The sequence below is a fragment of the Hippocampus guttulatus genome, chromosome 10 (assembly GCF_054856545.1).
Source record: "Hippocampus guttulatus isolate MCC_2025c chromosome 10, RoL_Hgut_1.0, whole genome shotgun sequence".
Classification (NCBI taxonomy): Eukaryota; Metazoa; Chordata; class Actinopteri; order Syngnathiformes; family Syngnathidae; genus Hippocampus; species Hippocampus guttulatus.
The window spans coordinates 17440495-17512583 of NC_141270.1; the positions used below are offsets into that span (position 1 = coordinate 17440495).

The 72089-nt window shown below is 42.3% G+C and overlaps 1 protein-coding gene across 2 annotated transcripts; it reads left to right on the forward strand.

Moving 5' to 3' along the window:
* The first annotated feature begins 2006 nt into the window (after window positions 1–2006).
* bcl11aa (BCL11 transcription factor A a) lies at window positions 2007–47314 on the forward strand. Of its 2 annotated transcripts, none has more exons than XM_086122173.1 (3): window positions 2007–2389; window positions 5640–6095; window positions 41641–47314. In XM_086122173.1, exons 1-3 carry the CDS (start codon window positions 2335–2337, stop codon window positions 43866–43868), a joined length of 2739 nt encoding a protein of 912 aa, XP_085978299.1. In that variant the 5' UTR covers window positions 2007–2334; the 3' UTR covers window positions 43869–47314. The 2 variants fall into 2 exon arrangements, with proteins under 2 accessions (XP_085978299.1, XP_085978300.1); XM_086122174.1 differs by having other exon boundaries at window positions 5643–6095.
* The last annotated feature ends 24775 nt before the right edge of the window (window positions 47315–72089 follow it).

Here is a 72089-nt window from a genome sequence, read left to right on the forward strand (position 1 = left end):
TCCACTCGTGAATGCGCCTTATCATTCGGGACCGTTGTATAAAATACGAAAATATGACAAGAACCCGCAACAAGACGCGTCTACTTTCTGGACAAGCGTTTTGTCCTTCCATCCGGAGGAACCTGCTGCTAGGCGAGCATTGACACAAATGGACGCACATGCGCGCGCGTGTGCCGACCTGCCCCGTAACAAGCCATGCGAGCAAGTCGCAACTTGCAAAATATTTCACTCACTGGTCATGCATTTTCCCCCTTGACGTTGAACCTCCTCCGCCACTCCTCCGGCGACTCTCTCTCTCTCTCTCCTTTTCTTTCATGTCTGTCTCTCTACCATCACCCCCGCCCCCCCACCTCCTCAATCTCCTGGCCTGCCTCCCCACACCACCACCACTAACCCCCCCCCCCCCCCCCCCTTATTAAGTGCGCGTCCTCTTCGGTCAGTGAGCGAATCTCCGGGCTCTCGCATGAAGCGCGACTCCAAGCTCCCCATCCACCGACGCCGAGGTCGCTCGCTTCTTCCTGCCGTCTTCTCGTGCAGTCAGACGAGCCACAGTGTGTCGTCGCCCCCCCCCCCCCCCCGTCTTCTCCCATTCTCTCATCCGTCTCTTTTGTCGCTTCCGAGCGAGAACCGCGTCTTTCCACCCATTGTGTCTCCTCAGCGGATGGCAGCACCGGCTGCTCGCTGTACGCGCGCGACTTTGCCGATATAAAAGCCTGTCGTCTTATATTACCAAACCCCCTTTTATTACAAGAGTATTTACAATCTCTTCCCCCTCCTCTTCTTCTTCACTCTTCCTCCTCCTTCTCCTATACACCACCCCCACAACCGACGAACCCTCCCCCGTTCCGGCTCGAACCTGAATCACATCTGAAAGTTATTATGGGCCAGCTCCGCACTTTTTTTTTTTGCCAAGGTCAACAGCTTGGGTTTCACCCGGATCAAGTCAGAACAGACAGCCAAAGGGGCTCTTGTGAAAAGTGCCCACTAAATGTATTCACTCACTTACCGCTTCCAAAGGTGTGCACAACGTGCTTGGAACCGAGTGCAGCGTAGGAAACGTGAGCGATGGGCATGACCTCGACATGAGACGACCCTCATGCAAACTACATTTCAAGAGGAACCTTTTTTTTCATCGACGGGGAGATCACTGAGTCACTGCCATTGTGAATATGATGCTACAAAAACTCTTACGGGCCTTCATCGAGGTGATAAAGACAAAAAGTTAAAAATACAAAAAAGAGTGACTTGGTCTTCATGGTCATCACTGAAGTCGTGGAAAATGGGGGTTAATAGTTCGCATACGTCAAAAGCAACCCACTGCTTAGCTGGTGGATCTCGATTTGGGATTGCTTGCGGCGGCCAATATTGTCTAAAATGCAAACAACTGGACTCCCAAGTGTTTTGTGCTTGTGGCCACGCACGCGACGCAAGTCCACGCGAGCCGCCCGGTATTTGTCGAAGTACGTTCAGGAGGATCATTCTCGCCCCACTCGGCGGCTCCGCTTGCCCTGTTTCACGTCCATGTCCCTTTCTCTCTCTCTCTGCATATTGCTTTCATTACACATTTTTCTCTCTCTCTCTTGCTCTCTCCCTCTCTCTCTCTCTCTCTCTCTCTCACACACACGCGCAACGCACACACACACCCTTCCTTCGAAGCGTGTCTTGTCCGGCCCCCCTGATCTCTGTGTCCATTGGCTTCCACCGGGTCTACTTCTCATGTGCGGCCCTCCCCCTCCTCTTCCTCCCTCCTCCACCTCCCCTCTCCAATGATCGTCCATTGGTGTTGTTATTTCGCGTCCCATCCATCCCTCCTCCCACTCCCACTCCCACTCGGGTGCCTCGGCCCTGCCCATGTTTTTGTATGTCGGGTGTCCGTCCACCGCCTGACGTTCAAGTTCGCCGGGAACGTCACGTCCGTGCACTTGAACCCCCAACCACGGGGGTGGGGGTGGGGGTGGGGGGGAGGTTGGGGGGGCGGGTGGTGGTGGCGGGTGGAGGGGGGCTTTTGCCATTTTTTTTCCATCGCTCTCCCCTCTCTCCTCTCCTCTCTCTCCATCCTCATACACACACACACTCTCTCTCTCTTTTCTCCGGTCTTCTTTCTCAAAAAAGCCATGAAGGCGATTCTGCGATCCATCTTCGCCTCCGCGCCATCTTTGTATAATTTCTAATTAGTTTAGAAATTTTTCCCCCCCCACTGAATTATTTTTGTTGTTGTTGTGCGTGGATGACGAAGACGCCGGATGAAGACATTCTTTTGCCCCTCCGGAGTCTCCAATGTGTAACCCCGGCTCTTCCCGATGTGATCCGCACTGAGCGCCGCCGCCAGCCACCATGTCTCGCCGCAAGCAAGGCAAACCTCAGCACTTAAGTAAACGGGATTTCTCGCGTAAGTACAAACCAGAAACGGAAACATTGCACGGCACGTCCACTCATTAGTGTCGTTCACTTCAATCGGCCAACGGGTGTATTGGTTGAGTGGGGAGTCAGCGGAACGCCAGCCCGGGAAGACATCGGGATGGACCGCTCGCACCCGCGGTCAACTCGACTCAACAGTGCGGTGACAAAAGTGCGACGCGTTAGTTCGTAAACGAGACCAAAATAAGTTTGTTAGCCTTGTTGCAAAACAGCAACGGGATCCAAAAACAAGATATTTAACGATGACCGAGTCCAATTGACTGGTGCTCCGGTGCCCCACGATGGGTCCGGTCAGTGGAGGCGCACACTCGGCTCATCTGAGCTGCTGCACGGCGCGCTCTTTGCAGAGCTCGGGAGAAATCCCCCTCGCGAGAACCCTTACTGTTTCGTGAGCAAGTTTCACCTCTCTATCCCTTTCAATTTTTTAGGGATTATTTTCTAAAAACACAAAATCGTGGGAGTCAAAATGACTGGAAGCAGCGGGGACACACCACCTCGTGTTTACAAACCGCCTACGTCACAGCAACATCGCGCTTGGCGCAGACAGCACAGATCGATTATCTTTATTCACTTTTAAAATCATAAAGCCAGTTATGATATGTTTCGGTGTTCATTCAAGGAACTTTCTCACTGAAAGACGCGCCAAAGAGTTTGTTCAGTCCCGAGTTGCAAGACAGCAACAGGAACTATACTCATCTGGTGAGATTTCTCATCTTTTTTATTCTACTACACAAATTGAGGCTCTCAAAACAAATGTTAATATTCATAAGCAGCCGACTTAAGACCAATGCCTATTTTGGGTTATTATGAAATCAGAAAGGGATACGATTTGAACACCGTTTTACATCAAATTGCCCGTTACGCACGACGTATTGATCACCTGCTGTAATTTGTTTTCTTTATTGCTTCTACTTTGACACCATGAGTCTAATATGCGAGGGAAAGGCGAATCCATTTGTTATTAAAGTGCTGGGAGAATGGCCTTGTGTTATATTGAGTTTACTCTTTGCGGTATTTCAACGGTTCACCAAATTCAAGTAAGTTAGAAAACAACAGTAACAAGATATGAGTATACTTACACCTCAGTGCTTGGACATGTGTCGGTATGCTGATTGGCTGTCGCCCGTGCAGCTGTTCGTTTTCGACCGTTTTGGGGGCTACATGGTGGGTGACAGTGACCATGGCGAGAAACCGTCGCTAGGAGGCAGAGCACGACCAGAAAATCCAGCTCAGAGCTTGAACTTGATCACTTTCGCTGCTACTCCTCAACAACATACTCACTGCTAGGAGGTGTGCGGTATTGGGAGCGAAGGACAGTGTGCGTGTGTGTGTGTGTGTGTGAGGTGGGGGTTTTTGGGGAGTAGAGGGTAGTATGGGCAATATACATACATATATTACATACATGCTCAGTCACTCAGACCCACACACATTCACATACACGTGCACGGACATTAAAATCTTCACATCATCAAACCCTCCACATGCACTTTGACCTGACCATCTTTTTTATTTTTTTGTTAGTTTTTTTGAGAAGAATTAATTTTGCATCCATTTGTATATATGTCACATGCAAACAGCTTGTCGGGAATTTATTCGCACACACGCATCGGAGTCTCACCAGAACTTTTCTCGACAGGAATATCATCATTTCCAAAACATGTCGACTGCATTGATTACATATAATTTTATTGTTTGTATGTTTATCCCAAAACCAAACCACCTTTTAAACTGTCCAAACCAAAACTAATGACAGAATACAACATGTACTATATATGGAGTTCAACTTGAAAACTAACATTTAATGTAGGCGACAGCAAGGCCATATTTTGGAGTGTGTATTAGGATAAAATGGAACTGATTGTACGATGTAATACACAGACACAATTATGCTCTGTGTTCTTGCGCTGTCTTGCAACTACAGTGCTCTTTTTTTTTTTTTTTTTTTACCTTAACAGCATTGCCCCCCTTTTCTCATTCGTCACACTGCTTTAATTTATATGCAACAAAATGTCTTTCCATCTCTAACTGAAGCCTTGTAATTGAAGACTTCTTGGCTAACATTTATCAATATTTTGGTTTTGTCACCGTGATGCCCTCTTTCCCCTTTTTACTGCAGTGTGGAATAAGAGTCAGGCTGTGCTGACCTGAAGTTAAATCAGGAGTGTGCAGGGGGTGGATGTCGGATGATGCTGGGGTGAAGGGGGTTGTGGTGGTGTTGGTGAATTTATCCTGTTATCTTCGTGTCCCAGTTTGCACGCAGAAGTGCAGCGTTCAAATGATAATTCATGGGGGGGATGTAGTCCACATAACATAAAAAAGACACACACACACACACACGCAGTCTTGCATTCCAACACACCCTTTATCTGACAAAATCTGTACCAATCACCCAGACGATGAAAATTAAAATCTATTTTTTGATCCTCAGTGGTTTTAAGTTCATTAAAATGTGAAATTGGGTGGCTGAGTTAAGAAGGTCAACGAGCATTATCTGGCGAGCGCGGAGTCACACTCCTCACCTTCGACTGGAAGATCTTCTTTCAAAGAAGGACACCGAATCACGTTTCTTGAATTCAGCTTTTGCTCTGTCCGCATGACTCTCCCCCACTGCAGGAGGGTGTGCGTTTGACAAAAGCCTTCTTAAAAAGTAGTCGCAAATTAATCCGACATTGAAAGGTTGAGTAACTGGGTTGAATGGCTCAAGTTGTCGCTTCACAAAACGCCGATATACATCCCCCCCCCCCCCGCTTTTTTTTTTTTTTTTAGTTACACTTTTTTTTCCTGTCTCCTGGTTACAGGAACAGCACTTGTACAAACAACGTGAGGAAAGTTCAAATGTTATGAAAAAAAATAGATATACATGTATATATATATATTTGCTGGTCCCTGTCCCAAAAAATTGTTTTTTTTTTTTGATCTGAGTTTTGTAGCTACTGACCATAGTGACTAATTCCGTCCACTACACGTTTCTTGGCCATCGGATTTTGGTCCCGTGTTGCATATGCTTAACACCTTTGGAGCTGATCTTAACAATTGTTTTGCTCCCTGCTCAATTCACACAAATCACTTCAGCAAAAGGAATCACACTACTGTATAAATATGGCACCGGATTTCCTGGGAGGAAGACGTATCATCTAATTTCCCTCCTTTTTACTCATTCTTTTTCATTCCTCCCACTCTTATCTCTTTCTTTTTCTCTGGCCTTTCCTCTTTCTTTCCAGCAGCCGATCCCCTTTCCACGGCAGTCGTCGTCTCATCGGAGGAGTTGTCGGAGCGCTGCTCGGAGCACTCGGTGGGGAGCAGCAGCCTCAACGGCCACCGCCCAGGCTCGACCTTAGGCCGGCTATCGCGACTGGGTCACGAGCCCCACCACTCGCCGGAACAGGACCTGCTGACCTGCGGCCAGTGCCAGGCCACGTTCCCCTTGGCGGACATCCTGCTCTTCATCGAGCACAAGAGGAAGCGATGCCACGGCCCCCCCTGTCTGACTGTGGGCCGAGGCCTGGACAAGCCCCCCTCCCCCTCGCCGGGCCTGGCCCTGACCCCGTCTCCCGCCTTGAGCTCTCTGCGCAGCCGAAGGCCCGTGGAAGTTGGCATCCAGGCCACGCTGGCGGATGACGACGACGAGCGCTTCTCGTCGCCTCGCGGAATCTGCCCCAAACAGGAGCTCCTCCCAGGTAACCGCTTTTCACACCTCCCATCTTGCATCGTTTCCCTCCGGGTTGGCACGCGAATATGAAAACAAGCCTCTTGGAGGCAATGCTTTGCAGATTTCCTTTGAAGCCGATGTCTGTCCATCCATCACGGCGGGAATACGTTGGGGGATTTGCAATAGGAAGGCACGATAGGAAACGGTCTTTGTTCAAAGCGTGATTGGATTCCGGCTTGCATCTTTTCGTCTCCACATATCGTGCTGGTGTGGAATTTGTTTCACGTGTCTTTGCGCATGTTGTGCGTCGCATTACATGACGCAAGTTATCATAGTTGGGCGAGAAGCCTGCAAGTGCTCCACATAAACTGTACGGAGGCCGGTGTATAGTCTACGACGACATGTTAAGACAAGCCTTGGACCTTTGCCGGTTTACAGATAAGGGCAGCCAGAAGCAGGAATGACAAAGAGGTTCTGTCTTCTGTTCCAACCGACGGCAAACTTACATGCTGATTGTGGCCCCTCTCCCTTGGTCAGGACTGTATATCCACATGTGAGTGTGCGCGCGCGTCTGTGCGTGTGAGTATTTATGACTCGGACTTAAATTCTTAGGAGTAAGTGCAGCCTCTTCCTGAGTTTGGGCGCGCAGAATGTGTGTTCTTTTGAGACGTGCGTGTGCGTGCGTGCGTGTGTGTATGAGCTTGCTTCTCTCATGTGGCGTGAGCAGATGTGTCCGCTCGGTGTGGTTTGCCTCTTTCATTGCCACATCTAGCCCGACTAAATGCAGCCCAGCTCTACACCCTGCGTTAGGACTTCAAACATTTTTCCTTGCAAAATGTGCTTCATAGGTAAAACATGAGATTTGTCCTCGCTGGCATCTTCTCCCTCATCTTTTCCCTCCCGAAGCAATCAAATAGCAGGCATGCGTAGAGAGGGAAAGGCCAGCATTAGTTAAGCTCTGAAAAGGAAAGTCATTTATATAAAGCATCTTAACACCACTAATTATTTGTTGCGCTGCCATCTTTTCCTCCCCATGCATTTTAATTAGCAGTAGTTTTTAGTGGCCGCCTGTCTGTACCAAATTAGCCACTGCAGAAACAGAAAGAGTAAAACCGGCACGTTGATGAAACAGAGCGGTGGAGAGACACAATAAAAAAGACACACGTTATCATTTGGTTCCTTGAGTGCATCTCAGGAATCCAAAGTGCTCCGGTTTGTTTTCCATGTCGCTGTTTTTGTTTCTCTATTTGTGCGGAAATTGAGTAATTGTCGCGTACGACCTCTCTCCTGCATTGAATAACGTTTAGAGGAGGAGCACAGGCGAAGAAAATTATCGACAGACAAACGTGCGTTTGACCTTTTCTGCAGATAGACAAATTTATGTCTGTGCAAGAGAGGGTGTGTCGTTTTTTTTCAGGCAAACCTGCTTGTCTAAGCAGTGACTATATTTCAACACCCGTGAGCGTGCGCGCACACACACACACACACACACACACACACACACACACACACACACACACACACACACACACACACACACACACACACACACACAGTTACCAGCTCAACTGGGTTATTAGAGCGATTTACATCATAATGCAGGCGCCTGGTTGCTTCAATAGCGTTGTGTGTGGGAACGTCTTGGTATGAACAGCTGTACACTCAAACTGGTGGCGAAAACAGGATGGCTGTGCTGTATGTCCTGTCTGAGTTCGAACTGCGGAAAGCCATAGAAAATACTTGGGATTTTTATTTTTTTTACACTCCAACTCTAAACCAGCTTTCCGATAAGGAAAAAAAAAGGGACACATCCACTCTGATCATAAAAGCCAGTATTCCCCTTCCTGCCCCGTTGCTTTCATCCTAATTGACCCCAAACTGTCACGGCAAAGTAAATATGTCAGAAAAAAAAATCCTACCGTCGCTTCAGCCTTGATTATATCTGCCCAGCATTCCTCATGACAAAACAACGAAGAGAGCGGACACTTAGCGCGTTTCTTATTTATTAATGCTGACTTGTTGTGTTCATGTGACATCTCTAATTATATATTTGATTTATCCTTGCAGTAAATCAAGCCAGTCAGACATTAGAAATGAACTCTGTTTTTGTGAGAACTCACACAGATGTATTTTCTTTAAAATTAGTCCCAGCGGTCGCCTTTTAAAACTCAGCAGTCATATTAAGAATGTGGTAGGTGTTTAATCACTCTTACAAGGGAAACCCCGCTCCAAACATCATCTATAATGATTTACTGGCATTGCAATTGGAATAAGAGCTTAACTCATGGAACTCATGCATCTTTTCCCATAAGGCTTTTTTTCCCTTTTTTTTTCTGCTACCTTGTTTTTATGTACCGATGAATCTGGAGCCGCTTGTTGTGAAATGTGTATCTGTGGTCAGAGTGCCACGATGATGCTCCAGCTGCATCGCTCCGAAGAGCACAAAGCTCCGGACTCGTGCTTGGGCGCTGCCATTTGCATATCAAAGAGATCCGGCTGTGGAGAGGATGCATTACCTGTGTGTGTCTGTTTGTGTGTGTGTGTGTGAGGATTGTACAAGCAAATAAGCGATGCAAAAAAAGCAGCATACCTCCCCACCCGCAAACGCACACACACACGCACCCAATATGTGCTCTCGCTTGCCCATTTATTCTATTAATCTCTGACTGAGATGAAAATTGTGATATAATCCCCGAGTCAGTTCATTCAAAAAAAGCATTGCTAATGTCACAAAAGAGAGGGCTTTGCATGTGTGTGTGTGTGTGTGTGTGTGTGTGTGTGTGTCGATGACCACATCTCTCACCTCATCTCTGCATGGTTTTGCTGGCCTCTGAACAGTTTTTTGGTTTGTGATGGGCTGTTTTGTTTTAGGAATCCAATTTTGACGTGTGGCTCCAAGTCCATTTTGAATTCAACAACCTCCTCCTCTTTGACTCCATCAGTTATGCCCGTTAATGAGCTGAAATTGAGCCCGCAGAAACAACTGTTCATCCTATCGACCAATGATGTTATCGGCTGATAAACTGCTCTACCCTATCAATATTAGCTCATTAGCGACGGGCATTATTCCGACTTGCACGAACGAACCCTAAAATGTATTGAGATCCACTTCAAACTATTTATGAAAGCCATTAGTCTGCTGCTGGTGAGATTTCCCATTTGAAGGCTGCTAACATGAGGATTGTTGAGCATGATTTATTGTTTAGTAATTAGCTCATCATTGCTGCTAATGCAACTTACCTCAATACATATTAGTTCATCTCCAAGGTCCATTTATTTTCTTGCATGGTGTCAGGTCCCATTCTGAGTCCTGTTCCTTTCTTTCTATCTCTCCCTCTCTTTGGCCCTGTTCTGAGGTTTTTTGATTTCTACTAATTCATTTTCTCTTTTCACCGAATCACTTTGGATGTGTTCAGTGTGCGTCTCTCATGCTACAGCGAACCTACAAAGAGATTTCACACACACAGACTGCCATCACTAATCTATTGATAGCCCCTCTTTCGTCCTTTTCCAACACAGGATTTATTAGTGGACTCAAGTGCAGCCTTTTTGAACTTGGCTTCTTGCGTTTGGTATGTGCTTATGAAATGTAAATATCTCTCTGGAGGCATAGAATAGCAGCAGTGGGATAACACGGGCGACCTGATTGACAGCACAGCGGATAATTTGCCGGTGGGGACAACAAATTGTATTCCACTTTATATTCAGTGGTTATTTCCCATCCTACAAATGTGTTGGTTTCAGGATGGAATTTGTCTTTTTAACTTATCATATCATGTATTACTATATTTTGTCAATAATTCTGAGATTCAGAGGCAATCAACATAAGAAAAAAAAGAGCCAATTACAAGCGAATACATATTCAGCATTCAAATATTCAAGATATTAAATAAGGAGAAAACATACATTTATTTCAGAATGCTGAAGAAATATTCAATTAGAGATGCGATTTGAACAATTGACAAAGTCATCACTTGATATTGCACTTTTTAAACATGTTCCAGCAGGCGATGTAGAAACTGCCGGGGAGACACGAGTCTCGTAGCGAAATTGGCCCCATGAAATGAACAATCGATTTTTAATTCTGTTAAATACAGCAAGCGTAGTGTGTGTTTGGGAAGAAAAAAACCCCCTAAAACTTGATAAAATGGACAATACTGTTAAAAGGAGTTACCACCTAATTCTTGTGATGTGACCCATTTGTACGTCTTGCAATTGAATTATGACTCCAGATACTGAGCTGCAGTCTAGTGAAGCGGTCTGCAACTTTTTTTTTTCCACCCACAGATCAAATTCACGTAAAGCAATATTTGGATGCATTGGCATAAAAATAAAAATAAACGATTTGAAAGACAGCTCATCATGACACTGAATGCAGTTGTCATAATTTGCGGGAAACTTGCACTTGTTTCTCTTCAACGAGCCAGCCCCATTTGTAAGGGTGATGGGAGACAATCACACCCAAAATCTTACTTATGCCTACTGCATCATTATGATTTGATCGCTGCCAAAGCAAAAAATCTCACTTTAGACAAATAGGACGATGAAAATGGAAGCCAGGTATTGTTTTTTTATTTTTATTTTTTTTTAAGCCTTCTTTGCTTCATTTGCGAGGCTGTTCCAGCAGAGCGGGAATCACTTGGCGTCCAAATTTTATGTGGAACTGCTGACGTCTTTGAATGAGCCTTTTCCTCTTTCCTCTTAAAAGACATTTTTTTGGACGACTTACTTTTTTACGGCCATATCACGTGAGCAAAATGAACGGTTTGATGTGTGTACAGTGGCAAAGGCGGCACCTGAATTTCAAAAGCAAACTTCTGTCAGACCCATACTGATCGAAAAGACATTTTTCTTTTGTTCAGGTACTCTCTACGGCCCGACACCAAACGTTGAGCGTACTCGTACCGTTCCACGGCCCAGTGATTCGGGACCACATGGAATATATGATAAGACCGTATTGGCCCGAATATAAGACGGTGTTTTTTGCATTGAAATAAGACTGAAAAAGTGGGGGTCGTCTTATATTCGGGGTCTAGACATTATACCCATTCACGACGCTAGATGGCACCAGATATCAAGGAAGCGAATGCTGAACTTGACTCCCCAGGCCAAAGTGAACACCTGCCACGAAGAATAAAAATAAAAATAGCGGTAGCACGAAGAAGAAAAATAAAAAATTGCGGTAAGAAGGAAAAGAGAAGAAAATTATAGAAGAGATTACAGAAAATGGAGAAACGTAGTGACAATCTGGAGAAAAGTGGGCTGAAGATCAGCCAGGTTAACCAGCAGCTGAGGAGAAGTTATGATGTAATTTACATTTCAAAAACCAGAAGCCATTCACTTACGAATGTGATTGCACTTTAGATTTGAATGAGGCAAAATAACATGTTTTTATCTCAAATATATTGTTAGAATCATTTGTTTCAGATGTACTGTAATTATTTTCTGTATAAAAATTTATTTGGTGTTCAAAAAGTATTTTTTCAAACTTGAGTCTTGAAAAAGAGGAGGGTCGTCTTGTAATCAGGGGCGTCTTATATTCGGGCCAATATGGTATTATATCAACACTTGTATCTTGTTTACAGTTTAAGATTTCACACCCGTGTTTGCTACATCAGTCCACTTTTTGCACAGGAAGAGGTGCAGCTTTTGTTGACGCGGTGAACGCACGAAACAAAAGGGTCAACTGTAACAACTGAACAGCCTCATCACGTTGCTCCCGTTCTTTGATTGACAGCTGACCCCTGAGAAGACACGCCATAGATGGAGACTGGTTGTCCTTCCCAAAACGTACAGTGGAAAACAACAAAATTCAATGATTTCTTCATTTGTGGTATTTAGAGTGGCGTCCCTGACATGTGCGACTACCCGAGTGCAGTCCTGCGCACATTCGCCGACGGTAGAGGATTGTTTATTGATCTGATTCTTTTGTGTTTATCGAAGCAATTCAGAGTCCACGCTACATTTACTTCTTCTTAGCGTGAGGGGAAAAGCTTCTGCTTTGGGCTTGCTTGTTGCTCACCGTGTGTGTGTGTTTATTCTTATTCATTTGTGTGCGCACACACGAGCACGCGCGCACGCCGTTCAGACTGTGCATGCTACTCTCTTATTTTGTTGCAGGGTTCACAAACCTGTTTATATCCTGCATATTTTTTGTTTTATATATATATGCCAACGGATTCCAGACCCCTTCTCAACACACACACACACACACACACACACACACACACACACACACACACACACACACACACACACACACACACACACACAGTCTTTATCAATGGCTCTTTTTGTATGTTTCTTAAGACAGTCTGTCTACGTACATACAGATGTTTGCCTTTCATGCAGCCGGTGGAGGTTTGATTCTCGGGCCAGTGTCCCAAAATCCAGCTACCGGAGCTCTCCAGTGCTGGTCTCGAGCCTGGAAAGTGTGTGTGGGACTTGGCAAAATGGCTGCAAGGGATTCGTTGGTAGTTTGTGTGTGCCAGTATGTGAGTGAATGTGAGACACACACACCCACACACACACACACACACACATACATACTGTACGTGCGCGCGCGTGTCACAAGATGCTTACATCTTCCAGCTGTGTGTCTGAGTGGGTCTCATCTTTTATGTCGGCATTGGGAGTGTGTCTGTTTGTCTCTCTCTCTCCCACCACCTTCTCGACTTGACGTGCTTCTCTTCGGTAAATGAAAAGGATGTTGATTGCCGTACAAAATATGATGCATCCCCTCAAGCAGGAGAATATATGTAATCCTACAATCTACGGTTGTTGTGAGATGTCTTGCAACTCGCACGAGTCACTGAATGAAAAACTCTGCAGATGGCCGTGCTCAGAATTCTATCGGTGTAAAATGTTTCAAATGCATCAAATAACGGGCATTCAGTTCAACATTTAAAAGAGGTCCAGTTCTGGGATATTTCTTCCAGCTGAGGCCCGGAACATAAAAGGGCAGACGATGCATTAGAACACAGCCAGCGATATTTGTCACGGCAACAAGTTCTTATATTGTCACCAACCGAGTTGTAAATGAAATAAAAATAGATCCACCCGCTCTAAGTATATACCTTGAATTAGTTACTTACTTGAACCTTGTTATGCAAAAATAATGCTACGACTCCTGGCCGTGCCTGCAGTGTAGAAATGAATTAAGCACGAACGTATACGTTCTTTGCAATTTGACTATTGGTTAGTTCCGTCACGAGCAAGAAAACGAACTTCGCTTCGTTCATAATTATCATCAGAATAATTTGTAATATTCCATGTTTTTCTTTACTATCAATCTAATAAGCATTTTGAGAACTGGTACAGAATGCTTCTTATTCCTATTTGAAGTTTCAAACTTTTTAACATACATTTCAATCATGTCACATATAAAACAAAACGGGCACGCAGTCAGAAAAATTGCCAAAGAACAGTTAAAGGAATGTGAAAAAAACCTCAACTCATAAACATCTATGCATAAGACCCCCCCCCCCCCTCGCCCCACCCCACACCCCCCACATCCAAGCACACACACATACACAAACCGCCACCAGCAGCAACGCTGACTTTTCCAGATAATTTGTGGACGCTCATTTGAATTTTAAGCGCTACTTTAATCTTCAAAGCTCATATAGCTTTATGAATATGCATGCAGTGGGCAGACTTTAGTTCATTACCTAGTTGTAAATTCTAATGACCATTAGTTCCTCACAGTAATTGCCAATTGTTTTGCATTTTTGATTGGCCTATTACCATGCACATTCGTGGTGCACATCCGCCACGGTTGTCAGAGCCCGCATGTCATGTGGTGTTTGCATATGTGTGTGTGTTCACATTTCTGCCCGGGGTAATTGTGTGTGTGTGTGTGTGAAAGATGGGTGTTCTTTTGTTGTTTTGGTTTTTGGCGAATATAAATGAAAGTTACGTTCTTAATTGTGAAGATTTAGAGCCTAGCCAGATATTGGACATATTTAATTGACAATGATGTCTGGCCTATTTCCTCATTACAGTGCTTGTTCAATACACACACGCATGCACGTACACACAATATAGTCAACAAACCATCTGGGTAGGTCCTGTATGGGTCAGATGACATGTTAAAATGATTTCTCAATGCCCATCTCTTTTTCTTTCTCTCTCTCCCCCCCATTCATTTGGAGTGTCGTCTTTTCTTTTTTTTATGGGGGGGGGGGGCATATTAATTGAGTTCCCCTTTGCTCCTCCTCAACGGCATATTTAGAATATATTTGGCCAAAGCCGGTTGACTTTCTACTTGGCAGTTTCGCTCACTATGAACAATGGTAAAAAAAAAAAAAAGTCGTTAATGAGATTAGGTAAAATAAAAGAAAAGAATGGCTTCCTGTTTGGTGCGCGTCACGTGGTTGTTGTGCATGAACACCGTAAATGATTCAGACGGCTCATAAGCACTTAGCTGCACGCATGTATGGAAACGCCGTCTATGGATGCACTCCTCGATGATGGAAAATGCTTTTTGCGGTGGAAAAAGCTCTTTGTGAGGAAAGACAAAGCAAAAAAAAAAAAGTCAATAAAGCACATTGATTGTCATTGAATAATGAGGATACGAAATTCACAAGATGAGAACAAAGATGGCTACCAGGATCAACACGAAGTGCACCAGCGCTAATCTTGAGATTTTCTTCTCCTATTCCCTTTGTTGCTTCGTTTTCAGTTATTTATCCCTACTTTCCACTTACACACCGTACTCCTCTTCCGCCCTCCTCCCAGTCTGTGTACAAATGCTGTTAGGGGAAATATGAGAAACTACATCCCGATGAAAAGGAATTCTTAATTGCTCAGAAATGAGCAACGTGATGGACGAAGTGTTTGTGTGTTTTGAGGGGTGGTCTCCATAGGGACTCGAGAGGCTTGTTTCCTGAGGTGTCTATTCACACATATGCAGACACACACACACACGCACACACACACAGTATATACCTCTGGCTGCTGTTACTCACTTCAAAGTTGTTAATATTCAGCTGGGAAACTGTATCCAGAGTACAGATAAATTATTTAGTGAATGAACTTTTTTAGGTAGTCAGATGAACTGATGGGCAATTTTCTCATGTGTGTGCATGTGTGTACGCGTGCGTGTGTGTGTATGCCCGGTGCTTGGTCTTAGGCCAAGAGCATGCATAATTGATCCTGTGCCCGCTATCATTTTCTTGATGTAATTGCCCTGTAAGATATGATGAAATCTAATGGATAATTTATCCGCCCAAAATGGAATGGCTAAAATGTACTTTCTAGCCGTTTTTCTCTCTTTCTCCCCCGTGGTGGTTCTTGCACGCATGTGTGTTGTATACAAGCGCACTTCCGCTGTGTGTGGTCAAAGTGGAAGAAGATGGTCTTGCCGATGTAGATGCCAACGTAAAAAGGCACGCATTTTGATTTCATCTTAAAGGGCGAAAAACAACTAAAGCTGTTTTGCAAAGAGGATGGAACTGAGTTAGTTAAATCCAAGCAACATTTGAAGATGACTGAATTTTGGTTGTGTTTGTTAGATGTTCAAAAATTCAACAAATTCCAGCTTTTAAACCAGGGTGTTAAAAATATCCTCGGATTTTACAACAAGAGTTTAAAACCTTCTAGATTTTTAGCCTCTCTCTCTCTCACACACTCACACACACGCACACACACACACACACACACACACACAGACTACTTACCAGATATTTCTTGTTTAATAAATAATAAAATGAGCTCTTCCTTGAACTGTTGCCCTGCAACAAATAAGCTTGGAAGAACACACAAGCCTGTGTGTGTATGTGTGTGCAGTGACAAGAAAAGACACCTTTGTCTGCCTTATGAACCTTTTTTCTTTTTTTTGTCCTATACAGTAGATCCATCTTGATTCAATCTTTCCACAAAATATTTTGGACTGGACTGTTGTCAAACTGGACTGCAGTTCACAACATACATAGTTGCACAATTTTTAAAAAAATGGTCTTGAAATGTATTGATTGCGGCCTCTGTCTAATTTATGATTAATTTCTGTTTGCTTTGTGGCTTACTGTAAAGTATATTCATCGACGGTTTGCTGACAGACAGACGGACAAAGAAACCCATATGCACCCCCCCCCCCCCCCCCCCACACACACACACATTAACACACACATTCACACTCAGTTGATCTTTGGTTCACAAAGGAAATACCGGCCCCAATCCACAAAGTTAGGTGATGAGAGAAATTGAGGAATGGAACTGTGAATGGTTGAAAGAGACAGAGTGAGAGAGGAGGAAGTGAGGGCATAGGGGTAGAGCGCCGAGAGGGGCTTGGGCGGAGAGGGTAAGGATATGGATAGAGATGGGATAGGGGACGTGAGGGTAAGAGGGGAGTGGGGGGAGGCTAAAGTGAAGAGGGAAGGCTGAGTCTGACAGTGACTGTCCATTAACAGATGAACTTGGCCAACGTCCAATTGTTTGATGAGACGTGTGTGTGTGTGTGTGGGGGGGGGGCGTTGCGTGCGTTTAGCCCCCCACCCCTTCATCCCACAGTGTTACATACATTTGCTCTGGCTCCGCCTTGCATGCCATTTAGCCCCCTTTGCATACGCTCACATACATGCAAGGGTGATTAATGCTGGCTTGAATAACAACGCTTTGGCTGTAAATGTGATTTTTTTTTTTATATACATAGAGCAAAAACTTATGATGATGTTTGAGTCAGAATGGCCTCGTTATTAGAAATGATATGATTGAAACATGTCTTTGACCTGATCACGTGGCATGCATCCACCTGCGAGGTACAGAGGAAGGGAAATTAGCTGAAAATCTGGAGTTCGTTTTCCCATGCACAAGCATAGAACAACTTTCACCGTTCTGGAAACATCTCCAACATTTTGGATGTTGGAAGTATGCTGGGACAACCTAGTTCAAAATCTTTGCTCTAGTTCCAAGATTTTTGCTGAGGTAGACATCAACTGTGTGGGACAGCCTCGTTACTCAGCACCAACCAAATTTAACGATGCCTTTACGGGTTTTAATTTCAGCACTCGGGTCAGGAGGGACACACTTTGGCTCACCCAAACCCTAATGAGGACATCTATCGATATAGACAATGGATTGATGGATGCATAAGGTTTATACTGTTTGTGTGAACGTGATGTCATATGGCAGCACAGGTGTTAAATGGACTTAAGTTGCACGATGGGCCTTTGGAGCATGTAACATGAGCCACAAACTGGCCATCTTGACACCGACTGCTGTATATGTTGAAATGAAACAGAACCTACGTCGGAGGTTGACTTCAGTTGAATCATTTTAAAACGTAATAGTTGGATGTCGATATTTTTTTCTCTGTCTGTTCATCACAAAGCATGTTGCTTCCCAGCAATCTAATTTCATTGCGATGATTAATGAAATACACCTTTCTTCGCTATGTTTGCATCCTAATATCAAATGTACCTTCTTCTCTTTCAATTTCGCATCCAAATTATTTCAGTGTGCAGCAAAAAATAAATAAAAATCGGAATCTGTCAGTTCAACATTGTTTATAAATCCATTCTACATACTGTAGCTCATATACAGTAATTCATGTTCATGTTTTTTAAATCCCAAAGCTAGTTTATATCTTCCAAATTCTCTGACTTTACCAGCTGCCGTGTCAGCATTCGTGTTCCGATTAGCAGTTTCTGTTTCTGTTGTCGTCTACTTGTAACAGAAGAAAACAGTACTTTGTACTTGTAGTTTGTCCAAATTGCGGTTCAGTTCCGTTGCCAATTTTGCATTGGGGAAGTCATTGAAACGCACACGCACAAACAGAGATGGAGTATGGCGGTGCAATTTAGTGTTTCTACCTCTGGCTATACCTCACCTCGCCCCCACTACCTCGTGGCTATTTGTGGCATCGCTGGCTGCATTTGAAATGAGAGCCCCTTGGCTTGAAGCTACCATATCAGCTAGCTTCTTTCGTCCCCGCTCTGTAATCTTGTGTAAACACAGAAATCAGCTTCCAGCTTACTCCGGCAGATGAGGGCCAGCAATGATGTCCCACTGCGATACGGCCCTCTAAAGCCGGGATTTAAAGTTGAGCAATGCTTCACATTTTGAGGAGGGGCGTTTTACCCGGGAGGAAGAGGGTTGTCGAAAATACCGTTATTGTATTTACTTTATACCTGCGAGAAGTAAAACATGGGGCAGTATACGTCCAAATCGAAGAGAAAAAAAAGCCAGGTTCAAGTGGCTTTTTTTTTTTGCACTGCATAGAGTTAAAAAGGACACGTCTATTTCATCCATTAATAGACGGGTGCGTGGTGGTTTAAAGTATCTATTCTGCCAGAAACTCACATCATTTAGATGAAAATTACAGGAGGTAGACCAAAGACAGACAAAGATAAAGTGGAATTGATAGAAAGCAAAAATGTCTTCACCGCGTTGAAAGAGACATGTTGTGACATGACCCATATCCAGACCCAGGCACGCATAAGCGTCTGTCTTCTGAGATACATTTTTATGTATGCCTGTATATGTATGCCTGTGTGTGTGCGAGCGTGTGTTTGTGTGTGTGTGTGCGTGTGCGTGTGTGTGTGTGTGTGTGTGTGTGTGTGTGTTTTCAGGAGATTTTGAGGATGTTTGAGTGTGCCTGTCTCTGTGAATGATCTATGGTTTGTGTTTAGCAGGCCATATTTTGTCCGGGCTTTCCATCAATGGCGTATGGATGATAAATTGCGGATGTCCATCCGATTCACCGAAGCACCTGTGGACTTTTTTTTGTTCTCCTTTGCCAAAACATTAAAATTGATCGTCTATTTTTCAAGCTCAACAAACTATTTATTCAAAACAAACTTCATATGAATTTCGAAACAGTTGTATCCGTCACCGTCGAAATCAAATTTGAACATTTATTACGATGAGCATTCGTCGAAGATTCTGCACGGTCAACACTGTATGACACTTGCGCATTGTTTTTGTTGTACAGTATTCAAGAAATCAGAATCGGTGATGGGCATGATGCTTTAAAGCTAATTTTGGGAAGAAAAAGAATATATACCTAATGGATATACAGCAGACTATCAGATTATTGTGTTAACATCTCTCCAGGAATTACCCGTGTAAGCCTTTTTAACCTCTTGTAATATTTTAGATTAATTTCTTTGTACTTTTTTCAATAAAAAAACAACCCCCGCCCCCCAGAATGGGAAGCAATTCTTCAGCGTCGATCAGGCATGTCCAGCTCCGGGCCTGGAGGGCCACCGTCCTGCCTGTTTTCCAGCTCTCCCGGCTGCAACACACCTGATTCAGATGATCAGCTCATCAGCCAGCTCCGAGGCAGCATTAGAACAATTTGATGATTTGAATCAGGTGTGTTGCTCCTGGGAGAGCTGGAAAACAGGCAGGACCGCGGCCCTTGAGGACCGACTTTGGACACCCCTGGTGTAGATGTTGTGGTCATCCGAATGTCAAACTAAGCTATTATAATGACCGACAAAAATAATTTTAAAAAACTAGATTCATTCCATTTATTTTGACTTTTTTTTTTAATTTCTAAACTGTAATTGTGAGAATAGGCAGCAGAACACACCCCAAAAAATGTTAAGATTAAGATTAAGATATCCTTTATTTGTCCCGCAATGGGGAAATTACAATCAGAATTCAGAAAGGAAAAACGCTGGGTAGGGAGAGGGAAAAAAACACACGCTCGAACTATCCTCTTCCGAGGATAATTTAAGTCCAGGATAAAAAAATTCAGTCTAATTCATCCATCCATCCATCCATTTTCCGAACCGCTTGATCCTCACTAGGGTCGCGGGGGGTGCCGGAGCCTATCCCAGCCGTCTCCGGGCAGTAGGCGGGGGACACCCTGAATCAGTTGCCAGCCAATCGCAGGGCACACAGAGACGAACAACCATCCACGCCCACACTCACACCACGGGACAATTTAGAGCGTCCAATCAGCCTGACATGCATGTTTTTGGAATGTGGGAGGAAACCGGAGCACCCGGAGAAAACCCACGCAGGCCCGGGGAGAACATGCAAACTCCACACAGGGAGGCCGGAGCTGGAATCGAACCGAGCCGGTACCTCTGCACTGTGAAGCCGACGTGCTAACCACTGGACTACCGGGCCGCCTCTCAGTCTAATTCAGTCTATTATAAAATACAGTCATAAAGGGAAAACGATAACGAGAAACACAATTAGAATCTTTATTCACATGCCTACACTTGCACATCCATAATCACACTCGTTTCTGATCGAAAACCTTTTTGAAACTGTCCATATACTGTATAATTCTCAAATGTCTCCCCCCAAAATCTATAAGTGAAATCAAACAAGCTGGAATCAAGCAGCCTTTGTTTTTCCTGCCAGGCTGCAAGGTCCTTGTCTCTCTTGTGCTCTGTCCACACTTGAGCGTCTCTCTAGATTCTTAATCCCTTGCGCTAATAAGACACACGCCCGCCCGTGCATTCAGGATCAATTGATCTTTCTGCCGCTTTTGTTAGTTGCTTATGAACTTTATTAAGAGCTGATTGAAGACGTTTCGGCTGCCTTATGAACCGGTTTGTTATTTGACTGGTGTAAACGAAGATGGCAGATGGTGAGTGAGATATCGTTTACTCTTTTGTTGCACGGTGCATTCTTTTTTTTCCCTTCCTTATTTCCTTGTTTTTTTTTTTTTAGGTCAGTTGAAATCCACAGGAGTTTATCCTTACTGTTTGACAGTGTTGTATGTTAATGTTCTTTCTGAGTAAAGCCACACGTTGACAAGACCTTAGACCACCTTTTGAATTTATCTGTCTAAGCTCTGATACGAAGCACAAATTCACCGTAGCCGCTAGCTGCGTTTGGACTTTGATGACCTTTTGTTGTGACAATCTGTGTTAAGGTAAAGCAAAAGCAGGTCAACACAGTGGAATTGGTGTGCTAATCACCATTGTTTTTAGGATTTTGAGAGAGGAATGAGAAATCTCTTTGCAAAGATCGACACTTGGCGAGCCTTCTCATCATTTTTCTGTTGTCTCGAAGTGTGTGACGCATTTGTAGCCTGCCCCTTTCCAGGTAGCACACACTTTCTCACAACTCTATTCGATGCCTGACATTACATGTGTGTGCACCCAGGGTGCTGTCTCATGGCCTTATTTTGTCTTCTTTTTGAAAAAAAAATTTTTTTTTTGCCTCACACAATCACTCCGAACCCCCCCTGCCTTTTGCTGTGTTTGTGTTTCCACAGCCCGCTTGTCTCAGTTACAGTAAATACCCTTGCTACCTGACACAGATCCACCTTTCTACTTGACCGGGCACATAGAGAGGGTCAGCTGTGTGTGTGTGTTGGGTGGGGGTGGGGGGTGCAGACATGTGAAGAAAAGTGAATTCCCCAGTGACCCTCTGCCCCCTGGTTTAAAGGACTGAGTGAACGCACCCTCTTACTCACTCTCCCCCCAAGCAGGCTCCCATCTCTGACATGAAACAGGTTTAATCTTTGACACTGTGTCCAAACTGGCCTCTTTGCAGGTGAGGAGATCCTCCTGGGGTGTGTATGTAAGCGTGAGATTCACTCTGACCTAAATTTGGAGGACAATAGCCTGGAGGCCGTGTGTGCTTATGATTGTGCGTCTCTCTTATGCCCCTGTGTGTTTGAGTGTTTCCGCTCTTTGGTTTCCTTCAACGCCTTTAGCGTCAATATTTTTTCCTGAGAAATACAACTCTATTCAATATTTGCTTTTTATCTGGTCAACTGCAGCCACCGGGTTGCCACACGACTGTTCTTATGAAACGAGAAAAGCAAATGTGCCCCTTCTCTCGATTGTTTATCCCACGCAGAATGAAAAACAACAAATGGTACATTTTATAGCACCAATTTTTGACTAAATGCGGCTTAAAATTGAACCGAATGAAAAAGGTTCGGACGTTTCCAAATCTGGAGCTGCGTAACATCAAACACACCTAACAGATCACACCATCAAACATGCAACTTCGAGTGATTTTCTTTGTCCGTATTGCAAAAACATGCCTTCTATCACATACAGCTCGGTATGGCCGGAGCCAAACAACCTGGAAGAAAAAAAAGAGTGCCTGAGTTGATATCACAGTTAAGTGAGTCAGCATGTGTTTGAGAAGTAAAGATGAAAACCCTCGTTCGGTTTCCCCATGTCAAACGTTTTTTAGTGCCCTATAAAAAGGTTCCTACATCCCAATTCCATAAATTCTGAGTGCATCCACCATGTTACTCAACGCTACGTAGCGTTGTGCCAATATAAAGGCACAGCATCTTACACAATTCATTTATATAAGGAGATTCCGTGTTTCACCCTGAATGCACTCCTCCATTTCTGATCTTACAATTTTGTGAGTTTAGCCTCCTTATCTGTAATTACTGTATGTTATTTCATTGTATTGGCGTTAACCTCAAACACGAGATCAAGAAGAACGGAGAAAAATTGTGGATGGAGGCCGAGCATTTAAAAAAAAAGATCCTTCAATGTCGTCGGGAAAAACCCCCCCTTCAAATTATACAAGTTATTGTATAAAGCTATTAAGAGGAAGAGTTCAAATGAGACATCCTGAAGTGGTTTTTTCTTCTTTTCTTGTAATAAAGAAATTTTGTGTGGTTCTGATAAAACTGCCGCCATATCACTGCTTCTCTTCTTTTATCTCATCTTATCGCTTGTTTACAAGTCTGTAGTTTTTCTTCCGTAACTAAATATCTAAATACATATCTAAACTGTACAATCTCCTCAAATGAAGCCTCTCACTTTCATCATTTCAATTGTATTAGTAAATCCTAAACATGTATTTTTTTTTCTACCTTACAGATGAGCCTGTATCTGATAACTTTGTCAATTGTGTGACAAAACACTTTGTCGTAGCGCGACGCAGTGTTAACCTGACAAGAGATTTTTCAAAGGGCGATGCGACCGGCTTAACAAATGTACTGTTCAACACAACGAAGGACATCCACAATAACCTGCTCTGCCAAAACATTCTGAAGTTTTTCGAAATTCGAGAAAGCTGCTATGATTTAAGAGGTACCAACTTATTCAAAAAACTCAAAACAAGGACAAACATCAAGCAAAGAAGTGTATCTGTCAATCTGTGGAATAATTTCTAAACGGACCTGAAAATGAATAAATCGCTTGCCGAGTTCAAAAACAAATTGAAAAAAATAGTACAAACAACCTACATCAATCAGAGTTAAGGTGATAAATTTTTTTTGACTAAATTAAAACATTAATTAAATGTAATAATAAATCAGAACTAAGTTGATAAATAGAGAAAGGTACTGCAATATCCTTTATGAATACAAGAGAAAATTGACACAAGAGTGCCAGGGTGTGTATGTATAAAATCCCGATACAAACCAAAAGTTGTAAAAATATCACGGTTAAGGGTAAAGTATGAGCCTTAATGGAGGCTTCTTTCTTCTTACTTTCTTTCTTTTCTGATTGATATAAAAATGATCTATTTATATAAAAACACATAACACGGGGTAGGACTAGATACGTTTTTTTACTTCTTCCTACTACCTTGAACATAATAATTGGGTTGAATGATGACTGATTTCTCTTTCCTTTTTACTATTTTACTTACCATACTTTCTGTCAAATTATTACTGTATATGTTTTTATGTTCAATCAACAAACGAAACGAAACAAAACATGACGCATTTTATGCCACCTGTTTGTTTATTGCGTGTTTGAGAACATCTATATTTTGTGTCGCCCCCCCCCCCCCCACCCCCATTTCCTTTTCAACAAAGATCTATCATTGAGTTGCATGTCAAAACCTTAAGATATCACACTCTTGGTGATAACCCGAACAGAAGGCATGATTTTTCTTACCCTTTTCTGATTTTGACAATATTAATTTCAAATATGAATCCAGACCATACTCGGAGGAAAAAGAACTGTTGCTCCAGTCGATGCCTGAGAGCAATCCCAGAGTTCTTGTTTCTACCGCAATATTCTCTGATGATGGAGATATTGACCTTTTAGGAATATTTACCATGTAATGCAATTATAGCACTAATGGATTTGGCCCACTGATCTTTTTGTGCGCGGCGTCAGTGGGCTAGTAAAGTGCTGTTGGCTTTATTACAACTCACAGACACACGGACCGTGCACACCAGTCGAGCCCTGTGCTCATTTGCCTGTGTATGTTCAACATCTCTAATCCTCCCTCTCTTGTGAAATCACACACAAGCTCAAACGAACATGCGTGTGTGTGTGCGCACACAGCCACGAACGCACACGTGCACGCCAGACCCCTTGTGGTTGTGTGTCTGCCAAGTCAGACGGCAGACTGCCAGCAAATAAGGGGGCTGTGATGGGGTGAGGGCTCATCTGCCGGGGTTAGCCAGCTACAGCCGTACGCGCACAACAAACACACACACTTAAGCAGTGGCCACTTAGATGAACTAGGGTTAATTAGCACAACATGGCGCTCGACTTTCCCACTGCGGAGGGACGATGAGCTTCGGCCGGGGTTACGGTCTAGGACCAGTAGTCCAGTGTCCTCATGTGCATACAAACTTGTTGCTACGTATTACGCAATGTGTTCATGACAGACTTAGCAACGTGATTGATCAAAAGTATCCCTGCTATTAACATGATGAGATTATTTGCCAGAGAGACAAACATTGATACACACTTTACCCCCAAAATATACGTATAAACTATCATGGCTAAACATTTGTTTGTTTCTGAATCCTTTATCTTAATCATATTCAGACATTTTCTGACAAGTGTTTGCTCTTTATTTGTGTGTGAAAGAATTCTTGGGGGAGTTTGGTGTGGAAGAAAGTAAGGCATACCTGAGCTCAACCAATCAAAAACATTTGGGAATAACGACAAGGCATTTGGCATCTATTTATAACTTCCATCCATCTATCCATTTTCCGATCCGCTTTATCCTCACAAGTGTCGCGGGGGTTGCTGGAGCCTCTCCCAGCTGTCTTCGGGCAGTAGGCAAGGGGACACCCTGAACCGGTCGCCAACCAGTCGCGGGGCACACAGAGACGAACAACCATCCGCGCTCACACTCCCACCTAGGGACAATTTAGAGTGTTCCGTTAACCTGCCATGCATGCTTTTGGAATGTGGGATGAAACCGGAGTACCCGGAGAAAACCCACGCAGGCATGGGGAGAACATGCAGACTCCACACAGGAAGGCCGGAGCCTGGATCGAACCCATGACCTCTACACTGTGACGTCGACGCGCTAACCGCTCGTCCACTGGGCCGCCCTGTTGATAACTTTTGACCTTCCAAATTCTGCCCAAAAAGACAAATTCAACAGACACAATAATGGAACTGTAAAGAAAGACACCGCGAGTGTCAGCTCCAATGCCAGAATTCCTAAAAATGTCTCCAATATTCAGCTCCTGTAAGTGTATTGCCCAACTGTCCTCATTTTTCTTAAGCGTGGTTTGTTTCCCAAGAAACGTATTTGTGTGTCCTCTATGTATGTTTGTGATTCACGGTAGTTGTCGAGACTCGCCGGCCCACATATTGCCACAAAAGATTTACAGCCTCTAATATTAAAATGTGATAAGGACTTAAATGGTAGCCATTGCAAGGCGCAAACGGCAAGCGTAGAGCTGTGATGGCCGCCGGGGGTTTTGGCAAGACGTGTGAGGCGTGCTACTGTCGGGTTGGGAAGTTGAGGCATGTTTAATGGCGTGAAAAGGCAGAGAGGAGGTAATGGGAGGTTTATATCAGAGTAGGTTTGAGCCATGCCGAAGGAAGCAGTGACAGAGAAGACACTCGGTGAGGAAGATGAGGGCAGATGGTAAAAACTAGTGCATGTGTGAAAAGCAACAGGAAGTCCCTGGCTTTGCCAGTCTGGACTAAATATGGCACAATTTGCCACCCTCACACGTATACCCCTTCTCACACGGTTTCTGGAAAACAACGGGGAGGTAGGGGAAGGGGGTGGTCGTCGCCATAAATGCTGTTCACAACAAAAGTTCTGTTTCTGTGTGCGTTCGTACTGTCGTCCAACATAGTGGCAATAAATCAGATCACTTGTCTGCTTTTTCTGAAAAGTACATTTGTATTGAATTACAGTAACGGAAAAATGAACTGTGACTCACGTCTCTTATACTGGTGACTGTATGAAAAGAAAAAAAAAAAAGGTTATTGGCACACTTTTTTTTACTGGCATTTGATAAATGATGACCAAAGCAAAACTTTGTGTTTAGTCTCTGAGGTTTGGAACATTGAAACATGACATATCAGTCTTGCATGAGGAGTCTACCGTACGCTATTCCTCAGCGGTTATTTCTCAACATATTTGAATATACTCTTGTGTATGACGCATGTAACGTTATTAGCTAGGTGACATGGATATTCTGTATGGATTCATTTGATTGCGTCGTCTAGTAGTCCTGAAGACAAAAAAAAAAAAAAAAAAAAAGAGTAAATGCACACGTGTCGACAATGTAGTCGGAATTGTTCTTTATTATTTTATGTTTCTTGTGACATTTGTAAAATAGCTTTTTACCCTGGAGTCAGCACACACACAGATGGCCACTTCATTCCGATGAAATGTCGAAGAAAACCTTCAACTTTATAAATGGATAACTCTGCTCACCACGTTTGCCAAAGTAGGATTGCTTGAATGGCTGACGATTAATCATGAATTGGTGTATTATCGTGGAAATTAATGAGTTAATGCAGTACATACACTATTACTGTATATTCAGACACGTGTGCAAAACATTTCTGCTTCACACCACACGAGTTAAGCCGGCAGGACTCTTTCAAGCCGTCGGACCTTGACAGATAGCGCCAAACTCCATATTAAGCACCCTCACATTTGTATGCACACAATGTATGCGTATTCGCTGTACATAGGTAGATGTATAGGCAAAGCGCGGTGGGATGGGAAGGGTACAATTGGGACGTGTAATTCGGTAATGGATATATAGACCATAGACACAGGGACAGGCTCACACGCTCACACACATGCACTCATACATAGAAAAGCAGCCATGCTATGTTCCGACTTGGTTTAGAGGGCTCACTTGCAGAGAATACGAGAAAAAAAAAAAGGAAAGAAAGAAAGAAGGCAAGGGACGTCGACGGACTGAGAGAAATGGGCTTGTGTAGTTTACAACTAGTAGGTCAGGGGAGGAAGAAATATCGTGACTGTGGAACTGTTTTAAACAGAAAAGCTGCTAGTTTTTATGGGGGTCCAGTAGTTGCTGCCCTGTAAGGAGAACTGTGCTGTGTGGGAATTAATCTGCGCATCTGACACACTGCGACATACATTCCAGAGACATTCAGAAGACATTTGAGAGCTTTCCGTCCCAAACGGCTTTGTCAGCTATTTTACAGGGACTTTTTTTTTTCCTCCCTTCGAAATCCATTCCAATAATGTTCTTTGTAGATCATTCCCAATGACTGGGATGATGACTTTGGAGAGACATGCATGCGTGTGCTTTTAATGATGTGACTCAGAGGCTTTTGGGGATGGCACAGAGTGATATCCCACAAACGGGGAGAGAATAATAAAGGCTCAACTGAAAGCCAAAGCAGATCCATAAATGGATACACATGAATGCGATAGTGTGTGCGCTTTTATCGCTTCATCAGAAAGTTATCCAACAACCTCTCGGGCCTAAAACAAATGGCGCTGATATGGGATCAGATACTTAGTCATCTAACATTGTTTATTTGAAATGAATTGTGCACTGTCTATCGCTGAATAGTGCATTGTGCATCTCTTTCTTTGATACATTCTTAGAAATTTGGTTTTTGCATTCATTTTTCACTCTCGGTACACAACCATTTGACATTTTTCTTGGTTATCCGACAAACCTGCTCGAGGGAAATTCACTTGTGTCGCCACCTTATCTATGAGCACATTGACACTTGTTTTCTACACCTCCTGTCATGGCACCCTCTAAATGGCAATATGCTCTTCTAATTTTCTAAGTGACCTCATCAGAAATTGGGATTTTATTTTTCCTCAAGATTCTCTAACAGTACCGTATTTTCCGGATTATAGATCACTCCAGAGTATAAATCGCACCGGCTATAAAATGTATCATAAAGAAGAAAAAAAAAACACTGGAGTATAAATGACATTTTTTGGGGGAAATTTATTTGATTAAATCCAACACCAAAAACGGACATGTCATCTTGAAAGGCAATATAAAATAAAAATAAAATAGAGAACAAGAGTGTGAATACATGTACGATACGCTCACGTTAAATGACACATAAACAACAAACTGAGACGTGTCTGGTATGTTTATGTTCACATATCAAGAGTTATTCAGATCACTACAGCATAAAGAACATGCTCACAAGTTTACCAAACCATCAGTGTCGCTCCAAATCATTAAATCCAATGAAATCTTCATCCTACGTGTCACTTTTAAACAACTCCGCCAACTCCGGAGGTAAAAGAGGCGGCGCTACGTCGCTTACGTCAGACTCATCGTTGATTTTTCAACACAGGCCTAGAGCACCTTCTTGCGATTTAATGTGAAAATAACATGAAATGATATAATAATGTGTTTAGAATGCAACTTATATGTCACTCCAGAGTATAAGGCATGAAAAAAACTGTGACTTACAGTCCGGAAAATACGGTAGTTGGAAATATTGTGTGTGTGTGTTTTTTTTTTAAAGAGTCAAATATTGGGAGAAAGTGTATGCGTGGCCTCTCCGGTATTGGCTTCCTTTTTCTGACTTTGCGTTTCCATTTTCCGTTTTAACAGACATGCTACAGTGCTGATTGACTTGCTCTTTATGATGCGGAACAGCAAACCAGGTGTGCTGTGAGTGTGTGAGTTCACGTGTTGATGAATGGGTTTAGATTTTGTCTGTCATTCACTACCTGCCTTAAAACAGGTAAAGAGGGAGGAGAATGTAAAAACAAAAACAAAAAAGTGGTAATAAGCAGGTAGAGTAACCCTTCATCTCTTTCTAAGAAAATATTGCCTCAGTGCATATTCGGCGATGAATCATGCCTGAACCTGACCTGACACGAATCTCAGTGTCTCTTGACTTGCAAGGAATGGATTCTGTTTGCCCTGAAACCAGAGCTATTTTCTCTCCGTCAGGAGCCCCTTGTGCGCTCACGGTGCATTTAAGACCCAGGATTTTAAATTCCGCGCATACAGCTCATTCAGCGCACTGTTCCTGTGTTTTAACAGTGGCGATTGCATATTTTCACATTGCCGCATTCAACAAAATCGTTGAAATGTGACAGAAGAGTTTCACCATCAGGCGATCTGAAAAGCTGAAAGAATGCGAACAATCAAAAGAAAATGTCAGAAAAATAAACAAATATAGTTATACCGCGTGCACTCCAGTCAAATTTGGGTTTATCCGATTTTGTTACTTGTCGAATGAGACTATTTGAGATAAAAATGACACAAGAAGTGGGATATATGGAGGTGATGTGGTTTCTATTGTTTTCTACATTTTAGAAATGATTCTTATCACTGTCATTAATGGAAATTTTGAAGTACCGCAAGCTTTTGCACATCAGAGGGAACTTGGTAGCTTTGAGCAAACTTTTTCTGACAGTCACAATTGACCAGTAAAACATCTTCTACGTTTAGAACAGGATACAAAATTCACTGTCAACGGTATTCATTTGGGGTTATTCAAAGTTTTGACTTACATGCCACTGAAAAAAAAGGAAAACATTTCAAAGATGTAACTCACAGCGAAAGAAAGGACATTCCTTTAAAATGCATTCTACATGTGCTGCAGCCAGACTACCTTTATCTCAGGGGGGAAGTCTGGTTTCTCAATTATCTCTGTTTGGCGCTACTTCTGACCTGTGGCTGTATTTACGCGAACACACATTTTATCCATGGCTTTTAATGGCGTATAAAAAAAAAAATCACTTCCTCGTCAAAAAGCCCTCTCCTAATAGCTTTTCAGAGTTGTTTGGGAGCTGTTTGGGTTTGGTCATTAGTGGACCATGAGTTTGTATGCACATGCGTGTGTGTGTGTGTGTGTGTGTGTGTGTGTATGGGAGGAGGGGGGGTCGTTTTGGAAACCAGCTGACAGATGCGCTGTAAGGTCGTCTTAGGTGGGATTGAGGGGTGGGGTGAGGGGGAATACAGGCAGTGCCCATGAGGGTGGGGTTCGTTGGGGTTTAGGAGTGTGTGGTGCAGCACTTTAGCCATAGTGGGCCCTGATGGGAATGCCAGGCCCCCACACCACTTTCCAAAATCACTAATGGAGCATCTTTAGGACACACACACACACACACACAAACAAACAAATACACACATGCCTGCAGACTAATATTCTACATGGGACATTATTTTACCTGGATATTGAAGATATGTGCGGAGCTGTTAAAAAGATGTGGCTATTGTAAATGTGAGTTCTCTATTTTGCTTCCTGTTTCTGTTCTCACTTATTATTTATTCAGCCTTTTGGTCTTCTGTTGGTTGGCCAGTCATAGTGTGTGTGTGCGTGTGTGTGCGTGTGTTTAGGCAGAACTGAATGCGGCTTCACACGCAAATAGAAGAGCCTTTCACATCCGGCACCAGTCTTTTGTCACTCCCAAACGCTGCCCATACCATCTGCTCGACATCAAACCGCTACAAGCGCACTAAAGCCTTTTTTTTTCATCACCACAAACAGAAAGAAAGGTTCATTTCTTTTTGCATCAGACTTTTTACTAGGGAATGTGTGTTAAAAATAACTTAGGAATTTGTTGTGATAAAGAGTGCCACCTGATGCATGAAGACTGATTCATGGCAGGCAAGGAATTCTACACTCGAAGAAATTATTCCCATGCATTCATTCTCTGCATTTATTTTTTTGATACACATCAAAGTAAAGCAAACATTCACAAATGTAACAATGCATAAGTGATTATTTCATTTTACGCTTCAGATTTATCTGACACGAAGAACTAACAACCTCCTCAGAGAAACCACATGCACTAAAAAACTGGAAAAATGAAGACTGAGCTCCTGAAATTATATTTTAAAAAAATATTACATAACACAAAGGCCCATGTGTTTTCAGTTTTTCGATGCCACACGTGGAACAAATGTTTCCTTTGGTTTTGTGACAACGATCAGTTTTTTTCCTCTCCTCATCCGAGATAAGGATGTCATATATTTTTTTAAAGCAGTAGTTGCAGGCTGTTTCTCACACGCACACACACACACACACCCACACACACACACACACACGCACACACACACACACCCACACACACACAGACACACACATGAGTAGGCACTTAAAAAAGAGGCAGGTAAACTGCTGTTCATTTCATATTAACACAGTCATATATTCTGCCCGTCTTGTTTGCTTTTACCTGCCTTGCCTGCTCTCAGTTTTTTTTCCTCGTTCTATATAAAACGTCTGGGGGATCGATTGGGCTCTCAGGGTGTAGCGACTGCAGCTCTAATGAATGAAGCCTACAGTGTTTATTAACTCGACAAGGTTGAGAAGGAGTGCTGGAGGAGAGGCGACAGCGCTTGATATTGAAGTCTGTGTCTGCTAAGGAACATAGACTTGCTTCCGAAAACTCGGTGTCACAACAATTATGTCCTACAGTTGTGTATTGATACAGATTTTCATTAAGTTTCATTTACTTTTAAATCACAGTAATAAATACAATACGACAGTGATCAATGTGCACTCTGAACCAACAGAGGCATTAAATAGCAGATGTGGGATTGTAATTGCAACGAATATCTTAATATAATACATTACATAATCAAAACCAAATAGGCACAATACACAATGCTTTTGAATTCCAACATGTGAATTCAAGAAACAAAATCCATTCACATTTGTCATTTTTCACCAACATACTACACATGAAAATAGAAACTCACCACAAAAAAAACAAAAAAAAACAACAACAACCCACAAGAGTGCAAATAGGGGGATCTGATTTCAGGGAGACTTGTCACAACCTGTCCCAATCTTTTTATATGACTTAAATCTAAACTTTAAGGTAATGCTGGCTATATTCAAGCATTTAAATGCCCTCCAAACCATATTCAGGAATGCAGCGGAGCTTTGCTTGCTTTTGAAGGGTGAAGTCAGGCACGGGCTTCAGTGCCGTCTTCACACAGTGGACAAGACACATTGCTTCATTTTGCACATGATGCATCCCGGCGTATTGACTTACTGACTGTTGGAAACGCTATTGTCAAGATTTGCATTATGGTGGTTGTTGGAGGACCCCGAAATAAGCAGGGAGGACCAAGATGTATTTCACAAAAAAACAAACAAGTAGATAGGAAAAACATTCGAAGTCGTCAAACAAAGTCCTGAAAATCACAAGAAACCAACATAGCAAAAAAACCCAAAAATATTAGAGTAACAAAACAAGACAGGAGAACACAGACACTCACAATGATCCAACCAAGACTGACAGAACCCAGGGAACGAAATGCAAGCAAAGAAACGAGAATCACCTGAACAAGACACAAAGTGTTGAGGGAGCTGATTGGTTAAACACAAAGGACTCGGATGACGAGAACAGGTGCAGACAAAAAGGGCACATCAGGGAACCAAATGTCACCTAAACAAAAACATAACAGCTATCTGACGACCGGGATCACCATGACCATTCATATTAGAAGCCAAGTTCAATCATAATGATCAGAAAGTTGTTTCTTTCCCGCTAAAATCACTCGATATCATCAACATGAAAGTAATCAATCGTTTCAAATGAGCTCTCGGAATCACCACCGGTCCAACTTTAAGCTCATTTGTAAGGTGGAAGGTCTAGAAAAAAAAAAAAAGAAAAAAGAATGCTGGGAAAAAAAAGCTCCCAAAATCCACCAGAGAACCCACTTGAAGTTGAGGCCTCATCTGAAAAGTCGTGGGACGGTGGGGCGGGAGGCTATCCTGATTTGGAGTGTTTTTGCTGCAGCCTAAACGCTATCTCTCCAAGGTCGACAGTGAGACTGTGGGAGGCTGTTTGTGTTAAAAGCAGGATGGCACATCTTTGCTCTCCTTCCTCCCCCTCTCTTCTCATTCACTCTGTCACCACAAGCCAGAGCTGACTTGGAAAGGCAAAGGCTTTTGATTGCTGATGGCTTGCAGTCATAAATTTGGATTAAATACGTCCCCCATCGATTGGCCTCAAATGAATACAATTAAAGAGAAAGGTACTGAGTGCTTCCCACCTGGGAGAGTGGCGGGACGACCGGAAGTTAAATGGCTGTGCCTATAGATGGAAAAGGAGGGATGGGGATCGATGTTGTGTTTTCACACAATCCAAATACAGGATGGACTTAAGTATTGAGACAAATGTATTCACTCAGTGCAGGATTTTTCAAACTTCATTCTACCAAAGACCGCTTGCACACTTCTTTGTCCAAAGCACGAGCCCTGGCGTCAACCTCATCGAGCATTTAATTTCACAGAGATTGTGAGGCAGGCTCCATTAAGCAACATCATTGACCTCCGATCTTACAAATGTTGTTCCGGATGAATGGTCACAATTCCCGAGAGACACCAAGACGGTTTAGAAAGTCTTTTTCAAACAAAGTCTTCCACCAATGTCAATTCTTAATCGAATGCCCTTTTATCACAAAACCTTTGGAGATTTATTTGCGTATAGCTTTGACAGGTTTATTGCTATTCATCCTGAGATTACAATAAACATGCGTGGGTGGGCTAACAACATATAAAACGAGGAGTTTTTCGCGCTTCTTCATGATTTATTTATTTTTTCAGAAAGATAAGGAATAAGAAGTTGAGTCATGGATTAATGAGGGGCAGGGGTGCGGAAGAACAAGGGCACGGACAACTGAATTTAGTATATGACTACAGAGAGTGAGAAAACAGCCACCTGTATGCGGTGTTGACGGACAGATGGAGGGATGAAGCCAAGTGGGTGGAGGAGGGATTAGATGAGGAGAGGAAGCAAAGTGCTGTGCGTGTTTGTGTGCGGCCCTCCGTCCAGCTGAGGTGTTTGCTCGGCTCAGAGTGATCTCCTACTGCGGTCACTGCAGCACGCGCGCGCACACACGCACTAGCATGCATACACCGACAGACACACAAGTTCACGCTGATGACTGAATTGTCGTGCTTGGCAGCTGTTGTAGGTCTCTGCGGATCGTTCGATACTAGCCTGTGCGTGTGTGTCATTTTGTGACCACCAAGCCTTTCTCTCACTTACGGCAAGTAATGAATTTCTCACTGCGCTCCTGTGTGAGCGTGTGTCTGTGTGAGCAAGTGTATTTTGACAACTGAGCTTTCAGAAAAAAATGAAATGTGCTTTTAAAAATAAGAATCCCAAGTTGTACGTCGATGTGTATTTATCATTTCAATATGCAGTCGTGGAGCCATGACTAAACGTCTACCTTCTGTTCATTGTCCAAGTCAAAGTCCTGCATGTCAAACGGAGTTAGCGGTGCGCAATCAATCAAAAGCCTAAATTATTCAGCTCCAGTAAAGTCCAAACCAAATCGGACCGATCGAATTAAATCTGATGAAACGGCAAGAGATCAAGTGTTGAAAGCAAGAGTTTGCATGCGGGGATTGGGGGACATGTGCAGGCAAAGTTTTGTGCGTGCGTGCGTGCCGTACACTCAAGACTGATTCATGTGTAACCACGTTGAGAGGCTTCCAACAAAAGCACAGACACATTGAGGACCACCTTCTGTCTTTCAATCCCCCACACACACTCCTCTCTCTCTCTCTCTCTCTCTCTCTCTCTCTCTCTCTCTCTCTCTCTCTCTCTCTCTCTCTCATTCACATAAGTGCTGCAATTTGGCTGGTCTGTAATTTCACCATGGTGGTTTCGGGTTAAGTGGAGGCTGTCACTGCGATCAGGGGTGCCGGCCTTCCACGCGCATTCACTTGTACACACCAGGCAAGCATAGTGCCACAGTGCACTTGGATGCTCCTACAAAGGTCACCGCCATTTAATTACGTGTATAAACACAGTTTAAAGGTGCAGGTTTTGTCATTAGAACGGCCTTTACGAGATGCATTACCGTGCGTGTTTGAGTGTGTGTGTGTGTGTGTGTGCTGGGGGGGGGGGTGCGTGTACGTGACAGATAGTTTGTATGTGTGTGACATCAAGATTAAAAAAAACAACTTTGCAGCTCTAATGGCTCACGGTGGATTGACACACACACACACACACACACACACACACACACACACACACACACACACACACACACACACACACACACACACACACACACACACACTCGATTACAAGTGAGAGAGTTGCGGATACCACAGTCTGTAGCCCGGCAGGGGTTCCAAACACAGAGACAGAAGGTATTGATATATTCCACCAACACATACAAACGGACAGACGATATTGATATTTTTTTTTGTTCATAAGGCGAAAGAGTGCGTGTGGCTATTTAACAGGATCATACGGACACACTTGTTCATGTGCCCACCCACGCAGCGCATTTCGGAAGCAAAGAAGCTCTCGTTGTTTTGTGTAATCGAAATGCATTCGAACTGTTTCGCATTGAAATAAGCGTCCGTGACTTTCAAGGCCGCAGGCGACTCTTTGGAAACTATGATATCTATGAATGCTTTTCTAAACTGCTGACATGCAATTTGATCATTCTGAGAAAACTTCAATTAATTCAAAGCCAGCAAATTGGAAAAAAAAAAGAACTCGCCAACTCATGAACACGGTGACCAGCTCTATCTACTTGCTAATATTCCATTAAGCTAGTTTCGTATCTTTGAGCACACCATTCCTGACATACATTCTAAGCTCTACCTCGAAATGCAGTGTGTGTGTGTGTGTATGTGTGTTGGGGCGGGGAGGGGGGGTTGTTGGAACCGTAAACTGGCTACCGGGCTAATTTCCATGCTACAATGCTGTGCCTCTGAGCATTTGCAGTCATTTGACTGTGCGGTGAGGACAACAACTGCCTCTGTTTTCTTCGCAATTGTTTTGCTCTTGACTTTGCGACAAAGGACAAATTGCTCGGTCAATAAAATATTCTGCAATTCTTTCTTGAACCGTGAAAAGTATCTGCCATTTTGATGAGCAGATGCAATTACCGGTATTTAACAGAAAGCCGCAGAAACGTGCCTGCACGTTTTCCTCACTAATTGTTCACAGAATTGGTTTTAAACTTGACCACCAGGCATTTTTAAGTTGAACCAACACTCTTTTTTTTTAAAGAGGAATACAGAAATGCGCATAATCGTTTTTCATTCTTCACATTACTGCAGTGATAAAGTTAAGTAGCTACTGAATGGGAATTATTGATCGCGAGTTGAATACAAGTACTTGACTTCATTACCAGCAGTAAGTTTGATGTCCTAAAGTGTATTTTGGGTAAAAATGAGGTAGGCAAGAGTAACTGCTGATCGTCGTATACGCATTAAAAACGCTCAGGCTCGAATCTAAATCCCAAATGATCAACGAGACACTTTCCCCTCACTCCCAGTCTACGTTCTAAATCCCACTTTAGCGATGTTCCATGACGTCGGTATCACCGCCTCAACGAGAAGTGGACACAGCCAAGGACAACTGCAAAGAGCCCTGATGGATTGAAGGAGAGGAGGAGCAGGGACTTTGGATGGAACCAAAAGTGGAAATGAGGTGCAAAAAGAAAGACACATATTGAAAAGCTTGCGTGAAAAGATCTGGCAAATGGAGAACAGACTAATTTCTAGAAATTGACCAAATTCATGGCAGTCAAAAAATGTTGGAAGAATCTATCTTGAGTGGTGACCAAGACTTGGCATCAGTATTTGTCTGAACGGTGTTCTGGATAAGATTTAGTGATGACAATCCAGCTAATTCATAGGACGGAATGACTGGATGAAGATCAGTCAGTTCGGAGAACAGACAGTCTGTGTGACATTCCAAAGATAATCTGAAAGTATGAAAGACTGGTTTTACTTTTTTGGGTGGTTTGAAGGACACAAATAACAATCAAGTGATCAATGGGGACTGAAACTGTCATTCAGGTATTAATGGAATAAAAATATATTTATTATTGTGGGTGTAATTTGCAGTTTATGTGGAATCATACGGAAAAAGTGACGTGCAGTGAGGGTTGGTTTTGTGGAGGCACTGATCGTTCACGTTTGTCAAGGCTTCTTGGCAAGTTTTTCAAGTAACAAAATCCTGTATGGGTCCACATAGTCTCACTCGTTGAGAATAAAAGGCAGGGAATGCAGAAAATAAGTTTTTTTTTTTTAATAGCACAGCCACAAAGCCAGTCTTTACGTGTATACCATGGCGTTTAAAAAGAACGAGTCGTTTAACGTCTTTTCCCGACTCCCGTTGTTTGAAGCAAACCTGGTAGTTCAGGTGTCTGTCTCCCAGTATTTATGATGTCCTGCTTTGTTTGAGTCCAGCTTTTTAAAATTTCTTAGTTTGGAAATTAAATCCTCCATTTTCAGGGCGAGAAATGACAGCTTGTGGAGTCGCACAGCACACTTCTTGTTTACTTTTTGCGCACGGGTTAGAGTTCGCCGTGACCTGGCTGGTGGTAGGCTATCAGGCTGCTCACTATCGCCACCTTACTTGAGGCAGAGGTACTAGCTGCCTAAAGGCAAGCATTTTCCCTGTCGATTTATGTCATATTGGCTGTCCATATCTCACCTCTTGTCTCTGAAGGAGACTGTTTATTTAAGCAGGAAATAGAGAATTTTCTGCGATTTCTATTATAAAAATGGTCAAAATACATTAAGAACCACACCAAAAGAGGACAAATATGAATACTCGTGTTATTTTATGACTTTGTTTCGTTTTCCTCTCATGATGACAGGGGAGGCACAGCCTCATCTGCCTCCCCTGACTGCACGTCACGGCATGGAAAGTCATTGATTTTGCTGAACTGCTTTAGCTTGATCACCTTGTGAATGCAGAAATTTTGATTCCCGCATTTCACTGCAACTTTCAAAGGGATAAAGGTGGGAGAATGTATTCTGAATACAGTACATCAATTTCGTGGTAGAATGTAAAATCATCAAATCAGCACATAGAGTATCACTTATGGTTTTAGCCCTTCATTTTCTGAACGTGTTTTCTCTAGTTTTGAAGTCTTCAAAACTATTTCTGCTCAAGTCTCTCTCTAGCGCTCACATAGAGACACACACGTGCACACACAACGTCAAGCACACACAGACAGACACAGGAGGGGGTAACGCAAGTGAAGCTACGTTAATCTCTCCCCGTTCCTCCCTCTCCCATGCAGCCCCACTCAAGTGTCCAGGCAATGCCCTTGGTTTAATAGAATGTAATGCCTGAGCCGGTCACTGTAGCATGGCTGGTATTGAGTGTTAAGACATTTCTGAAACTGAGAGTGTCTGTTCCTCAGAGTCTCACCAGGAGCTTTGACATTTAGCTTCGAGTAAAGAATCCCACACTATCATCCCCATCCTCTTACACGACTAATATACCCCGCTATACTCCAGCTAACTTGTTACAGCATGTTTGCCGTCTCTGTTTTCATTTTAAATGAAAGGATTACTTCACCTTTCCTCACCTTGATACCCTTGCCTTCATCTTTCTCTCACCATTCCACTTTCTCGCTTATTTTTTTTCAACCTCAGAGTGGCACAGAGTTTCCCTAATGAAGTGGTTGATGGGAGTAGATTACAGAGAGACAGCGTGGAGCAGTCGCCTACTCTAAAATCCATTAACCTCACAGTTTCACTCAGTGCATGGACAAGTCTTAGCTAGCATTGCATTAGGAACATACTAACGATAGAGTACCAAAGTCTTTGTTGAATTAATGGTTTTTTTTTTGGTATATTTTGTTGACATATTGGAAATATATATTTTTTGAGCATTGCTGTGTTCTCACGTATCTGCGACCCTGCACACACACTCTGAATTTTGTATGCCCTGTATTGCCCTGTAAAATATGGCTCTGATGCTTTATTTACTTTTCTTTTTTTGTAATTATTAATGGATGTTATGGGTTTCATGGTTGAGGGCAAATATAGCATTTTAAATGTAGCATATCTGTTTGTTTAATGGTTTGGGGCCAGATTGATTTTAATTTTGTGGGAAGGGGCAGTAACACTTGCGTGGCTGAAAATCGCACCAAATCTAACCCGCAGGAGTCATACCGACACATCATCCAATTCCCACATCACAAAAATAGAACAGTCGAAATGAATGAATGAACTGACCAGTTTATCAAGAGGTAAAACGAATGATTGAATAAAATTAAGCATCCCTAGTCTTGATAATGCAAATGATATTCAGAGGTTAAATTTGATGCAGGTGGCCACATTAGTGGTAATTTGTGCCGATTTTAATGATCCATAATTTAGCAGCTCCTGTTCTGGTCACGTGGGACAACTGTGTGTTAGAAAGGAGAGAGTGGGAAAAGGAGATGCACTCCGCTCAAACAAAATGACGAATATGCTTCTTTGGATACAAAATTGGACATTTTATTCTACAAATTCTCCTCATCATTGTTTGCTATGGTCATCCATACATGTTGTCTTTGCAGTTGCATTTGTAGTCTTTGTGTCTTGTAAAATAAGCTTACTGGCAGAAGGTTAATGTCGAGTAGCCCGTCATTATCAGGTTGTCTAAGCAGTTTCTTACAAAGTGTGCCAAGTATCAGTAACTGAATGTGACAAAAAACACTCATTCCCAACCATTGCGCCAGGGTATGCCAGTAGTCGTTTTTTGTAAGAGATCTTCAGGTGTGCCAAACCAATTTCACTTAATTATTATTTGTTACAATTCTTGGTTCATCTATCTATGCCAGCAACATATAGTGACAGGCAGAACTACTGAAGGTTTTTCCACGAGATGGCAGAAGGTACCAGCTGCATGCATTTGTTGCCATTCAGAATAATAGGTTTGTGTTCAAATAACCGAGTAAATAAAAAAAAAAAGATCACCATTATTTATGTCGCTATACTTTTTGCACCAACTATTTTTTTTCCATATGTAAAATAAGTGCCTTGATTCAATAAAGGTTGGAAGCCACAGACATAAAATGTAATATGAGATTGTATAGTATTTAGGAATAATTTGCAGTACATTTCAGAATTGGGATCCGAATTTTGACTTCTGGTTGATTCAGAAGAATCCAACTTTGTAGATTGCTGGTCAGTCACATGACATTATAATTAGACCATACAAATGGCAGGGCTTGTTTTTTTTGGTCAAAAATTTTTGTCAAACAAATTTCTACTGCTGGACAATATATTGCAGTCAACCAAAATATTCCGATCTGAATCCTGGAATATGTACCGTAGTTTCTTTGCATGTGAGTAAGTGAAGTGCAGTTCAGGCACATCACAATACATTACGTGCATCATTGTGAAAAACGTGATTTCATTCAGTAATTCAGTCCAATTTGAAAATGTACAGTATACAGTACATTTCCATAATTACAGTTGACAGTGAAGGAAAACCCACAATTCACTCTCGAGAAGAGAATTAAAATGATTTTGAGTGCAGAAATTGGACTATAATTTGTCACATTCATATTCTTATGTGTTCTGTACTGAAATGCATAAATTGTTGTACAATATTCAAATCTATTCACATACAGTATAAACGTGCACAAAGTCACTGCGTGGGAAAATACAATGGAGAATATAGAGCAGGGGGTCACCAACCTTGTTGAAACTAAGGGCTCCTCTTTGGCCACTGATTAATGCGAAGCGCTACTAGTTTGATAGGATGCACTTTTGAAATAAATGTGCTCAAACTACGTTCATATGTTCTAAATAATGAAGACACCGATCACATTAGCAATTTCTCACAATAATTATGAAACAGATACATATCAATTGGCCGCACTTTATGATAAATATCTGCCAGTGTTCACATGATGGCTTCTACAATATTCCTGGAGAGTCACAGTGTCTCATCACTGGGGAGCTATTTTTGGAATAGGCCTCTGGGCTACTCAAGTAGTCCTCGAGGGCTTCCTGCTGTTGGTGACCCCTGATATAGAGGAAAAACATTTAGCTGCAATTTTCGTACTTGCGTCAACCTGAAAACCAAACACAACTGTGTTCCATACCAATTCACTATATAGTGAAATTATTGTTTGTGATCTGAAATATTTCATTTGGGTGGCATCATGCACAGTCTTTAGCATTTGATTAATTTCATGAATAATGTTATTTTGTTTTTTTTTCTGGTGCAAATGTTTGTGTAATTGTTGTCAGTGTTTGTGAGTGGCACTCTGTTTTGGTGGCTCCATGGGAAGCCGAAAGAGGTGGCCTGTCAGTATAGCCCTTTCTTTATTCTGCTGCTGACATGAGAGGACTAACAGTTGGTCCAAAGGGAAACATTTTGTTCCAGAAAAGTCTGAGAAGAACAACACACACTGAAAAAAACATGCACACCCTATTCTCACATGTAACTCATGTGGGGCATGACCTCAATAAGATGTACTGTTGTAGTCGCAAAGTCTGCAACACCATGTGCCAACTGCTCTGAATAGCTGTAACATTTAGGCCTAAGGTTCCAAAAAGTGATGGGTTCATCCAAGTCTTCGTCATTCATGCCTATTATTCTGGACACAATAATAATAGTCTCTGTACATTCATAGCTTTGATGGTGACTGATGAATAGAACTGGAGGTTTTTGCTACGGGGTCCATGCGTATGTAAACATATTTTTATTGAACCTGTGACTCTTAACCTGTCCCCTAAGCTATTTCTTTTTCTATGTTACTGCAGGCAAAGAAGAACCGACAACCTACACGTGCACGACTTGTAAGCAGTCATATGGCAGTGCCTGGTTCCTGCTACAGCACGCCCAGAACTCCCATGGTTTCCGCATCTACCTGGAAAGTGAACATGGCAGTCCTCTCACCCCACGAATGGGTGGGCCTTCCTCCATGGGTGGGGGCGCAGATTGCCCTTCTCATCCTCCCCTTCACGGCCTCCATCTGCCTCCCGATGCAAGCCCTTTCAATCTCCTCCGAATCCCAGGCTCAGGCTCAGGGGGAAGGGACAGTGTGGGAGCAGGGAGTACACTTGGGATTGCTGGTGGGCTCCATCATCAGCGTTTTCCTCCCACACCACCTATCTTCAGTCCCCCTCCAAGGAACCACCTGGACCCCCACCACCTGAGCCCAGAGGAACTGGCGCTGGCAGCCCACCACCCGAGTGCCTTTGACAGGGTGCTGCGCCTCAATCCTCCTCTTCCCATGGAGCCACCTCCAACAATGGACTTCTCACGGCGGCTACGGGAGCTCGCGGGTAACACCTCAGGGTCCACTCCCCCTCTATCCCCCAGTCGGCCCGGCCCCATGCAGCGCTTACTCCAGCCATTCCAGACAAGTGTGGGAAGCATGGGCACGGGAGGTGGAGGTGGCAACAAAACTCCATATATTGCCACCCCACCGCCTCTGCCAGGCTCCATGCAGTCCCCCGTGGGCTCTCAGACCACTCCTACCACTCCTCTCCCCTCCGCAGGGGCAACACCCTCGTCCAACACGCCGATGAAATCCAAGTGTTGCGAGTTTTGTGGCAAAGCGTTCAAGTTTCAGAGCAATCTAATAGTGCACCGGCGCAGCCACACAGGAGAAAAGCCGTACAAGTGTCATTTGTGTGACCATGCTTGCACACAGGCCAGTAAGTTGAAGCGCCATATGAAAACTCACATGCACAAATCCTCCTCACCAAACACAGGCAAGTCAGAAGATGGACTTTCCACTGCCTCCTCTCCAGAACCGGGCACAAGTGAACACATGGGCAGTGCCAGCAATGCCCTTAAGTCGGTGGTGGCCAAGCTGAAATGTGAAAACAACAGAATGCTACGTGAAAATGGAGAGGAGGAAGAGGAGGAAGAGGAAGAAGAGGAGGAAGAGGAGGAGGAGGAGGAGGAAGAGGAAGAAGAAGCAGAGGAGGAGGAAGCACAGAATGGGGAGAGGGCTGCTCGACGAAACAACAGTTACCACTTTGGCTTGAATCTTGAGGCCACACGTCAGCATGAAAACAATGGAGGTATCGGAACCCGACTGGGAGGGATGACTGATGAGGGCTCCATTCCACGCTCTCTCCCTGAGGTCATGCAGGGAATGGGCCTTGCCGCCAGCATGCAGCATTTCAGCGAAGCCCTCAATGCACACAAAAGGAACGCAATTGCCCAGGAGAACCACCTCCACCACCACCTGAACAGAGGACATCCACAAAACCGGGAGATGTGCGATTCTAACTCAGTGCAGGAAACAAATCGCGGCGAGGAGGGCTCGCTCTCAACTGTCAACGGACGCGGAGCATCCCCGAACGAATCAGCCTCTGCCTGCCTTTCTAAAAAACTGCTCTTGGGTAGCCCAAGTCCACTCAGTCCTTTTTCCAAACGCATCAAGCTGGAAAAAGAATTTGATCTGCCCACACCCACAATCCCGAACACGGAAAACGTCTATTCGCAGTGGCTTGCTGGCTACGCGGCTTCTCGACAGCTCAAGGATCCTTTTCTGAACTTTGGGGACTCTAGACAATCGCCCTTCGCCTCTTCATCCGAGCATTCCTCAGAGAACGGGAGTCTGCGATTCTCCACTCCTCCGGGGGAACTCGATGGCGGGATGTCAGGTCGCAGTGGTACGGGAAGCGGGGGCAGCACACCGCATCTCGGGGGCCCCGGGCGGCCCAGCTCCAAGGACGGCCGAAGGAGTGACACTTGTGAGTACTGCGGCAAGGTATTCAAGAACTGCAGCAATCTGACTGTGCACCGGCGCAGCCATACGGGGGAAAGGCCATACAAGTGTGAGCTGTGCAATTACGCCTGTGCCCAGAGCTCCAAACTTACTCGCCACATGAAGACCCATGGTCAAGTGGGCAAGGACGTGTACAAGTGTGAAATCTGTCACATGCCCTTCAGTGTCTATAGCACCTTGGAGAAACACATGAAAAAATGGCACAGTGACCGTCCTTTGAGTACCGAAATAAAGTCAGAGTAGAAGGCTGAACTATGGGACATTTTCCCTTGCAGCTGTCTGCCATTAGCTCCCTGTTTATTCCAAGACTCTTGCAGTTTTTGCCCCAGCCCCAAAACTCCACTGTCACCAGGCTGGTGGAAAGTTAAGACCATGTGCTCTGCACCAGCACACCCCGTGTTCATTACCCATTGAATGCATGATCTGTATCGGGGCAATACTCTTGCATTGAGGCAAAACTTCGAGCCTTTTTCTTGTGCAATAAATTACATGTTGTGTACTATTTTATTTTGGGAGTTTTCCGTTTTCATTTCTAAGAATTTGTCAGCATGCATGGTATGTTTTTGTTAATCAAAAACAAAACTAAATGATTAAAAAAAAAAGAAATGGAAAAAAAAAAGAAAAGAATTTGTCCCTGGTTGGTTACTTGTTTAGTAAATGTGTTGCTGTTTTTCTCTTATGTTTTTTTCTTTTTAATTCTTCAAAAAGAGAAAAGACAAGAAAGATACAGTATACCCATGCTGCATATACCCTGTAACACATATCATGTACAGTTTTGTGTTGTTACATGGAAAATGACCCACTTCTGGAACCCCTGGAAATGCACTTATCCGGATCTTTCTAAAAGATGCCATGTTCACACAGGGTTTAAAAAAAACAAACACTTCATAAGTTCGATGAGTAAATAAATAGCAATGGTTTTCAAATTACAAGAACACAAGGGTGTGCAAAGACTTCAAATTGTACTATCATTTGGTAAAGTAAGAAAGAGTGCCTTTGATATTTTAAGACTACATTGGCCATAATCTTATCTGGAATACATTTATTTGGGGGTCACACTAAGCTGTCGAAACCACAGAGAAAAGGTCCTTGCATCAAGCACCTGCCTGCCCCAGTGGACTGTGACACCTCATAATCAAAGATTCACTTTCTAGTTAATGACCATTCAGCTATCGGGTACTTGTTCAATGGGCTTAGCTTCAGGACGTGGATTTCATAAGGAGCGTGGTCATGACCAGTGTTGCGGATATCGGAGTAGGTCTCGTTCTGTTTCTGATAAGGAGTTATTTTCCTGAGTCCGAAATGGGAATCTGTAATGTACAATCCTGAATTTGAGGGATACCCGTAATATTTGTCTGAGTTAGCACAAACCTGCAACACTGCTTTCATTCGTGGTATGTTGAACGACACACGTTCAGTAATAGGCGACCTACAAAAGAGACAGGAGAGCACTGAAACTATCTCGAAGCTAGACAGAGAGAAAGGTACAACAAATTTAGTACGCGTGATGGAGATTAGAGGCATTGCTTCAATTCTTCAAAACAGGGTCTGTAACAACGAGTCCAGCAAAATGAATTGCAAAATGAAAATCCATCAGTACAAACCGGCTCTTAAAAAGAGTGAAATGTGATCATTTTAATCAGCACGCATAGCTACTTTGAACGCCATGAGGAGAGATCATTTTTTTAAGCTCTTTCGAGTCAAGCACTTGTCATTCAACCTAAGTACCATCATCTCTCACTTGCATTTGCAGTAGTGGTCCGACTTGAGTCTCAATGCTACATTGTCAGTTTACAGTCGTGAAGTGCACTGTTTCAAATTCCAAGTTGAAAAGTTTACGCCGAAGGGGGAAAAAGGTAAACTGGTCACTGGTAAAAGCAGTCAAATTTTCTGTTGGCAGTAATTTAATAATCGCCGATCTTCACCCCCGCTGCCATTTCACTTTGGACAACATGTCCATGTATCAACTGGGCTAAAAAAAAAAAAATCAGTCTTTCAACAAGGTCTGTACATTGAATGTACGGCACTCAGAGATCGTTTCAAAAAGGACACTGGGCTCACTGGCAACTGTTAAGTCCTCAATGTTGACTTTTGCGAAGAGCTGCATTGTTTCATTTTTGCCACCTCTGTCTTGGATAATCTCCGACTTTGTCGGCTAGACAATAAACACTCAAATGTTGCTGTTCCCATTTTGTATAAATGTTCCTTTAATTCTAGGTATGGAAATAAACATTTTTTGGAAATAATATTTCACTGTCTTTTAGGGGAAACTGTTAAGTTTGTTGTCGTTTCTCTTTTCCTCAGCGTCTTGGTAATGTTCAAGACTCCGATCACAGTATATATGAAATAACGAAATAGAAAAGAAAAAAAAACAAAAAACAAACAAACAAACAAAAAAAAACCCTGTGATGGTTTTGTATTTTATTTTGTCTTGGCTCTTCACAGCTCTTCAGGTTGAAATACAATTTGCATTGGGGAAATGAATAAGATTATATATGAATATATAAAGAACTTAAAAATATAGGAAAATGCACATACATGTCAATTCCTATGCTTCAACACATCAATGTTTGATTTTTCTGTATTTCTAGAACTGTATTTGAATTCAATGTTCACTTAGAGTAGGCACTATAGTATTTATATTGAGGCTCGTATTTTTAATTGTTGCTTGTTCTCTCTAAAGGTACCATACCTTTTTTGGTAGTGGAAAAAAAAATCCCAAGCTGCCACGGTATATTTTTTTAATTTGGCAGGATAATATAGTGCAAATTATTTGTATGTTTAAAGAGATAAAAGGAAAAACCTAATACAAAAAACCCCAAAACAAAACAAAAACAAAATCGGCTAAAGTGTGTGGCATTGGGCAGCACTGTAGGTCATATGATGGCCACTGCTCTTTTCCCTGTCCACAGAGGTCGTTGTACATATCTTTGGTTTTTTTTTTGGTTCTGACCCTCCTTCCATCCTGCTGCCACTCTTGTATGCAGTAATACAAGCTGACATTGGCCTGTTCCGTTGTGTGCTTCTGTCTCTCTTTCCCTACCTGACAACATTCCAACAAGTAGAGAGAAAAAAACCCATCATATGCAGTACAAAAAAAAAGTGTCCAAATAAATATTATTAAAAAGAATTCAATGTTTTGCAGATTTCGTTTAGTTTTTTTTTTTCATTGCCAAATACAAAATGGTGCTTTCCATTTAGATTGGGTACACATTCATATGCCAAGCATATTTAAAATTGACCTGGGAGACGTGGAGAAGCCTGCTTAAGTTAAGAATTTTTGTCAACGGCAATGCGGAATATTTTGTTATCAGCCTTTTCTATTCCTGTTCTGAGAGCTGTTTGTTGTAACTTGAACTTGAACTTTATCTTTTACAATGGGAGTTGCTATTTATTATCGCCTATTTGCTCTGTTCAAAAGAGAGACATGGGATGGATCCTTGTTTTGATTTAATTTTATTTTATATATTTGTTTTTTGTCAGAGTATATCATTTATTTTGTATTTGTGGCCAATGGTCATTTGACAAATCAAGCTCTTTATTAATTTCTGTACATGGAGTACCTGTTCAGTTGTATTAAGAAAACCGCTGTCTGTGTTTACTGACAGATGTCTGCATAATCCTGTTCACACACCCATTTTGTCCCTTTATCAAAAAAAAAAACAGCTAATAAAAAAAAAATGAAAGTATCCTGGTACTTGTTCATTATCTCCACTGTGTTTGTTATCCTCTCAATTTTTTTTTCCCTTGCGCTGTACTTTATGAAGCACCCACCTTCACAACGATCGATGCACATTCCACGCTATAAATGTTTGTGTGTCTGTGCTTGATTTCCCATGTCCCGAGGCCTTTTACTTTTAAGTAGATACACGTATGACTCTTAAATCCAATCCACTATGCGGCCAATAATGGTTATTCACATCGTCAAATGCACCGACTTGATTCATTCACTTGACATACTAACAGTACGAGTACGCATATAATGACCTGCTTTCACGGAATGTCCTTAAGCAAATATAATTATGTCCCTCAGTTTGCTCAGTAGTCACAAAGCCTCACAAAGCTGTCAGGATCAATCAGCTCCATGTCCTCCAGCCACCCCTTCGGCTCGGCTTACGCTCTTCAGTCTCTTTAGCGAAGATGTGAATAGATACTACACTAATCAGAGAAAACCTTATACTGAAAATTTGACCAACTGTTATAAGATGGTGTTAACGATGACAAAAGTTGATCACAGACCTCTGACAAGGCCATAAGATGTCAATTTGGGTGGCGACTAACTTCACTTTATTTATCTACACTGAACTCCTCTTGTCAAGACCGATGAGGCGTGACTGAAAGTAGAGGCCAATGAAAAAAAAAAAAGTCTCCTAAGGTTTAAGACAGCAATGCCCAAACTTTTTTGACCGAAGATCGACTTTTCAATCAAACAAGCTACCGCGATCGATCCGGTACCGCGCACGTGCACGCACATAGACAAGCACGCCATGATGAGCAACAGCCTGACACATACGACGCACTTTTGCAGCCGGTTAACTATCGTAGCTCACACGTACCGTTTGAAAGTGCTTCCCTTGGCCCTCTGGATTCCTATTCTTTGCCCGTGCCCTCGTTGAATTGGTCATGAAACAAACTCTGAATGAGAATAATGATAACATAAAAGATATAGTGCAACAGCTCTGATCACAAGCTGCAATTGCAGACTGCTGAGCGCGAACAACTTCAGGTGACGCAGGTCACGTGCTATTGTAGGTTAAAGATTTATCTGCTTTATTTTATTTTATACTTTTTGTGAAAATGAGACTGATAGGATGATTAGGGTGCAGTGTACATTAACACAAAAGATATTACTAACGTGCACAAAGACACAAAAATAGTTGGTTGTTTTTTTTTCTTCCCCTACATCCCTCGCGATCGACTTGGGACCAGTCCGCGATGTACCGGTTGAGCGCGATCGACGTAATGGGCACCCGTGGTTTAAGAGATCCCGAATCTGTCCCTTTATCTATATCCAATATAGATTCCCCCTGTGCCTGTGCCCCAATCTCCCACAATTTTATTGTTCAAAAAGATCCCAGTATTAAATTAAAATTTTTGACATTGACAAATTTCCTCCCTACACACCGATGGTCCGAGATGTTCACATTTTATGTGCGGCAACTGATAGGAGGTTTGACATTGTTAGTCACTGGAACAACAGAGAAGTGATCGGACAAAAAAGAAGTACTTCAAATAATTAATTGATTTACTGTGATTTCGTCGCTGTTTGACTGTCATGGAATCAGGAGTGGTGATTCAGACTTGCCTGAAAGAATTCAAAAAAGAAAACCAACCAACAGAAAAAAAACAAAAAGAAAATCATGAAAACTACATTTTGAACTCACTTTTCAACTGGACCTGGTTTATATTTTGGTCCCAACTCTGGCCTTTCCCCTTTATAAATCTTATTTTTTTCTCTCATCCCAAACAGGCAAAAAGAGGACAATGTAAAACTTGCTGGAACAGTTCCCACTCCAAACTACTACAACAGAATTCTTTCTTCAAACAGCGTAATAATGAACGACATCCATCAATAGATCTTTTCTCGAGAGCTTGTCCTCAACAGATTCGCAAGTGAGCTCGAGCCTATGCCAGCTGACTTTGGGCAGGAGCATGCCTCCTAACGGCCAGCTGGATGTTTTCATCTGTTTGCATATACGGTTCTGTAAGTTGAAGTGGCTATAGTGTAACACTTTTTGTACATAACCCCAAAAAAAATCATAGGTACAGATGCTCCAGTTTACGTTTTTTGTCTTTCTTAAGTTTAGCAAACCCAATTCAAGCACCGACAACCAATGGTTTTGAGGTTTAGATGTATTGGACATGAACGTATAATATAGAATAAACTTTTATTTGCCACCCCAGGACCTGCAATTGGCAAACGTTTCTGCTTTGCTCTGCATTAAACAATGAAACTAGCCAGCGGCTGCACCACCCGGGCAAATAAAACGAATCAGCACCATGTTTTTTTTTGTTTTTTTTCCCCACTTTCCCTTCTCCCTCTCTCCCCGCCTCGGTATGTTTTTCAAGTTGATTTTGCGACACGCTCATTGTTATAAACCTCCAAAGCATTCAGGCTTTTCATCGAGGCGATCCTTTTGTGGTTTTATATGAGGAGCATAATGCATTTGTCACTGTAATAAAATGTATACAACCATGACCTGCAGTCTCCAGTAACGGCCTGTGCATTTGTCTTTGGCCTGCAGGGTTTACTAAAAGAGGTTCTGCACTTACAGTCGAATCCACGTTTTCACCTCCTTTTGTGTATGGCCTTGACACAACACAATTCCAATACAATCAGAAAGACGCGTACGTATGTTTCTTTTCCCCCCCGGTGTGTACTAAGGTACAGTATATTATGTGTACATAGTGTTCAATGCCACAACAATTCATTTTGTCTTAGACAACCTATTGAGTAGTTCTATAATTGAATACATGGTGGCTTACCAATGTGGTCAGTGGAAACTCATTGTGAAGTAAAGAAAAAAGATTCTATAGTGGACATTCCATGAACATGACTCACTGGCTGCAATTACCAGATAGTCATAACAAGCACAAAGAAAGCACAGATCCCCGCCAATTTCACATTAGTAACAGAAGTGAGAAATTAACATGAACCACTGGTTATGGCTATGTTAACCCCAAGAAATCAGAAAACCTTCAAATGATCAACAATTACTGGTCAAATGGAAGAATAGGAAAGGAATAGAAAAAAAACATAGTCTCAAAAAGAAATGGGATGCTCGGAGCCTTATACCAATTTAAAAATGATAAAGAATGTAGTAAATAAAAATAAATAAAGTATATATAGACAAACAATGGAATAGTCTAACTGGTAATTATCCATGCATTCATCTTCCATTTTCTGATCGCTTTATCCTCACAACGGTCGTGGGGCATGCTGGAGTCTATGCCAGCTCTCTTTGGGGACACCCTGAACCGGTTGCGAGCCAATCGCGGGGCACACAGAGATAAACAACACTCACATTCACAGCTAGGGACAATTTTGAGTGTTCCATTAACCTGCCATGCATGCTTTTGGAATGTGGGAGGAAACCGGAGTACCCAGAGAAAACCCACGCAGGCACGGGCAGAACATGGGAACTCCACACAGGAAGGCCGGCGCCAGAATCGAACCTAATGAGTAATAATGAAATGCAAAAATATGAGAGAGCGGAGTGAATGAATGGAAAGAGAAGAAAATGCAAAAGAACTACTGCAAGGTAAAAGAAGACAGTATTTCAGATGAACTTTTATATTGTAAAAATGAAGTGATCAATTGCACATTGGAAGCCAAATATAGGAGAGTGTTCATAATAATAGTAGTGAAACACATAAGGTATTTTGCTATTAATGGAATAACCTGGGAACAAAGTTTTGAGGAATTGAGGAATGCAAGAAATGATTTTTTTAGATAAAAGGCCCTTGGCAAGAAATTCTGGAATAGATAACACGTCCTAGCTTCTGACGTTTTTTTTTTACCCACATGTTCGCACTGTATTTATTTATTTATTTATAATTTTTCCAATCCTTGTGTGCCCTGGTCCTTTTTTTTCCGGTCTAACCTTTACTTGGCTCCCCAGTTGGCCATTTACTTTAAATGGTCCCCATTGTGTGGTGGCCAATGGAGGGATCCGAGAAAAGGTCATTTTCCTTCTGTTGACCATGTCTCGTCGTCACGTTTTGGGCACAGAACGAGGTGACACGTACTCCAACGCTTGTCACATCACTTCCAGCGGTTCCAGTCCGTTTGCCTTCCCTCCTTGTTTGTGGCGTCCCTTAAGCACCATGGGTGGCAGGTTGATCAGGCGGATGCAGGTCAAGTTCCAGCTCTGCTGCAGATCGAGACCCCTCTCATTAATGAACTCCACTCCTGGCTCAGTCTAAAGTTCAAATTCATTGTCAGAGGGAACATGAATGAAAGAAATATTCTGTGAATAGGGCAGTGGGGGAGGAAAGCGTGAAGGATTTAAGCAATTCATTGCATGTGACTTCAATTAGCTTTCATGGATTTGCACCAAAAAAATGTTCGATACCTTCATTCTTTATTGTAGACTTTAAAAGTGTTTATCGCTGTCATTTTTTCACGTTTTTACAAATCATTTCACTGAAATGTCCCATGAAGTTTGACCAAGAATTATGTTGCCGAATCAAAACCAAATTATGTTTCTTATTTACTAGTACACTGTATAGTCTAGCTTTGCCTTTTCCACAATGTAGTTGAAAAAAAAAAGACGTTATCCGCCTCCACTGTACAAGATAATCCTGTGTTTTATCAGCTGCTGTGACTCCTTTCACCCTGTGACCTCATAACTCAACAAAGGCAGGAGGTTGTACGGGCTACGTCTTGTTCAGAACCTAGAGGGTCGTGAAGGGCATCGCTCTGATCTACGACCCCGAAAGGAGGCCTCGTGGCCAGGCTGGGCCAACAGAAAATCCCTCAGGCCTGAGCTGGATAAAGGATGTCCTGGAAAGACATGGATTATCTGTGTGTGTGTCTTGCCCGACTTGTGTTACCAAGTTCAAAAGTCTCCAATACAAGCACAGCCCCACTCGCAGAGGTCAGAGATGTTAATTACATCTAGACAGATGAGGGACATGGGCCTATTTTGTTGGAAGAATGAAGGGAAGATAGTAGAAAAGACAGACTGCAGAAACTCCAGATGCACTGAGGTGTCGGTGTTTCTGAGCATTTGTGTGTGCACATGGGAGGGGATGATAGACAAACGTGGGCTACGGGACACTGTGTTTTGTTATGTCTGCTGCCAAAGTGTTTCTGTGACCTTCCTGCCTTCGAGCCTTTGACAATGCAGACACATGCAAGCGCTGCTTTTGAATCCTCTCATTTCATCTTGCCCACACCACTTGCTTTGTGCATATGTGCCTGTGATAGTTCAAAGGTCAACATGCAGTTGAGGGTTGGGTTTCACATGGCTGAATACCTTTACTCCTCACCACAAGGCGTAGGGGATGCTTGAATGTGTACGTGAGATAACGTATGGGTGTGTTTTGTATGTTGTGTCTAGTTCAGTTCTAAACCTTGCCTATCGTCAAAGCTTGTACTGTTGACTATAAATATTGCCCTTGACATTATTAAGCACGTCGGATTTTAGGTTAAATAATAACTTTTGGCTTGTTTCTCCTGTCTGTTTTGGTCTCTGTTATAAATCTTTTACAAATAATTTCCCCTGATCCCAATTTCAGGAAAAGGGCATTGTTGCATGTTGCAAGATATTTTTTATGCATTGGACTATTCTGCTTATCAGAAACAGAAGAATTCATCCATGTCACTGGATGTGGAAAAGTTAAGCGATGAGTGAAGATGTCTCATCCACATTCTCCTTGGTGATGCATCAAGCCAGAAATCATTAAATTAATACCGAACATTGCTTTGCTTGTGTTATGTCATGCTCATCAAATTTTAGAAATATTGTTTGCCAATTTCATTGCGAATAAGATGGCCCCATCCAATATGGCAGATGAGCTAACATTGCTTCGAAATGTCCAAACGGCTCATTGGCTGTCTGTAGTACAAACAACAAAAGCTAAAAAAGGCAAGGAAAATTATTTATATTATATAAATATAAATAAAATTTATATATATATAAAATTTATAAAAAATATAAATTATATATATATATATATGTATATATATACACACATATATATATATATATATATATATATATATATATATAATAGGCGGCCCGGTAGTCCAGTGGTTAGCACGTCGGCTTCACAGTGCAGAGGTACCGGGTTCGATTCCAGCTCCGGTCTCCCTGTGTGGAGTTTGCATGTTCTCCCCGGGCCTGCGTGGGTTTTCTCCGGGTGCTCCGGTTTCCTCCCACATTCCAAAAACATGCATGGCAGGTTGATTGGACGCTCTAAATTGTCCCTAGGTGTGAGTGTGGGCGTGGATGGTTGTTCGTCTCTGTGTGCCCTGCGATTGGCTGGCAACTGATTCAGGGTGTCCCCCGCCTACTGCCCGAAGACGGCTGGGATAGGCTCCAGCACCCCCTGCGACCCTAGTGAGGATCAAGCGGTTCGGAAAATGGATGGATGGATGGATGGATATATATATAATTATATAATAGGTCTGTCTGCAATTATGATGTCTCAATGCAAAATGTGCAAAAATTGTGATCACTCATCATGAAAACATTGTTGACATCGCCATTTAAGCATCCATCCACCTCTGGAAATATTTCAACGATCGCCCCAATATTACCAATTATATGGTGAGAGCGTTGTCCTCTCCATAGAGGCGATCACAACAGAAGCCTATGTCGCCTAATGACAAAAATTTGTGCTCCATGAAAACGCTACAGTGTGAGAGCGATTGTGACTTTTTTCGAAGAAGATGCAGGTATAAGTAGAGTTGTTCATATCAATTTTGGTGACAAATGAGTGCAGTTTTATGAAATATTAAATGTTGTAAGCTTTTCTGACGCTTATGTTGAGTTTTGAACTGTCCCATGTGTCAGTGAACCGCAATGCCCCCTGGGTTCTTTACACATTTTACAAACATGCCGTGCCACATGACACAATGCCACACAAAAATCCTTCTTTCTGAAAAAAGTGCAGGACTCATTTGCACCAACATTGATGTGTTCGCCGTGTACAGGTTTCACTGATAATAATGTTCGGCGCACAGCCTAACATTATTTTCAGTAAGGCTGTGATAGTCTGTTGTCGATGAGATTGGCCATCAATCAAACAAAAGCACACCATTATTTCTTGCTTTTTCCTAATGTGTGATAAAAAACTCAACACAAATATATCACATAGCAACAATTAGCAACTATGATCATATAAGATAAAACTAAAATCATAAAATATCTATATTTTTCAAGCTCCGTACCTTGATCTCGAAGGACGGGCAGGCCACCATATGGCCAATAGTTGGACCACTGTTCACTCGTGACTTCCAATACTTTTTTTTCCCCCCATCGTGAGAGCTCTCACTCAGACCCATCATCTTACCTTGCAATTCAGTGACTTATATACATTAAAGAAGACATTTCAGGGGCCATTTACACAAGATATTTGTTTTAATTATTAAGGTTGGTGAAATTCATTCCTTAACACAGCTTATGTGCGTTGCTCAAAATCATGATCTTAATACAGTGATAATTTTACAGTTTGAGTCTGCCGATATCGCCAATCTCGTCTTGCGAGAACGGAAATCTCGTCACGGGAGATTACTTAACATGAGATCAAAACAACAATGGCGGCGATTGTCAAACTGCGATCGTTGCTGGAAAAAAAGATGTTCCGTCATTTTTTTTTGTTTTGTTTTGACTGAGATTTCCTTGTGTCCCAAAAACGCACATTATTTGGAAATGTGCGTCCCACGGGAAAATTATCCGTCTAAGGACGCGGGACGCAGAGGTAACGAGATGGCTGTTAATAGCACCTATTTCGTGACGTATACATTTATCGTGACCAATGGAAACTGATACTGCCTAAGCGTCATTAACTTGGGTATTTTGTGATCATAGGTATTTTCTATTATTGAAAATGTAAATGCTACTGAGAAAATAGTTCAAGTGATACATTGTTACTAGATTAATCTTAGCAGACAAACATTTTGTCTTCAAGAAGAGAGACAAGAGAGGAAACGATGACACTGTTGTGTTGTTTAAAGCCCTGAAGCTGATGTTTGTTGAGCTTTGTTCATTTTTGCTTATTTTCATGGAATGACTTTGTAAGCCATGCTATTGCTATGAAATTAATGCAGTAAAGACAAAACAGGCGGAATGCTCGCACCTCCAAAATCATCCTTTTTCAGGAGACCCCAAAAACGGCATGTTTGTTCACTCTTTAACATCCCATTGTCAAAGAGAACAAGCCATTTTTAACGCTCTCGATTGATCCATTTGGAGAAATAACACCCAAACGTGTGGAATGACCAATTGTATAGCTCTGTGAAAATGAAACTGACCAAATTGTAACTTTTGGCAGGTTTTGCCCTGATGGCAGTGATATGAATGCAATATTGTGTTTAACACTGTGATAGGTTAGACAAACGTTTACATGAAGGTTATCTCTCATACGTAACATTGTGCAGATGTATTTAATGCTGTGGCCATAGTAAAACAAAGTGTTTGCATGGCGTTCCGCCTGCCCACACACACACTGTCATATGACTGACCTGTTTTACTGGCCTACAAAGGCAATACACACACACACACACTCACACACACACACTCGCATGCACACACAAACCTGGTATTGACTAAACTATACCCAAAATGGAAACTTCTGGAAGGTTCTTTGTTCAATAAGCGCACGCACATGCACACACACACACACTCGCATGCACACACAAACCTGGTATCGACTAAACTATACCCAAAATGGAAACTTCTGGAAGGTTCTTTGTTCAATAAGTGCACACGCACGCACACACACACACACACACACACACACACACACACACACACACACACACACACAGTTGCATCAAAAGAGAATTGATACGGCACACTCTGGAGTTGAACTGCACAAAATAAGGGTCATGCATGTACATGTGTGCCTGTCAGTCCAAGAGTGGTTTGTGTGTGTTGAAATCATAAAGGTTTTACAAGATTTATGGTTTTAATCTCGGTCTCTTATACCATTAAGTCCCCGTATGCACATAACATGCAAGGATATGTCATGAATGATAACCACATTATGGGCATAAAGCTACACACATTTAAAATATGCATATGTACAGAAACACTGCGCGCCATTCAGAATGCTTAATTCTGAGATGGGTCTCAGTGTCCTGCAGGCTGTGAATATTTGAATGCCAGTTTCTCTAATCATGTCATATGGTGAAAAGGTCACTCACAGTCCCCTGACCTCACAAAGAGCAGGAACGGAGCGTCGCTCGTGTTTGCAAGAGAACATGTGCATTCACGTGTACATGACAACCACGTCCAAATGAATGTGTGGCAGCACAGAATGCAATGACTCAGTACTGCAACACAGAGAGACAAATAAATAAATCAAAGCGTGTCACTTAGTGAGAGAAATGCAAGAAAAAAAAACATGAAACAGTAGCAAAATTGTTTTGGAAATCACTAATACAGAGAGTCCTTAAAATAAATAGCTATCCATTCACCCCCAGTCACTTATCCTCGCCTGGGTCATTGGGGCAGCAGCTTAACCAGAGAAGTCCAGACTTCGCAGCCACTTCATTTAGTGGCATCCAGAGACATTCCCAGAACTCCAGAATATTCTTGGTCTTCCCAGGGCCGTCTTTCACTGGTACGTGCCCAGAACACCTCACCAGTGAGGCATCCTAACTAGATCCTTCAGCTACCTCCTCTGGTTGCTCTCAGAAAACACTCTGAACCCCTCCACAAATGACCCAGCTTCTCAAACTCTCTCAAAAGGAACGACCAGACAGTGCATAAGAAACTTATTCAGGCTGCTTCATCATATCCGGGATCTTGTTGTTCTGCTCAGTACCCATCCATTGGGACCATAGGTGAAAGTAGGACTGTAGATTGACTCGAGAAAAAAAAAGCTGCAACTTTTCTGTGAAGCTCATTCTTAACTACGACTGACCAATGTCGAGGGTAGATTGTTGACACTGCTCAAATAAAAGGCCAACAGACCCACATGAGCTGAAAAAAACCCGCAATGCTGACATCACCAAACTGAAGGCCCTCAAAGCCACAGATATGCCGACAAATTCTGTCCATCAAGGTTACGAGCAAGGACTTTAAATGCTTAGGGGGACCAGTCCTGAGGAATGGTGAGTGTGGCAAGTAGGTGAAGAAGTGAATCAAAGCAGGCTGGAAGGGTTGGAGCACAGTGGCAGGTGTGTTGTGTGATGGAAGAGTCTGCTAAAATGAAAGGGAAAGTTTATAAGACAGCGGTGAGAATAGCTATGATGTGCGGATTAGAGACAGCGGCACTAAACAGACAACAGGGAGCCGAGCTGGAGGTGGCGGAAATTACCATTTTTGAGCTTTTCTTTTGGAGCGGCTAAATTTGACAGGATTAGAAATGAGCTCAACAGAGGGACAGCCAAAGTTAGATGTTTTAGGAACAAAGTTAGAGAAACTGACTTAGATGGTTTTGTCATGTCCACAGGTAGGTAAAGTGAGTATATTGGTTGAAGTCTAATAATGATGGAGCTGTCAGAACAGAGAGCGAGAGGAAGAGATGAAAAGAACCCTGATAGATGTATTGAGGGAAGTGTTAGACAGAGGAGGATGCAGGAGATAGACTTGGATGGAAAAGGATGACACGTTGCGGTTGTGCCAAACCCTAATGGGACAAGCTGACAAGAAGCGAACGACAAGAAGAAAGAAGAAGACGAATAAGAAGAAGTAGTTGCACAGGGACTGTGGCGGTATTGCCTTGTTGGTAGAAACAATGATTTGAATTCTTCTGGGTCTGAAATCAAGAAAAAAAGTTCAATCTTAGGTTTGCTCAGTTAATAGATCAGCTATTTGCAAACCTTTAGTAAATCAGGCTCTGAGTTGTTTGCAGCCAACGAGTCCTACAGGATGTTAGGGTAAGTGGTGTGAGTTTGGTTAACAAACTCTTCGGGTTTTGTTTACCGTTGTAAAAGTGATTGCATGGATCTATTGACCCCCATAAAAGAAACGTTCAAGTGTATTTATAGAGTATTTATAGAGTAAATGCTATACTGCCTGTAGTCTAACAACAGGGGAGCCATGATAGTGCGCTGCTCTGTAATGAGCACAAAGGAATGGCATTGCATTAATATTTGAACTCATGAATCCATGTGGTCATTAGGCTGGTTGCCTCAGCTTCCACGGCTATACATTAAGTCAAAAGAAGCGGCATGTATATTGCATGGCCCTGTCAACAGAAAATGGATCCTGTGGTATAATTATGTCCGTTTAGGATGCGACACAATATGGATAAAGCGGATTGGAAAATGAATGGGGATATATATAGATAGATAGATAGATAGATAGATAGATAGATAGATGGATAGATACAGAGAGAGAGAGAGAGTTAGAGAGAGAGAGAGAGAGAGAGAAGAAGAAGGCAGATACAGTATGTGCGTGTTTGGTTTCAGACGCCAGACTTTGGTCCAACCCCAGTCACACGGGTGACCTGATTTAACTTCTAAAGCCTCAGATAACGGGTTAATTGTCTGGGTGTGCAAATGGTTTTATGGTACACAAGCTTGGTTTGTATTATCCTCTCGACCCCCACCGGGATATAGATGTCCATAATACCCATACGCAAACATCGTCCATTACTCAGCTATTACCACAGTGGTGGTTTAAGCGCAAATCTGCCATGGAGAGACGATGTACTGTACTGTAGATCGACTGTCACATGGATATGTGCCTCATGAAAGAGGGGAGTGTTGGTACTTTGACTTCCAGCCAATTACTTTGTACAATGGTCAACAATTCTTTTAAATCAGAGATGCAAGTAATATTTTTGGGTGTATTATTATTATTAATATTATTATTGTTATTATTTTTTGCTCATTCCTAATCTGCCCTATTTTTTATCCATGGCACAACAGGTTTTCATTATCATAAAAAAATACAATTACAATAATAAAACATCACAATAATGCCGTGATGTAATATTTATGAATTAACGTGTGGGTTTAGCAACAAGTGGTATTTTTTTTTGGAGATTTTAGAATTTGTTAGGACAAACTTAAAAACACAAAATGAAAATAATAAATATAGATACATGAATATAATAAAACTAGAAAAAAAGTAAAGACATTTTTGAAATTCGGAATAAAACATAAGTTCCGGGACACATTAGGTTTTTTTATTCCCCCTCTGGGTACTCCGGGTTCCTCCTACATTTCAAAAACCTGTGTAAATGTAAAATACATTTTTCTGAGTCTTGAGTTAGGCCACAAACGTGAAGGGAGGGAGAGTCGCAACAGCGACAAGAAAAGAGGTGAATAATGCTGCCAAAGATCGAGTGATGGCCTTCATTGGATTGATTGCTACCGCAGGAGTTGGAAATAACTGAAATAATCCATAATCCAATATTCAAGGCCACTATGATGCTTGAATCCCTCCAATCGCCTCAACCCCCCCCCCCCCCCCAACAGATATGCACACACACACACACACACACAGTTTTGTTGAATTAGATGTTTCTTTTTCAGTGTTCATCATGTTGAGTGCATCAATTTCCTATGTTGACAAAGTAAAAATAAATAAATAAATATAAGAATTGCACTGTAATGTGCTGTAATACATGATAAAATATGTATCATTATTTCTCACCAAATATCCTAAAATACATTGATTCTGATATGGATCTTTTTTTTTTTTTTGGATGCGCTTTTGTAAAAGTGTTGGGTCTAGTTACTCATAAATCGTTTGGGTAAGGACCTATGACAAACAGCCAAATTCGGTTTGACTGACTGAACGTTCCCCTCAAATTTCACCTGCCGCCCTGACCTTGGCTGTTTTCCATTTAAAAAAAAGGCTTTACTAATATGATTGCCCTTGCCACGGGTCTTTGCTGATCTTTTTTGAGGGCAAATTAGGTCTGAGTCCTGGAGACACATTTTGAGTTAAGGTCCAATAGTCAGACAGACAGACGGACAGACAGGTCTGCCCAAACCACTGAATGAATGATTGGCGGTCTGCCAAAGCCAATAAGAGGCAGCAGTGAGAGGTTGGGGGAGGGGAGACACTCATGTATTATTCATAATATTTCACTTCATCCTAAAATGGAGGAGGGAGTATGCATAAGTATGTGTCGGTAATTAAGGGGGAAATACATGGCAGCTAACAATACAAACACTGAAACTTCATTGTATAGTTCACATATACTGTATGCAGTGGTGGACGATACAATAACAGAAAATGTAGTGTGCCAACTTTCTTTTGTATTGAACCCAATATCCCCCGTTGGGGTTGTGTGTTTTTTGGATTGCAAATTTTGAGTGTTCCATTAACCTGTTTTGGGAATGTGGGAGGAAACCAGAGTACCCGGAGAAAGCCCACACAGGCCCGGGGAGAACATACAAACTCTACACAGGGAGGCCAGAGCTGGAATTGAACCCGGTACCTCTGCACTGTGAGGTCGCGAACCACTGGGCCACATTTATCATTTAAATAAAATTGGATTTTGACGGAAGCGTGGTAAAAATAACATGACTGATGATTACAGTTTGGTTCGCTTTGAAATATTGGCGGTCTGTCAATGACGGATGGATGCCCAGGCCACTGACGAACGACGGACCGGCAACATTTTGTAAATTGGCCACCTCTGCTTCTAATACGATACATTGAACAGTTTGAAATTTTCTAAACTGCAAGCACCTTCCAACTGGACAAACACACAAAACTATACTATTGCAGATTATGAAACACTGATGCTTATATTCGGTCACTGAGTGTAGAAACTAATATTGATGTAATCATACTAATTTAAGTAGTGTCCATGGATAAAGTTGAATAGCGAATCTTACATATTTTAATAGGATTAAGGTTATGATGATCTCAAGGTGCATTTCGTGGGTAATGATCGCACTCAAGCTGAATGGAAGGTGAAGATGAACAATGACACAACCAATAACATAAAAGGTAACTTAATGCAAAATGAATATTGACTGTGATTACACTGATAATAACTTTTTTTTTTTTTACCTGGCCAGTTTGAGCCAAAACATTGCAGGCACACCAACTTTAACAGACAAGCTGGGAACACCAGTAAATGCGCTGGTGTGATTACATATTCAAAGACCAATAAGACAAGTGTCATATAGCTTTCATTTCATCGAGCAACGGCAATTTGGACAAAAGAGAAAGAAATAGTCAGAAGAGTAGGGCTATAATGGAGCATCAAGGAGAGTTACTTCTCTAAATCTGGACAACACGAGGGGCAGGGTAAGAAAAAAATGAAGAAAGAGAAGTGAGTCGAGTGAGGAGGAGAGAATGGGAGCCTTTAATTGCATGGAAGAAGCATAACAATTGAGAGGAGAGTGGAGGGAGGCAATAGGTTCTCGGAGTATTGATCAGTTCGGTTCTTCCATTTCAGTCTCTCCTCACCCCCTTCAGTGTATCCCCCTTCACCTAATTTGCACCCCTAATTTAGATTGAGGTCTGTGTGCAAGTGACTGCGTGTGAGTGAATATTGAGGTCATTTTGCACATTGTTTGTCCTTCAGTGTATGGCTACATCTCTAATAATCTTTATTTGCTTTTTAATGTGTCTGTCCATCATATTACGGAGGTATTGCAAAAACAGAGGACGTTTTGTGTCATTTACCAATGTAATTTCAATTTCGGCGAATAATCGATAAACGATTTAACTCATTTGAGAGTTATTCATGACGAGCTAAATGTTTGTATGTGTTTTTATGTTTGCAGGCTATATGGGGAAGAGATGCTTGAGTGTGTGTATGGCAGGTGAAAAACGACAATGGAGGTCGTGGTTATACTTCCTGATCGATCTCCCGTCTCCCTTTGGAGTGACCCTACACCTCCTCCTGGACCTAATGAGACACGCCTTATCATGGGACCAACACATGCACACTTACCCACAAAATGGCAATCAAACAAATATGTGGCAAGACGGTTTTGTATAATTTCATTGTCCAGCAGTAAAATGTTTATTATACTATGTTATTATTTGGATTTATTTTTAAACCTAGACACAGTTAGATCAACTGTGTACACCAGGTGGCCAACTCTCTTGAAGGATATATGATCAAGCCGGTGACCTTCCACCCCTGTCTCAGTTCCAGACTGAATCAATTCCTAACCAGACAATCTTCCCACCCTAAATACCTCCTCCCCCATTTCTGAGCACAATGACCATGGCAAGACTACCGGTACTTCACAAACAATATGAAACACAGCCAACCTTTGAGATTATGTGCGTTTACACATGTTAGACGTGTGATTGAGCCAGGAAAGGTGAGAGGCATTTATCAAGTCATTTATTACTCAGCTGGTTGCAACACTAGACCAGTTTTCATGTCATCCTTATTGCTTTCTTGCAAGTGTCAAGCACACATGTGACATGAAAGCGTTGATATGAGCGACTTTGGGGATGGTAGAATTCGTGCACATAACTGCACGTCATTTTATTTGATTTTTTTAACAGGACAGAAGAGAATGTGGCCCTTAATGTCTCTGGAGGCCGTTTACAACTGTTTCCATCTTTTTTTTTCACAAAATTTGTCTGAGAATCTTATGCTGCAGTCAAAAAAAAGTTGCTGAAATTAAAACTGGAGGCAGAATGTGGTGATTTCATTCATTCGTCCAGGATACCCAAGTTATACTTTAATGTCATTTTCAATGATAAAGTTTGGATTTGAAGTCGTATACACACCAGTTATTGCTAGTCTACTCACTGCCACTCACATATTCCCTGCTGCTTGGGCTATGTAATTGTATATCGATTGTCAGGAAAAGGATAAGTGGATTGTTTTAAATCTCTAGACTTGAGAAGAATATGAATTCATTCAAAGGCAAAACACTCAAAAATTCCCTGTACAATCAATAATGCTGTTAGGTTTTTCTTACATTCTGTAAAATACCATTCTGTGTAGATCAACATGAATCATTACTTTTTGTACTCTAGAAGTAGAATTAGTTGATACAGTTTGACTGGATTCCCAACTGATTGACACTTTGGTCTATTTATCCTTCCTCTCAATCGCTAATAGTCGAAATTGACCCCCCCCCCCCCCCCCACCCCTTGCAGTACCTAAACGGATAAAGAATTCTATGTGTTTCTTCATTTCAATATCATTGTCTTGATGATCATATGTGTTTATGAATTTGATATTGCGATTTATCAAATGTCGAATGTGTGTATTTTTAACTGTTGTAACGGACAGTAAATAAAGAAATATGCACCTTTTGCTAAGCTAGAAATGAAAGATGAACAAAGGTCTATAATGGTGACAAACACAGATGTCAAATCAACCAACTGAAACTTTCGATCATATGATAAGCCTGCTTAGTCTCAGAGGCTATTTGGACCTAAGCACCGCAAAGAGTGATTTATCAATCAATCCATTTTCTGATCCGCTTTATCCTCACAAGGGACGTGGCGGGTGCTGGAGCCTATCCCAACCGTCTTCAGGCAGTAGGCGGGGGACACCCTGAACCAGTTGCCAGCCAATCGCAGGGCACACAGAGACGAACAACCATCTGGGCTCACACTCACACCTAGGGACAATTTAGAGTCTTCAATCAGCCTGCCATGCATGTTTTTGGAATGTGGGAGCAAACTGGAGTACCCTGAGAAAACCCACGCAGGCTCGGGGAGAACATGCAAACTTCCCACAGGAAGATCGGAGCCGGGATCGAACCAACGACCTCTGCACTGTGAGGTCAATGCGCTAACCACTGGTCCATCGGGCCACCAAGAGTGATTTATTTGTTTAAATAAAACCTAAATAAACAAAAAAAATGGTCTGAGTGCCTTTCAGCAGCCTTTTTCAAACACTTTGGCTCTGTTAAAACATGCAGTGCCCGACTGGTCTGTATTAACTGTTTATTTGACTTGTAGCTGGGAGCACAGCAGTGTGGAAGTGTGTGATGGTGGAGGTATGACTGATGTGTGAGCAGCTGTGCACATCAACAGTCTCTTTTTTTTTTTGTGTGTGTGTATTACCTTGTAATATTCCTCCATGTGCATCCGAGTGTGTGAGCGTGTTTGCCGGGGATGTGCTTGCATCCATTGCTTCCTTCCTTCCTTCCTGTTCAAGAGGACCTGGTCCCTTGACCGACCAACGCTCCTCTCCTCGGGAGGGAACTTTCAGTTAGTGTGTGTTATTGTGTGTGCCTATGTTACCGAAACTTGGTGAGATACGATGCACCAACAGGACTACTCTATTATTGAAGTTCCCGATTCTCAGAAACATCTTCACAGCTGCACCCAAATACTAAACAAACCCCGTTATAGACAGTTGAACACAAAAACATGTTTGGGTTTTTTTCTCCCTTAATTTGTCACGACACTGGCCATGCGTCACTGATGTCCACTTGACAAAAACAGCGAAACACCAGTTGAATATAGTTTGATCTGTGTATGTTTGTGCTGCGAATTTAGCAACCAGAACAACTAGATAGTGGAGTGCTCTTTTCGCAACCAGGAACCAGAGTGCATGCTTGTTGAACATCTCTAATTACTCTGGTCACAACAATATCGATGATGGTGCATAATTCACATTTTTTGGCATTGATGGCAGGCTTGTGTCTGTCTTTGGTACTCCATTTCTCATTGATGCAGTTGCTGTCCTCTATCATGCATATACAATTATACATGAGGACACACACACACACACACACACACACACACATACACACACATGTCTCTCTTCCTCTCTTCTGCATAGCCAGTGCACACACTACATGTGGGAATTGAATTTAAGAGTTTACAACTTTGTAATTTTGTTCATGCAGAGGGATTGTGTTTGGGGTCAGAGCGCTATCATGTTGCCAATCAGCCAGGCCGCTCAAAGCCCACATCAGCTTTTGATTGCATTTAGAATGGTTAATTAAATAAAATATGACATTATGTAAATGTCTGTTTCTTTGCCATATGGCCCTGGGAGCTGCCCCTCACCCCCACACCACCTTCCCACATCTCACCAGGGGCAACCAAGTGCTCTCTCGGCATCTTTGTGTGTGTGGGTGTGTGTCTGTGTGTGTGTGAAGGCCTGCGCATTGAGTAAAAGTAAGAAGTTAACCTTCACCTCCCCATTTCCTCCCTGTGTGTCCTTCTCACTGAACGACTGATTCATTTTCTCCCAAGGTTGGTTTCAAAAAACTGGACCGTACCCCAGTCAAAGTCAGGTTTACCATTTTAAATTAAAAATTGAACTAAACTAAATCAGACTCGAGAAAACCCTCTCTCCATGCAGTCTGAGTCTGGCAGTCTAAAAACTGTGGTGTAAGTTTAACTTGAGTCCTTTGTCATGCTTCTGTTCCCTGCCAGTCTGCTGTGGGATACCAATTACTATTGGTGGGCGGAGTCTCCTGCTGCACACCCGTGGGTCATGATAATCTTCAGGGTATTTAGGTGCGGCCGCCGAAGCTGAAGAGCCTCATCATATTATTATGCATTGCTTACTCTCGTCACTGAGCATCCCCGTTTTCCTGTCTGCGACTTGTATTTTAGTGTTGTCCCGAATAAGTACCTTTTTGTGTTGTTACCGGTACTTCTCTCTTATTCAAATTTGATTTTAATAACTTGGTTGATGACATTGTCCATTGGCTGAGGCTCCGTAGAGCTTCTTTTCGTTTAGATTTTTGTGTCCACTGTTTTTTTTTCTCCAATGTCGTCCTATGTTTATACTTTTTTTTTTCAAACCTGGAAAGTGTGTCACATGTAACATGCACCTTTTTGTTCTTATTTCGGTTCTACTTTGACTTAAGGTATGCCTCACTCATGATTGACAGGTGACCGGTCTAAGAAGAAATCTGCTGTTGGTCCAAGGTCCTGTGGGATAGCTTTCTGTGATAGCAGTAAAAACGGAATGCATGGATCATGATAAATGTTTATAATTTTTGCAGGTCAGTGAGATATAATACAACACAATGATATGAATCACTGTCACATTTCTTGCCTCAGTCTGTTCATGCATTATTTGCTCGTGCATGTGCTTGGGGATGGATTGTTGCTAGTAGATGGTTTTGCCTGTCTCAATGATAAGGTATATGTGCGGACCTTGTTCCCAGACGAGTCACACGTAGAGATAGAGCAGCTAATATTGAAGTGGGGACCCTGCTACAGACTTGATGTACAGTACATGTTGAGTTGGTTTACATGTCTTGCTTTATGAATTGAGCTGGAGGTTATTCTTTGGATGGAATGTATTAACCGCATTAGAAAAATAATGGCATATTTCTGCCATTTTTATCATTTTGTCACTTTGTCAATATTTCATCTGTTTCAAATTTTTGATGTCTTGGACACAAGATTTCCAGAGTTGAACCTCACTCTATTGTCCAAATTCACACTTTATACATTATTTATTGAAGAAAAAAAAAATATATTGCTTGTAACAAATGTGAATGCATCAACAGTTGTCCAACTTGTTTTAAAGACTATTTCACTCTTCTACTTGGCTTATTGACGTAATTTACTGGTTACTTGTAGGCTTTTCTTTCAAGCTCATTCAGTAGAATGGCACATCCAACAGTTCCGTGCTGCACCATTCATGACATGAACAGACATTTCTACATATGGCTTCTTATTAGCATTATCCTTAAAAGAATTAGTACCAAAATGTCATTTCATCATTTAAAAAAACAGAAAAGTAGTTAATTGCATTTGAGCGACGATGTGCAATCGTGCGCTGTTTGTTTACATTCATAGTGCTGTACTATATGCTGTATGGGATTATTTTAATAGCAAGTACAGAATAACATGTCTCTCGGTCTTTTTCGTTATCTCACTAACTTTCCATCTCCCCTGCCTGTCCCTACACTGCAACCAAACCACAAAGGAAGCTGCTGAAAAGCGAGAGAGGTTGTGGTTGGCACACATACGCCCAAAGGGGCCCATGCCTGTCAGCTCAGTAGCCCCACATCTGGAGCCTCCCGCTGGGCCGGCAGCCTCTCTTCAGCCCTCCTCCTCCAACACCACCACCGCTCCGTGGGGAGCACCGAGAGCACGAAACTACACTCGTACAGTTACACACACACGCCACACACACGACCAGCACACTTCACAAACATTGCCCGTTACTTTCTGTTGGTATTGGAACTGTGAAGCCAATTTCTTGCTTTTTGCTGAAGACTGAAACAAGAAATTGCAGCCACAACAAAATATACTGTATATATTATTTTTACTTAGTTATTTACATCTTAATCTGATACACAACTTTGAAGATACCAATTTTTAAATGAATCCACCCATTTTTCATCCAAGCAAAAATAGAAAAATGCAACTGGCAGGTGGTTTTTGTGCATGGTGAGGAATTCCATGACATCTTATTAAATCAATAAATAGCACTGAATGTCTTTCAAACCTGTAAAGCTTTCGTGCATTTTCAGATTTTGCTCCATACTAGTTCAAGGTGTAACCAACATGACTACCATACCTTTAAAAATGGTGTCCTCTTGTAGCAACCAATCGGTAGGGTAGTGGCACAGGTGGAATTTACTGATGGTCGTAAAACAGTAGCTATGATTTAGTGATGACGGAAGCGCCATTAAAATAATGATGACGGTTTGGTTCGGTTTAAAATAACGACGCATTGACGATGACGGACAGGTGATCGTCAAAATTCATTGACACACTCACCTCTGATAATAATATCATTCTTAATTAAATTATTCCAAATTTAAATGAGAGAATGCTGGACATAAGTCATGCATATTAAATAAAAATTTCCATCTCTAAACAAAAATTGCACAAGTTGTTAAAATAGTGATGGATAAATATAGCACAGCAAAAAAGCAATTCCAGTTGATGAGATTCATACTGGACGCCACAAGCGAGCCAGCGGTAATGTGTGTGCTCATAGGATCTTTTGGACGTTTTTTTTGTCAATCATACATTTGTGGAAATGTTCTGGATTTGCTTTGTGCATGCTGTTATGCGGCGAAACAGCAGGCCAGGTGAAAAAAGAATAAAAAGGCAATTCAGCCAGGATCCAGGAAGAAGATTTTCCAGTTTTCATTATTTCCAGGAGTAACAGTTGACCAGTTTTTTAAGCAGACCACGTGTAGCACTGCTCTCCAAGTTGTCCAGCGCTCAGTGACATCCTCATTCTTCTTTTAAAGGGAGTTCACTTGAGCTTCAGGCCAATCAGGTCCAAGCAACAATTGGCCATTCCCAGGTTGTTGCAATGACCTCATCTGAAATAATTAGCGTTCTACAAAGTGCATTAAGTATCACACAATAACAGTTTTGGATGGAGAGAAATGTACCGGTACACCCTTTTTCCATCCAAAATCCACCAAAAATACAGAATTTTTCATATATGTCTTTTGTCATCATGACACATGCGTAGGGCTACTGGATCAATATTAAGTCCGAAGCCTTGGAATAATGCAAGAGGCTCAATGGGTCTCCAGGTCCAACGTGCTCGCACAATGTGCTCTTGAATGACAGCCGCCAAAAGACAGACAGCGCGGTGGACACGCTCAGATCTCATAGGTGAGCACATAGTGTACGAGCACTACTGAATGATGCTAAATGTGACTAATATCCTTTTCATTTTTCATTTAGAATATTAGTCAAGTTATTAGCAAATGTTTGATTTAAATTATTACTGTTAAAATGACTATTAGTCTCGGTCCACACTGCAGATCTTAATGCTCAATTTGGATTTTGGGGTGAAATCCGTTTTTAAATTTTTTTTTAAATGTGTGTAAGCGTAACCTTACATTTTAAATATGACCTCAGTCTGTCTGGTTTGTCAACCAAATGCGACCCCAAAGTGACTTGTATGCACAGAAGAAGAGACAACATCACTCACAATGCAGTGTTGCCGCAAATAAAAGTGGTCCAGCGTGAAGGGTCCCATCTTTTTATCGACCCGTATCTACAGAGAAGTGAGGCTTTTCGAACTCCTCATTTTGTGGCGTCGTCTACTAAAGATGATACCACTTCATTGCCGCGTTGAATAAATGAAACCATCTGCGAGGCTGAATTACTACTATCACCACAAATGTCCACATTATTCCTTATTTCCACATTATTCCTTATTAAAGTCAATCATATTACTCAAAACAACTCCACACATTCACAGACGATTGTCAATCTCCCATCCAAGCAGTCTATCTACGAGCACACGTAGACCTTTTGATGACGTGTAGATCGGATATATGTGACCTGTCCGTTAAAACTGCTGTCACATTGCCCAAAAAAATCTGATATGCATCCGATCTACCACCACTTATGGAAATGAACCAGGTCGGATTTGAAACGAATCAGAATTGAGCCGTTCAGATTGTCAGCAAAAAAAGAATGGGGTCTAATCCGCACAAAATGGGAAGTGTTGCAAGTGCGGTGTGCTGGGCTGGTCAAACCTGCAGTGCATTAAGCACCCAAATCCATTGGCAGTCAGTTTGTGGTTTGCAAGATGAAAATAGGAATAACTTTCTCCTGGATAATGGACCATATTCAGGCTTCTGTGCGTGCTGTCTCAGAGGATGGCCCTTTCTGCTGTGAATATTCTGCATTTAAATGGTCCATTAGAAGCCAAACAAACACAGACAGACCGCCATACTAATGACCAATCAGGTCTAGGGTTGCGGCAGGGCACCCACCCTGTCTTAGTGTAAGTGTAGATACGTGGGAGCGATACCGACAAGGGGGTGGAGGGGGCTACACATGGTTAACTGTGTGTGTTGGAGTGGGAGGTTGATTGTGTGTGACAAGGGTCAGAAGGGGTGATGTCTTCCGAGTATGGGCTCTCTGGCCAGAGGGGAATCATCATCCCATCTTGCCCATTTGCATGTCTGTCCCATTTATTTGTGATTTGCTGATTCTCAAATGATCCATTTTTGAATAATATGTCTTTGTTAACTTGCATGTATTTGCATGCGCGTATACATGTGCATATTGCCCGTCATTTGGCCATGTGCACGTATTCATGCTAATGTTCACTTGAGTGAATGTGTGTATGAGTGTGTAAGTGTGTGTACATGTGAGTAGCCAGGGTTATTCTAATAAGAAGATGCAAGTTGTGGGCCCCAGGCCCTGGTCAGCTCATTATCATTATTAATATTTGAGGAGTAGGCTGGGCAGGGCAGACAGACATCTTGGTCTCTCACCACTCAACTTTTCATGAAATGTGACAGGCCACATCCTCATCTCTGCCGCTTATCACAATATAAGGACTGAATGCTGAGGTGTCCAAACGAGGCGCGGTCAGGCTTCATGCCTTTTTTTTTTATTTGGTCATGATCATAAGCAATATCAGTCTGCTGACAGAGGTTGAATTTGAATTAAATAATGTCAGTGAAAATAATTAGAGGCCACATTGCTCCCCGCAAAAACAGTTTGGGTTTTGATGTTTTTTTTAAAGTATTTATTCATTTGTACTCACACAGTACCGATATAAGTCCAGTACATCACATATACATTTATCGCTCACAGTTCGTGATGTTTTCAGCATACTCAACTCAAGACAGGTCCACAGACAATTCGAAGACATTTTTACCCAGCCGTACTTGAGTGTAAAGACCGATGCATCTTGATTTATGTGCAAGGCTCATTTCACCTGTTTTTAAATTTGGCAGACCACTCTGCGCCATGCTGGGCATTCCAGTGAATCGATGGCATTTCTTGTGAAGAGCGCCCGGCGCATCTGACATTTTGGCGTCAGATTTACTGTCTAAATTAGGGAGGGGCAAATGGCAGCCACACACTGAGTGGCCCAGCGATTGGTTAAAAAAAAAAATGTTTATCCGGGGCGGGGTGGGGGGAATGGGGTATTATAAACAATATCAGTTCGGAACTCGCTGATTCACCAATTCACAGATGTATTAATTTTTTTTTACTTTTTGTTTCTCCCCCCAAAAACGGAGAATGCATATTGGAGCTTTATTTGTGTTTTTTTTTTTAAGAATTTGGGGGTTTACTAAAAAAACAAATCTCAGTGCATTCCAGTGGGCGTCAATGATAAACTTGATTTTCACTTTTGTGGAATGGCCTGTTCCCTCTTTCGGGTCTTCAGATGACTTTATATTGTAATATCACCATTCACCACTAGATGACAGGCTTTGCAGGTAATTTGTCAAACATGCCTCTGTGCAGATTCAGACCAGGCTTCGAACCAGTCTGTCTGTCAATCCAAGCATCAATTCATCTATCTATCCTCTATAGCTGGTACTAAAATTCCATTATTCCGTACTCCTTGCCTGGTTATAAACTGAATGAAAATAATGTGAATCTTGAATCTGTAAAGGCACTTAAATATGTATGAACCAAACAAGATGTATCAGAAAAAATACATCCTTAACATAAACCTACCAAGGAAATTATTGTACAATGCATTTTCTAATTCCATTGTAAATCTCTATCCATTATGAAAGAAGTGGAAACCCTATGCACCCTGCTAATCCGATTCATAGGCCAAGAGAGACAGACACTGAGACAGACGGACGAGTGAGTTGTTTGTGCTATTAATTGCGAGAAACAAAACCAGCAATTCTTCAAACAAGCATTGAGTCCTTTGTGATATAGTTGCATATTCATGAGAGGAAAAGTTTTCCCTTTTGTCTCAGTTGTTGGCAGGGGGTGTTGGTTAGGAGGGTTATTTGTTTTTTGTGACATTCTGGGAGTATTTCCTGAATGCCAGCCACCCAAAATAGACAGAGGTTCAACATGAACATAGTTGTGCACGTGTGCACACGCGCACGCACACGCACACACACACACACACACACACACACACACTTTGCTATGCACATACTGTACTAGCAAACTCATGACTCATTTTATTTATTGCCTTTATGTTGACCGAGTTCCACAAGTA

Coding starts and splice junctions, on each gene's coding strand:
- bcl11aa (XM_086122173.1), top strand. CDS start 2,335: ATGTCTCGCCGCAAGCAAGGCAAACCTCAGCACTTAAGTAAACGGGAT. Junction 2,390..5,639: donor AAGTAAACGGGATTTCTCGC/GTAAGTACAAAC, acceptor CTTTCTTTCCAG/CAGCCGATCCCCTTTCCACG. Junction 6,096..41,640: donor CAAACAGGAGCTCCTCCCAG/GTAACCGCTTTT, acceptor ATGTTACTGCAG/GCAAAGAAGAACCGACAACC.